Consider the following 72,089-nt stretch of genomic DNA (forward strand, 5'->3'; position numbering starts at 1 on the left):
GAAGAGTGTATGTGGTGTATAAGAGGGGATGGACAAGAGTTGTGAATGTCACTGTTGAGAGGTAATAAGTGTGTGATGAAGCAGAGTATAAGGATTATATGGTTATGTGTAACTGGTAAAAAGAGGAGGGGAGGGTTGGTGGATGGTGTGATGGAAGACTGAGTATAGGTTTTGTCATGATAAAAAGTGAGCCTATTACAAGCAAGTAGAGGATAGAGCTGGTGCTTTGTATGAACAGGGAGTTTGTGTCTGGATGCATTAGTAATGTATAATGTGGCTTTGTGTTGTGTTGGTGATGTGTGGATGTGTTAGTGGTATGGGACAGAGTTGTGGTTTGTGTGAGAATGTAGCCATAGTTTTGTTATTGTGGGAGAATTGTGTATAGGTGTGGTTTGTTGTGTTTTGTACTGGTTGTTGAGACATCGAAATCTGTATGAAGATTGTGGTGCATTTGCCTTTGATGATATTGTGTTTGCATGTTATTGGATATGAAGAGTTTGAGATGATAATTGGCAAAGGAGAAATTGGGCACCATCTCTGGCCCTAGGTCCAACCCGAACAGGCACAAACAGGCAACTGCCCTAGTCCTCTCCTCCCTTAGCCTCGATGCTCGGTCTGAGACGCCCTGAACCCTAGATTTAAATAGCCCTATTGGCTACTGGAACCCTAGCCCTAATCCTAACCAATCAGAATCCAAACCCTAAACCTAACCCCTGGGAGACCTGGCTCTATTATTCAATTGCAGCCCTAGTCCTAACAGGCAATAAAAACCAAAGCTCTAAGCCCTAAGTCCAACAGGAACCCTAGCCCAACTAACAAATCAGAACCCTAACCCTATTGGCCAATCAGACTGTAACCCTAAACACTTAGGGGGTTATTACAACTTTGGAGGAGGTGTTAATCCGTCCCAAAAGTGACGGTAAAGTGACGGATAGACCACCAGCCGTATTACGAGTTCCATAGGATATAATGGACTCGTAATACGGCTGGTGGTATATCCGTCACTTTACCGTCACTTTTGGGACAGATTAACACCTCCTCCAAAGTTGTAATAACCCCCCTTAGTCCATTGGAAACTCTAGCTCTAGCCCTAGTAGCCAGTCATAAACCTAGCCCTGACAGCCAATCAGAAATGTAACCCTAAAACCCTTAGTTCAGTTGAAACACTAGTCCAATTAGCCCATCAGAACCCTGGCCCAAACAGCCAATCACAACTCTAATGCTAAGAAATACTAACTAGCAACCAATCACAGCAACAGATGCAACAACCAATAGAAACCTTTAAAAGGAACAAATGACCTTAAGCCCAGACTGCTGTGGCAGGGAGCAGGGAGGTGCTATTCAGAATCTCCTTGGATACAGACAGGCACAATCCACACTTCCAAACTAGCAGGTTCTACTTTTCATGGAAGTGACAATTTTGAAACCACCAAAATACTACTTTTCACTCACTTAACTAATAACTTTTCAAGCCACAAATGAGTGCTGCATTCACTGTCCCAGCGCATTTAAGCCACAGATCAGATTAAGCAGTCCCCTAAACACATTCTGATAATGCACTTTTTTTTTTACCTTTTGGGATGGGGTGAAATTCAATACAATATTTGTGAAAAACTAGGAGGGAAATTCACATAGTCAGGGGCAGAACAGAAACAAAAGTTTAAAGGTACCAAGTTTGCAGAAAAACAGGGAGCCAAATGTAAGCAGTCACGGGTAGGGAAAAGCACTTTTTTAAACATAGAACAATACACAGAAAATCTGTAATCTTACCACCTTCTTTGACTCTTGTTCACTGGGCTATTAAGAGTGCAGAGAAGCTGAGCTCATAAAATGGAGATGGCTGTTTTGGGGTTACCTCCATAAACTGAAAGGGCCAGTGAAGGTGTGAGAGGAGGCCTCAGGTTGCCAGGGAGCTAGAGAGCCAATCACCAAGCCCAGGCTGCTGTGGCATGGGGTAGGGAGGGCTAGGGAGGTGCTCCTCTATTCAGAATCTCCTTGGATACAGGCAGGCACAATCCACATTTCCTAGCTAGCAGATTCTACTTTTCATGCAAGGGACAATTTTTAAACCACTAAAATACTGCTTTTGGCACACTTAAACTAATCACTTTTCAAGCCCCAAACGGATGCTACATTCACTTTCCAAGCACAATTTAAACCACAGAGCAGATTGAGCACCTAAACACACTCTGATTAGCCACTGAGGTGTATTTAACCCTTTTTTAACCTTGGGGGTGAGGGGAAATGAAGCTTAATGCAATCTTTGTGAAAGACTAGGAGGTAAATTCACACAGTCACTGGTAGAACAAAAACAACAGTTTAAAGGTACCAAGTTTGCAGAAAAACAGGGAGCTAAATGTAATCAGTCACTGGTAGGGAAAAAGCACTTTTAAAAAAACTTACAAGAATACACAGATAGTCTGTGATCTTACCACCTTCTTTGACTCTTGCTCACTGCGCTGTTCAGGGCACAGAGAAGCTGGGTTCACATTCAGGAGGATTCAAGTGGATCTGCAGATCCATACCCCAATTAAAAAAACAAATACACATGCTCACAGATCCACATACCTACTTTCACGCTCACACACCCACTTATACACCCACAGAGCCACTCACACACCTATACAGCCACTCACAGACCCACTCACAAATCCTCAAAACCACTCACACACCCACTCACAGACCCATGTACACACTCATACAACCACTTACATACCCACACAACCACTCACACACTCATTCACACAACCATACATCCACTTACACACTCACTTACAGACAGACAAAACCACTCACACACCCACTGACAGACCAACACACCTATCCACACACTCACAAACCCACTTACACACTCACACAACCACTCACACAGTCACTCACTCACATACACACAATCACACACCCATCACAGACCACAAAACCACTCACACACCTATGCAGCAACTCATACACCTATTCACACACCCACACAGCCACTCCCATGCCCACTCACACACACACTCACACCCACTTACACAACAACTTACACATTCACACATCCACACAACCACTTACACACTCATTCACACACTGCCTCACACACCCAGGTTACAGGGACCTTAGAGTTAGCAAATAGCAATAAAGCAATAGAAATTCACTGAAACAAACAAAGGTTACAGGCAAGTCATAGTTAGTAATTAGAATTTAAAAAACACATAGAAATTCACTAAAAAAACAAAGATTACAGGGATGTTACAGCTAGGTTCAGAATTTACATGCACAAAACCATAGAAATTCAGCTGTTATAGTTAGGGTTATTTCAACTAACTATAACGCGTGCCCAAAGGTAACTATAACTCACACCATCACCATGCACAGCTCATTACCACACGTATTAAATAACTCATCTTGTATGACATCATTAATAATATTACTGCAACGTTTGCAGTGAAATTATAAATGAGAAAACTGTGCATGGTGGGTGCATGAGTAGTTACCCTAGGGCATATATTTATTTATATATGCATATATACATATATATATGTGTGTGTGTGTGTGTATACATTTATATATATATTATGTTTAGGATTGTGTTTTCATTTTTCGGTTTGCTTATATTTTTGGACAAAACCTTACAAAAACGTTTTGGCTAGTTTAAGCATGCAAAGCTTTGGGGAGTATCCATCATCAATCAGGAGCCAAGAATAAGGGCAAATCCACAGCAAATTTGCTGGTATCAGGTATCCTGACCCCGTAGGACAGACTAAGGGGTCTTGGCGGGACCCCTCTTGGGAAAAAATTGCCAAAAATTGTTTTTCTTCCAGGCCATTCCGCAGATCTGCGGTGCTCAGCACGACCCCCAGTGTAAATCTGCAAGGGGTCTGCAGATCCAAAATCCAATTTAAAAAAATGCACGCACTCACACTCGCTGCACATGGCCAAAGGGTTGGATGCATGCAGGAGAGTTGACTGCCATGCGCGGAAGTGGTTGTAATAATCTATGGTAATAATATATTACTTTGCATAAAAAAACATACAAATTAATGGAAAAAATAAAGGTTGCAGGGACATTACAGTTAAGTTGACATTTTTACCCATGCCAAACCATAGAAATTCAGCAGTTATAGTTATACTTATTGTTATTCTTATCTGACAAAATTATAATTTGTGCCATCAAGTAACGTTAGGTCACAAGTTATAGTTTCTTTACCTAAGTATAACTATAAGTGTTATTATAACTGCTGAATTTCAATGGTTTTGTATGGGTAAAACGCCAATCTAACTAAAAATGTCCATGTAACCTTTGTTTTTTTCCAATGAATATATATATATAAAGAAAATACCGTTAGAATGCTGAATAAATTATGTAGAACAGAAAGCAAGGAACTATGGGTAGTTCCCAAGTTTAGGTGGGGAGGTTGAGGGGCCAGAGGCACAAGGACACCACAACAGCTACAGTGACCAAATCTATCATGGCTCATGTTTATTTATGCATCAAACTAAAAATATGTGATCCTGGGGCCCCTATGTTTTGCAAAATTAACAGGGACATCCCCTACATTTATGTACCACTCTTTCTGATGTCATGTACATATCTACCCCTCTCTTCCATTCAAGTATCGTTGGGGCATCTAGGGCCCCCCAGCATCTAGCAGCGTCTCTTTTCGCTATTACCAGGGCCAAATTACAAAGCGTCAGTTGTCTGCAAGGGAGGTCGATGTCTCTGGGAATTCCCAAAAGGACGTACTTGGGGTCCTCCGGTATGTCTGTTTCAAATATATTACCCAGTTCAGTCAATAGGGTCCTCCAATAGGGATGCAGTACTGGGCAAGACCAGAGTATGTGAAAATGGTCTCCACTGGTGGCCCGCATCTCAAACAGTCAGGAGAGGATGCCGGAACCATGGTGTGGAGGAGTACCCTATAATAATATATTTGGTGCAGTATCTTAAGTTGGATGAGGCGCAATTGGATCTTAATTACAACCTCTCTTGGGAACATAAGTGCTACCTCCCACTCTACGTCTCCTAAATCACCTATTGCTTCTTTCCAAGTGGATCTGTTTCATAAGAGTGTCTGGCATAATATTATTAAGTGTCATATATTAGTGAGACCACTTTTTCGGGTATTTCCCCCATCAGGAGCCTGCCCTCCAGAGACAAATATTCCTGCAAATAGATTGGTATGGTGTAGTTAGAGGTATCAATAGCGCTGTGTGTCAGGGAGATGATATTCTTTTTTCAAGGCGGAGAAGGGCATTAAGTTTCCATCTACCAGTAGGTCACCTACCATTGATATGCTTATGTCATCCCAGCCAGTAAACCCGTTTAATTTAGTAATCGCTGTTCCCGTCCATAAGCCAATACGTTTCAAAGCTTTATGCCATATTGCTATCTTCGTCTGTGTGGCGGGTAGGAGGTGTCTGGTTCCAAAACCCCCCCCCCCTTATAAACGTGCAGGTGGGTTCTGGTGTGGAATTTCGCTCTTTCCAGCGCCTAGGTAGGGTGCGTCTCATCTACGTGGCTCCAATAATTTTTTACCTGCAAATGCGATGCCCAATAGTAGGCTCTGCAGTCCGGTAACACAATCCCCCCCCATTATAGCAATCTCTCTATAATATCTGTAGGGTAACTCAGGGATCTTTGTCTTAACAGAGGAGATGTCTTAGCTTGTTGTCTATTTTCAGAAAGGGTTCATCTGGTAGCCTATAGTAGCAATTCTGTAAGGCGCATAGAAACATAGAAGAAGTCACCATCTTAAACATGGCTGCCCTACCAATGATCATAAGTGGAAGTGTCTTTCAACGCTTAGCGTCTGCTCAGAAGTCTGACAAAATGTTGCCAACATTACGTCTAATACCGCACTCAGCACTGCATGTCGCATAAATACCCATATATTGGAATCCCTCTTGAGTTATCTTCAGTCAACCGTCCTGATCCCTACGTTTGGAGCGCTCTGACTCTGGTAGAAGACCATGGTAGAGGATTGATTTACCCCAGTTTATGGTTAGCCAGAGTGTCGGCCATGGTTGTCAAAGGTCCGAAACATGGCTAGAAGAGAAGTGTGTAGATTGGTCATATGAAGAGGAATATCATCCGCATATAACAATATATTCTGTTCCTCTGGGCAGAATTCAAGGCCTGAAAACCTCATATCTGTGGGTTATCAAGGATGTAGCAGGCCAGGGGCTCTAGTGTGAGTGTAAATAAGTGGAGAGAGAGAGGGCAACCCTGACGGTGCCTCTTTATATGGGGAATTCATTCAATGGTACTCCATTAACTTGTACTGCCTCATAGGGCCTGTTGTATAGCAACTCCACCCATGCCAGAAATTTGTCACTGAAATCCCAGTCACTAGAGAGTAGCCATCTTGGGACTGCATCAAAGGCCCTTTCGGCATCTAATGATACGAATATATGGGGCTCTGGGTGGTGCTCCACTGTCTTCATCCAATTATGGAGTCGCTGGAGGTTACCCCTGGTAGATCTCCTTGTCATGAACCTGGATTGGTCTTGATGAACAAGGGTGGAGACATTTTTCGAAAGTCTAGTGACCAATATGGTGGCTGTGACTTTGGTTTCCACATTTAGGAGTGAGTGTGTTTTTTTTCTCATTTTATGAATAACTACTGTTATCGCTTCACGCAGGTCGGGAGGTAGAATCACTTCCTTCAGTGCTGCCACATATAAGCTATGTAAGTGAGGGGCCAGCAAGTCAATCTGCTTTGTAAAAAATTCAGCGGGAAGGCCATTACGGCCCGGGGTCTTCCTTGTAACCAGTTTTGCCACAGCTGCTTTCACTTTCATGAGGGATATCTCTTCGTCCAGGGTCTTCTTATCCTCCGCTGACAGCACCGGTAGGGCAATTATGTCTAAATATTCCTCCACTTGATGCCTCTCCATCCCAGGGCGCTCTTTATATAAAGTTGCGTAAAATTGGGCAAATTCATCTACTATCCCCTTGTCTGTCACAAATTGGGTACCATTCGTTCTCTCTGTCTGGGTCACCCACCTAGTCTCTCATTCCCAGCATCCCAGCGATGCAAACAGGTTCCCGGCATGGTCTCTATTGTCATACAGGCGGTGCTGTACTTCCAATTGGTGTGTTTTCATTTCTCTAGTGGCCAGTTTGTTATACTCAGCCTTTAAATTCTCTAGCTGTCTGAGGGTCAAGGGGAAGGGCAGGTTCACATTCTCTGATTCCAGGCGCATCAGTCTATATTCTCTATCGCTGAGGTCCTCACTCTCTTTTTTGTTTTTATGGGCAATAGCATCCTGTGCTCTTTCAGGTATCACCACCTTATAATTTCCCACAGCGTTGCTGCTGATTCTGCTGTATCTTTATTTTCTATGAATTAGAGTTTCGCTTCAGTCCTAATTTCTTTAAGAATGGTTTCATTTAGTAACTCCAAGGCATTCAGCCGCCATCTGATCCCTCTATCCCTTCCTTGTTGACCTATCGTGGTCCTGAACAGAGACTGGTCTGACGGTCCTTGGGCCAAGTAATCAGCGTCCTGCACTATCGCTTCTTCCTGGCAAGGGCAAACAGGTAGTCCAGCCTACAGTACATCTTGTGAATGCCTGAAAAAAAGGAGCAGCCTTGTTCAGTTGGGTATAGATAGATTGTTCATTTTATTAGTTAATTAAACCCATGAAGGTAATCCTTTGACAAAAAAAAAAAGTTAACAAAACCGTGCTCATACATTAAAACATTTAAATTACATAAAATGTTTAAATAACTGAGAGAAAGCATATTTCACAAGAAAAAAGAATCCCTACTTGACTCCGGGTTCTAATACAGTACATTATAGTGGTCTGGCCGTATGGCGAATATTACCAAAATTTCTTTATCGTTTTTACTCAAAGTAGGTGGGTTATGTCTCTGTTTGCGCCCTCCCTATCACAGGCTTCTTTCAGAAGACGTTATTTTACCGGAGCACATTTTCAAAAATGGAACCAATCTAATATTCAATATTGTGTTTTGTGGGTTGAATGCTTCGATTAGTGCTTGTCTGCAGGATCTAATCCCTAGGCCGTTTATTTCTTTTTTCAATAAATGTTTTCTGTCTTCAGCCAGTGCTGGGCAAATGCATACCACATGCATCAGGTTTTCTACCGCCAGATGACAAAGGCGGCACTCCTGTGCACCCACTTGTGGCCCTTTCTTCCAGATTGGGACGAGGTCTGGCATTGGGACATCGCCCAGCCTAAGCCTTAAAAAGCATTGCTTAATTTTCCATGAGTAGGGGGCAGCCAAGAGTGTAGATTCTTTTAGAGTTTTATACGAAATACGAATTAAGGGTCAGCCAGCCATGCGACCCACCTAGATTCAAGAGGTTTACACTCCTTTCCAGATACCTTTTGTAGTTTCCGTTGCCTCTTTCCAGGGTGATTTCCTGCCAGACTAGGTTGGCTAGAGACCCTTCTTGGGCACGGCTCAGTTTGTAACAGCATTTGATGAAGGCTGCCGGGCGAGCCAGCGACTGTTTAACCAACATGAATCCTAGTCTGACCTGGGCAGCGGGAGCATGCCTTGGTAGCCGAAAGACACGCTTGTACGTCTTTATCAAAAGCTTCTCCAAAAGAGTTTCCTCCATACCCCTCATTATTTCTGTCCCATACGAGAGAGTTGGCAATAGTTTGGCTCTCATTATGGCTGTTAAGGGATTCAAGGTGTGACCAAAAATTGAATTAGCGAGTTTGCAGAATGTGTAAGCAAGGGTCTGCGCCCTGTTTTTTATCGCTTCTTTTTGAGCTGCAAAGTTGCATCTGGCGTCGACCACAACTCCTAGATATCTGTAGGAGATTACTTCCTCCAGGGTCTTTTCGTGTAGGAGTCATCTATGCTGGCCGGTAGGCCTGCGATTGAGGGTAATCATTTTGGATTCTTTGTGATTGATTTCTAACTCGTTTACCCTTGCAAACTCTCCTAATTTATTTAGCAGTTTCTGCATGCCTACTCTGTTGTTACTAATTAGTAGTAGGTCATCTGCATATAACATATTAGATAATTGCTGCCCGCCCAATGAGGGGGAATGTGATGGGTCCTCATTTAGCTTTGTAGACAGATCCGCCATATACAGGTTAAAGAGTGTTGGGGCCAATACGCAGCCTTGTTTAATACCAGCTGTTGTTTTAACTGCCCTAGATAAATAAGAGCCGCCCCCTAATTTTACCTTTACCCATGTGTCAGAATAAATTAATTCAATGACTTTTAAAATCGTATCTGGAAGTCCCCAAAGCTATAGTTTTAGCCATAGTTTACCACGGGGAACACAATCAAAGGCAGCTTTAAAGTCAACAAAACACAGCTAGGTGGGGGTCCTGGTTGCTTTTGCTCTATTTGTAATGAGCCCCAATGCCATCAGGTTCGTAACTGTTCCTTGATGTTTGGTAAAACTGCTTTGATTGAATGGCAGAATGTTATTGTCCTGTAACTCAAGACTGTAGATGTTTTAATACACAGGATGAAAAATACTTAAGGTTGACATCTAGGAGAGCTATAAGTCTGTAGTTGCTTGGGGAAGCTGCATTCCCTCCTTTGTAGATGGGATGAATTATTGAGTCTCTCCCGGTTGCCGGGACAATTCCCGTTGTGAGCACGGAGCTAAACATCTCAGCAAGGAATTTGGCCCATCTTTCTGTTTCCTGTTTAAACAGGGCCTGTGGTAAACCATTAGGCCCTGGGGTGCAATCCGTTCGCGACTTCTCAATGATATTTATTAGTTCTGATACTGAGATCTTTAAGCTTTCTGCAACCTCAGGTTCTTGGCTCTCCGAGAACCCTTGGCATTGCGGAGCGATTTCGGTGTCCAATTCCTTTAGATGTGACTTTAGATGGTGTACCCAAGCTTCCTTTGAAATGTTTGCGTTATTAGCTGCCACTGGTCCCTTGTCCAATGTGTTGATGATTTTCCAGAATCTTTTAGGGTCAGATGATTTCGATGCGTAATGTAGTTTGGCCCAGAGCGTCTCTTAATTCGCTGTTTAAGAGTTTCCTCTGCTCTTGCAGGGCGGCCAAACATGGTTTGTTGTCTGGGAGTGTTCGCATTTGCCTTAGTAATTTAGCTACAATTGCTTTCCTTCTCCGTATGGGCTGTGGAAGATATAAACGCTTTTGGTGGCTCAAGTGCGCTCCCTTTCTTGTGCTTCCTACGTCGACTGCGTTAATAAGGTTGGTGGCAAAATTCTCCCAAATCGTTGTCAAATTCGCCCCACCCTTGTCCATTAATTCTAGCCTTAGTAGAGCATCTTCAGCTTGGGTTACAATGGTATTGGATGACCATTTAAGTCGTTTTAGGTTTTCGATGCCAAAAGCCCCTTCCAGGGCTACTGCTTTTTCCGGTTTGGGTGGTGATGAGCGGATCCCTATTACCTGAGGCTTGTGATCACTTTCCACTCGGTCCACAATGCTGAAGTTACTCATTAATGTGTACAGGGAGGGGGTTACCAGTGTATAGTCTAGGTAGGAGACTGATTTCCCAGAGGAATTTGTCCATGCTGGAGGAATGTTGAGCAGCTTTCGACCATTTAGTGTGAAGATGCCTATACCCTCACAGGTGCGGGTGAAACTCTCACCTAATTTGTCTTTCTTGATTTTAGTTGGGAGAGATTGGGCGGGCACTGTTGCCACTGTTTGTATGTGATTTTCCCCAGGCATGTGGAATAGATTGAGGTTGAAATCGCCCGATATTAGCCATATGCTGATTGTACCATGCTTTTCATCCTTATCAATTCGGATAGCAACTTATTTGCTTCAATTATTTTAGTTTTTGGATTGATGTATATATTGACTAGGATCATTGGATCCTGTATATTTTTTCCCCAGCCATCGAGCCTGATGAGTTGGAAGGGAAGGTCTTCCTCCTTGTGCTCTGTGATCTTTGCTCGGATGCTCGTGCTAATGTATGTCACTAGACCTCCATTTGGCCGGCCGGGCCTGTTCATTTTTATGGCTGGACTGAAATGTTCAATGAATCCTACTAACGGTATTGAGTCCATCGCCCAGGATTCCTGTAAAAGTATAATATCAAAGGTGCTAAAAAACTTTGTTACCTCTGGGTCCTCTATTTTTGCCCGCAGGTACCTATATTCCACGAGCAGATATTCAATACTCTTTGTGGGGATGATTCCACAGCTGTTCAGCTGTTACCTGATGCTCCCAAGAGAAGAGCTGGTGGTTCCCATTCCCTTCCAAGGCAGGATCTCTGAACTTGGACCAGTCTTTTCCTGCTTCCAAAATTGGACTTGCAACGGGGATTTGGGAAGCCTTTTCTCTATAATAGTTTCTGCAGGGCCTCTGCTGCACACGCACCATGCAAGACGGACTGCATGCCTTTTGGTGTTTCCAGAAGGTGAGAAGCTAATAATGGGGGTGGATATCATTCCCCTTTGTAAATGCCTACCTTAATACCCCAGGTTTTCAGTAGGTCCTTTCTTTCCATGATCAGCATGGGTAGGGCCGGGTCTGCAAAAATACTGAGCGTGGGGACCGTGTGTTGGCAGCCTCTGGCTTGGATAAATTTAATTGCAGCGATGTCACCTGAGGCCACTAGCTGTAGATCCGGGAGAGCTTTTATCAGTCTTAGAATAGAGGAGCGATTGAGAATATCAGTGGTAAATCTTGGGATGAACTCCGGAACACACAGCAACTGGGGGGGTTGGTTCATTGTTTTCGGTGCCTTCGTGAAGGGGCTGGCGTTGCTCTACAAGGTTGATATGTTCCATGTAGCCCGCTTCGCCCGGCCTTGTGCCATGGACATACCTCTTACCAGTCGGATCTGCCTGTGGTGTCTGTCCAGGCTTAGTGGTTTTTAGTTTTATGCTCTGGTAGTCCTCTTGGGGTCTATTACGATTATCCAAGGGTTTGCTAAGCACAGCGTGAGGCCCCATCTGGGCCTTTGTTAGCTGGACAGCTCATATTGTGATAGAATGGGTCTTGGCTCCTGTTTCTGTGTTACTGCTAGTGCTTGCTGGGATGTAGATATCACCATTCTGCCTACCACTTGGAACCAAATGCTCCTGACTTTGCTCATGTGAGCTGTTTTCGGTGGTCTTTGAGCTGGATAGTTGAAGTGCTCGAGCAGATCGTCTTCCTTTTCTTGCCCGTTTGCGTTCTCTTTTTGATAGAATCCGTGAAGGGGGTTTCTCGCAATTCCCGGGTTTGACAGTGTCTTGCGATGGGAAATAATTCTCCATATCTTCCATTCTAAGGCTAACTGCAGCAATACTTCCTGCCTGAGAACTTTTCTCTCTTATGCTCGACGGTACAACTGTTTGAGGGGAGTGAGGATTTTCCTCTTGACGGTAGCGTGGGAGGTTATATGAATGTGTTCAACCTTCCGGGCAGAGGCAAATTCTTTAAGTGTACCTTCTAGACAGTTTATCTACCACCTCCTTACAGGAGCAGATGGTAAAGTCGTTGGCTTGATTGGCTTGTGCCCTTGTGATTAAGGCATTTAGGTCTTCCAGCTTGCTGTCGATACCGGAGACAAATACGGCCACTGCATTTAACAGGTCTACCTGACTGTCTATTTTATTTGTGTGAAACTGCAGGGCCATAACTGTAGCTTGCACTGAGTTTAGGATTGCAGCCCACATATCATCTGCCCTTTCCATGTCCGGGGGAGGTAGTTGTAATTGAGGTTGCAGGTTGAATTTGTAATCCATACTAGAGGTACTTCCGATTTTAGTTACTTTAATTTATTTGCGGGCATGGATCTGAGCGACTATCTCAGTATCTTTCTCGGGTGTCCTAGGTGGGTAACCCTGTTCCATATTCCAGTGTTCTAATTCCTCATTTTCACATCCAAATGCTGGGAAGGAATGGAGTTTGGCGTTTTGGCACGGGGGGACGTCTTGCAAGGTATTGTGTTCTAGGATTTCCGCAGTTGCTACCATCTCTGAGTCCAGAATTGATTGATTTGCTGGACTGGCTGTTTGGTGGAGCATTTCGCGATCTATACTGGCGGTCCTTAAGGATCTCACTAGCCCTAGAGTGGAGGGCGCTCCTGGTGTCAGAGTGCGGGGATCCTTTGCTGTATCCGTGCCGTCTGCGTTCAGGGGCTGCTTCCTCACAATTGTTATTACTGGCGAAAGTGGGATGGGGTGGGAGCAGGTGAGTTCACTCTGTGACTCTCTCCGTGGGGTTCCTGATATTTGTAAGTCGGAGGTGAGTGATAGGTCAAGCCCTAAGGATTGGTAGCTTGGAACCGCCGATCCGGTCCTTTTTTTGGCAGCTGAATTTGTAATCGCAGCAAAGTAATCGGTTATCTTGCGGAAATTAGGCGATGGGTTCCCCACTTCAATAGCGTCTGATTCCCCCCAGATTATTTCTTCCGTGCAGAGGAATGTTCAGCCTGCACCCCGCCAGGACCGTGGTCTGGCAGGTGTCTCCTGCATGAGATGTGGTGGTCCGGGTCCTGGCCACTGTCTGCTCTCCTTTTTACTGCCGTGCAGTCCGTGGTTGGTACTCTTTTCCTTTTTCTCTTTGTTAGATTTGCGGGTTGACTTCGAAACTTGCCTGATCTCATGCTCCTACCCCAGATGAATCCCTGATTGATCAATCTGTTGCTGATTTGCTGGTTTGCTGGTGGTCTACTCAGGTCTTCGGGAGTTTCCAGTTGAGAGTGGTTGCTTTCTTTTTTCTTGTTGCGTCGTCAAGTGCAAGCATCAGTGCGCTCTGTTGCTTGCTGCCTGCTGCTTGCTGCCCTCTAGCTGTCGCTGTCCGCTGCGCCGGGCTCTGGACGCTGGACACTTGACACATGCTTTCATACATGCTCTGTGGGAGTGCTGCAGTTCCCGCCCTGGGCGTCAGCGTCGCCTGGCAGGTGTGGTGGTCTGGTCCGGGGTCTGACCAGGTAGGGCTGTGCAAATTAGAGCTGAGGCAGAGCTGTAGGAGCTGCTGAGGGCCTGAGAAGTCGCCTGCCAAAGACGACTCCGATCCTAGGATTCTAAGGCCCCCTCCACCTCCCTACCAACTTCCAATGATACTTTCCGCACTTGCTGCACACGGACAGGCAGGCAGAGTGGGGGTGGGGTGGAGCAGAGCTAGCATTTGGGATTGGTCGCAAACCCCTTGGTTTTCTCGGCCCTTGCACCCCTTGCCCGCGCAAGCCGCACCCACGTTCGGGCCGCTTCTGCAGGGGTCCGCAGTGGGGTCACACGGGACCGCTTGCCTAATGATGCTGGTTGCTTGTTTCTGTTTGCTTTTGAGCCCCACGACTCCGGTCCACCAGTCGAGTCTGGACGGGGGTGGCGAGACCGGCGCGCTCTCCTGGCTCCTTGATACCAGAAACCCGATGCCGGCACTCTGCGACAGAAGCTTCAGAGCTTCAGGGGTATGGGGCTTCAGGCTTCTCCCGCTTTCCCCCGCACCGGTCCAGGCGATCCTGACGGGCTCGCGAGCTGGTGGGCTGAGCGGTCCAAAACCTCCGGTGGCCCAGAAACCTTCGGGACGGAGTCAGCGGGGAGAGCCACTCGGGCTGTACGTCGGCAGCGTCAGCGTCGGCATCCTTCTGTCTCCGCTGAAAACATAGGACGCCGGGAGAAGGTTGGAGGCAAAGCCGCTCTTGGCGTCGGTGGAAATGAGGGCAGACGCATACAGGCAGGTAGGAGAGAGAAGAAAGACTGGTGTCCACGCAATAATCCAGATTTTGCCTTCGGAAGACTCAGGCTATTTGCGGCCATTCTTAGCGAACAGCAAGATGGGTATAGTTGTCTCCACAGATCAGTCAGGCCCAGCATATCTGCAAACTGTCCAAGGGGGGTGGTCCTGAGCTTCTCTGCTATGTGTGTTGTACCCGTCCTGTCTAAAATAGTTGTAAATACATTGTTAAAGTTTCCCCAGTTATATATAAGGTAGAGTCAGTGGCTAATAGGATAGCAGACATGTCAATAGCAGACATTGCAAGGTGCACTGTTGTAAGTGGGGGAAAAGGGGGTGCATAGACCGTGATTATCATGACATTTTCCCTATCCCATAGGCCCTGCATGGCTGCATACATCCCATTGGGATCTAAAAAAAATTCAGTGAATCTGAAGAGGGGTGTCTTACGAATTAGAATTGCCACCCCTCTTGCTCCTGAGGTGAACCATGCCTATGCCAACAGTGTGTATGCCCCTCTCGTTAAGAAATGACAGTGGGTGACTTTGAGATGCGTTTCTTGCAAAAGCACAATATCTGGCCTTCTGGTGCTTGATGAAGGCGGCCACTAGTCCTCTCTTAATCTTAAGTCCTAAGCCATTCACATTCCATGTAAGGACAGAGTGCGTTTGGCCAGTAGAATTTAGTGTAGCCATAAGTGTCCCGTTCTTGCCATAGCCTGCCTCCAGCTTGCATTCTGAGATCCAAATGTGATACAATGTTTATATCTGATCGTCTTACTCACATTTCTGAACAAAAAACAACTAACCAAAGCAATAAATAACAATCCCACCCATTCCCCCTCCCCACCTCCTGCCTCTTTTGCTCATGCATGGCCACATGGATTTTATAGCCATCTTTTCACTAGATCAGGTCTGAGGGTCTGTAGCCCACCCTATCCTACTTAACCCCATATTTAACAGAAAATGACAGAGTGCAACGCTGCGTCAAAATTGTCAGTACCTCACTCCATCATTTTCACAACACAGGGCTGCATGTGAATGGGTTGCATTTACAAGGTGGCGTTAAGCCACAAAAAGTGGCTTAATGCCACCTTGTAAATACGGCGCAGGGCATTGCGCCACCAGAGTGTCACAAAAAGTGACGCTCTGGTGGCGCTATGGGCTCTTAAATATGACCCTTATAGTATACTAAGAACTCTTAACTGCCCCCAAGGTGGTGTGTACATACCACCTATCACTTCTCACAACAATCAATCAACAATCTACTCGTAGCATTTATCCCTCTACCACAAGCTTACAGTGTTTGGGAGAATGTGGTATCTGTCTATCCCTGCATACACACACCACCTACTATGACTAAGTGAAGGGGAGAGGAAGGGACAAGGATCCGGGGATGGGGGTGCAAGGAAGCGTGGAAGAAGAGAGAAGAAGGGAAAAACAGGGGGAAGGAGGGCATTTCTACAGGCTATCCTCACCCAGCGCTGTCCAGTAGCCCTAAGGATGAAAATTAGCCGGAATCTGCAAGTGTAGTATGTCAAAGTTCAGAATGTCTAACCGCCCTTTGCTGGGGTCTGTTCTGAAATGCTCCTCTTGGCTCATCAGACTTGCCTCTCATCTCAAACTATTTCAGCCCTCTCTGTCCGTGGCAGCCGCTCCTCAGTGGAGTGTATTTTATGCTGTGGGGACATTACCCTCTTTCTCTCTGAATCCAATTCCGAAGAATGTTCTCATTTGCACCGCTCTGCAGGGCCCACCGCAAGTACTTCTCATGCGTTTCCTTCATTTACCCCTGGGGGTCCTGGCTTCCGGTTTGTTCTCCTTAGGGTCCCACTCCTGTGGTGTCATGGTATTCCAATTACTCTGCAACTTAGGGGAGCGTTCCTCAACCCATTCTCTGGCTTCTTCCAGCATATCAAAGTGTGTTTTGTAATTCAGGGTCACTTATAATTTTGCAGGGAAGAGGAGCATGTAGCAGAGTTTTGTTTCACAGAGTTTGACCTTCTCTTTGTCAAAGGATCAGCATTGTGGCCCTCATTCTGACCCTGGCGGTCCTAAACCGCCAGGGCCGCGGGCAACGGAAGCACCGCCAACAGGCTGGCGGTGCTTCATTGCCCATTCTGACCACGGCGGTAAAGCCGCGGTCAGAAAAGGGGATCCGGCGGTTTCCCGCCAGAATACCCCTGGCAGGGCTGAACCTCCATGGCGGACCCCCTTCCCGCCAGCCTGTTTCTGGCAGTTTTGACCGCCAGGAACAGGATGGCGGGAACGGGTGTCGTGGGGCCCCTGGGGGCCCCTGCACTGCCCATGCCACTGGCATGGGCAGTGCAGGGGCCCCCTAGCAGGGCCCCAGCATGATTTTCACTGTCTGCATAGCAGACAGTGAAAATCGCGACGGGTGCAACTGCACCCGTCGCACCCCTGCAACACCGCCGGCTCCATTCGGAGCCGGCCTCTGTGTTGCAGGGCCTTTCCCGCTGGGCCGGCGGGCGCTCCTTTGGCGGGCGCCCGCCGGCCCAGCGGGAAAGCCAGAATGGCCTCCGCGGTCTTTTGACCGCGGAGCGGCCAAATGTCGGTGACCGCATGGCGGGCGGCTACTGCCGCCCGCCGCGGTCAGAATGACCTCCTGTGTCTGGACTTCGCGGGAGTAGTCTGGGAAAATCTGTATTGTGGATGAGTCAAATGTTAGGCTTCCCTGCTGGTGTGCTTCTCTAAGAATGATATCTCTGTTGTGGTAGTTCAAAAAGTGGGCTATGAGGGCTCTTGGGGGTGCCCCCACCCATGGTTTTGGCACCTATGTTCTGTGGGCCCTCTCAATCACAAAACATGCAGAGAAATTGGTGGATGGGAAGGATGTTTGGAAGCAATCCTCCAGGAAATTAGGCACCTGTGAGCCCTCCACTCCATAAGGGAAGCCCACAAATCTAAGATTATTGTGTCTCGCTTTGTTTTCAACATCGTCCACCCACCAAAGGAGGTCTTTTGTGAGTGTATTTAGTGCCTTTAAGTCCTTTGCCTGAGTATGTGCCATATGTCTGACATCCTCTCTTCAGTTGCTGTCACTCTATCAGAGATTTTGCAGAGGTCTTGGCACAGTAAGGAGACCTCAACAGCCACCTTGTTGACCTTTGTTTCCAAGGTCGACCTAGTTTGTTGAATGGCCAACAGCAGGGTCGCATTATCTGGCATCTGAGTGGCTGTGTCACCAAACACCTGTGTTTGTATAGTCTTGGTAAATTTAATGATTTTCTCCTTTCTGGGGAGTTTCAGCTCCTTATCTTTCACCATTGCGGGGTTACGAGGGCTGAGAGGATATCAGTTGTCTCCCCAATAGCCATACAGATCCAATATTGGGAGTGTTGTGGATGCCAAGGTTCCCGCTTTTGATAAAAGCAGGGTACAGTGCACCTAGGAAGGGCTGTGTTTCGTTTGGCAGATTCTTTGAAAAGCTCCTTAGTGGGGGTGGGTCTCACTCACAACCCACCACTCGTTTACTCCGCAACTCGGGCAGTATTTCACTCACTGTGAGAGAGGAGTCCCTCCTCTGGTGTTTGTTGTCTGTTAAAGGCAACGTGGGTGAATTGCTCTGCTTGGCAATGTGGCTCTCGGGTGGGCCAGGCGCTGCGAATATATCCCTTTGGGGATTAATCAGGACAGCTCTCTATGTTTGGTAAATTCTTTCTAAAGCTCCACAGGTGGGGGGCAAGTCTCATTCTCTACCCACCATGTGTCCACTTTGAAACATAGGCAGCACAACACTCCTTGGGACAGAGAGGCATCCCCACTGAAGGTTCACTGCGCATTAATGGCAAAGTGGATGACTTGCAGCTCTTCTTGGTAAAGCATCCCCCAGGTCGGCTAAGCGCTACATTTACATCTCTCTGAGTTAATCAGGACAGCCCTCCATGTTCTGGATGCCCTTGCAGCTGGTGCAGAAACTGTCACAAGCACTAGTCCCCTGCACCTCCACCCAGGGGTAAGCCCTCCTACAATAGTCCACAGTGCACTTTCGCCACCCAACGCCGCCCCTTTGGGCTACCTGATGGTACCTTAGGACTGCTGCTGCAGGCCTTCTCTGGCACAGGGGATCACCAATCTTCTCCCACCCTTTGTCTCGCCAGGTTTCCCTTTATCTGCTTCCCCTGCTTCACTTCTGCTCAATCTTGTTCTGAAGTCACTCAGAGAGAACACCGCCACCAGGCAAAAGTGTAGAATTTTGGTGTCTCGGCTGACGGGAATTGCGCCACTGATGCCCTCTGATGTCTGTATACACAGGCCCCTATCTCATTGACTTCCTCTCTGGTGTAGGGCATGACTCGGCCGTCAGGCCTCCTGGAGGGAAGAGGAGCCTCTGTCTCTCTAGTAACCGGGCCTGGGACCCACCAGCAGCTGTCTGTGGCTCTCGAGTCAGGGTCCAGCAGTCTCAGGGGTGCATAATGCATCTCAGGCCTGCGTTACAGCTGGGGCCGGTGCCATGTTTTCAGGCCTTCTCTAAACAGTCTTCACTTGGTCTCAGTCCCTCAGCCTGCTTCAGTGCTTTAGTGGTGCCACTTTCACTCAGCACTCCCCTATAGCCAGCAGATACACATTTGCGGGTGGATAGAGAGGCATTTGGCATGATTTCTGCAGGATGTTGGTGGGTGACTTTGGAACATGCACTAGGCACGTGTAGCCTGCCATGTTGTCGGCCATGCCCTCCTTTTTAGCAGAGATTTAAGCACAGGATTAGCACAGTGCCAAATCTGACTAGGGTATGTACTGTAGTTTAGGAGTTTTTTCTTTTGGTCCTGATGAAGCGCTGTGCGATCCGTAGGGAACCTTAGAGCGCGAAACATGTTGACCGCACATAATAGCTAAAGGGAGATTGTCTTATTAGCATGGTTTCGTATGGAGAGTGGTGAAACTTTATTCCTTCTCCACTCCCTTGTGTTTTTAATATTTACCAAGAGCCTCTACGCCAATTAAAACTTATTGTTCTGAGGCCCTTGAGCCAATTTTAACCCTCTTTTTTCTCCTGCTCCTTTTTGAGGATAGGTTTAAATTGATCCCTACCTCCATCACGGCACACACTTCCGATCAAGATCTCCGGCAAAGAGGCCCCTTGCAGGGCCGATCAAACATTGCAGCGCCAGTCTGACGAGGAGCTGGCCCTATGATGAAGCATGACATCCATTGGATGTGTAAGGGCTCTTGCTTCTAACCTTAGAAGTGTCTTTCTGAACCTGTGCCTGTCTTTTTGTCCTTTTGTTTTTCCTTTTAGGAACAGTGTACTCTTTTGACTTATTTAGCATAGTGCCATCCAGACACAGCTGGAAAGGGAGAAAGCCTTTTGCCAATTTACCAGCAAAATCTTTAGGTGTAGGATTAGCAGAGTGTCATCCATGCCGAGCTGAAAAATGACAAAAGCTTTTTACCACTCCAGGCCCAGTATCACAGCTTTGAATAGGTAAAATACCATTCAAGTTAACCCAGCATGAATACAAATAACCCCTCCCATATGTGTTTCATTCTAGCTGGAGCTCATCAGAGATGTACAGCTTTTTCAAAACACAAGGGAGCACCCAGTATAAATCAAGACAGTACCCTTTAAGGCTTAGAGTGCTGAATAAATAATGCAAAACGAAAAGCAGGTAACTCTGCGTGATTCCCAAGTTTAGGCGGAGAGCAGCTCCTCTGTACGGAGCACCCTCCAACACTGGCAACACTCAGAATCTGCTCACCTCAAATGCCTGTTATCTAGCAGAGTTTTAAGTATAGGATTAACATAGTGCCATTCATGCCTAACTAGAAAGGGACAATATAAATGTATATGTGTGGTGTGTGTTTATCATTTATTGAATATGGGGGTGCATGCTTCCCATTCGTTGCTCCTCTAAAGAGTTCTTCTAGGGGTACAGGTTGACATTGCATGCCAGGCTGTGGTGGTTCGAAGGCAGGAGACAAAACATCTATTTATAAGCCACATGCAGATTCCAATAGTTTCCATAAATCCTTGGGTTTGATCGTATGGAGGACATTGTCAAAGTGGGCAATCAAACAGGCCATCCTTCTAGTGAGAGAATGTAAGCAATGATGACCTCTAAATCGATGCTAGAATCCCTGTGGGTTTCAGCACTACAAAGGTGCCTTGCACAGCAGATCACATAAGGATGTGATGTATTAAGCCTCTATTGACTGGATCATCACAGTGTAAACAATACAATAACAAATTGCTGCCCTAAACATGAATGTGGAACATTTCAAGCTTAACAACAGTATATGAATTTTATATTTTGAGGTTCATTTGTATTTTTAAATAAGGCAAAATATTTCCAAAGGCATTTTTTAAAAAGATGAGAGACAAGGTCATTTTACTGAACAATGTCAGTAAAATTACAAAAATAATTAAACCAAACAGACCAGAGGAAACCTTTACAATCAATGCAAAGCAACCACAGTTTTTTGCATGGCATGAATAAAGGAAAAATCATATGCGGAATCCAAGGGGGGGTCCAAGGGTGTTTCGACCTTCCCTCGCAACCCATATGTAGATTTGAAATTCAAAATATTCATTTCTAGTTCACAGTAACATCTGAAACTTCTTTATTCCACATTCCCATCTTTTTTCTTGCCTTTGTGGACCCATGTGTTGCTGATTTTCGGATGCCACCTCACGCCGTTGAATTTCATTTAGCGCCAGAATATGTTCTCTTCATCTCTGGGCCGCTGCAATATCAGACAAGGTCGGCATTCCTCTTAATCGAAGAAACAAGTAAAGCACAGATTTTTCTTTCTATCCAACACATGCCTTCTTCTAAATATGCATTTTATGCTCTGATCTTCAGAGAGTACAGAAGGTCTTAAGTTGTTGCTTCTAGGAAGATTCCTGGGGGTTTGACATGAAAGAAGGAAATTGTTCCTTAAACATTCAGTGCTTTGTAGCTGAAACAGCTGTGCAGTGGAGTAACAGGCCTAATTACCGGCTGGCGAACTGTACTGCTTTTATGAAATGCATGGAACTTTGACTTAGCTATCTGATCTTCATACATTCAGCTCGTTCATATGTAAAAGCACAGTGAGCCACTGGCTGATTAGCAACAAACTGGAATACAGATCATATTTCATCAAATCATTATGTGGTCAAAATGGAGGCATTATAACCAAGTATTTGACTTAAATAGGCATATTCCAAAATATGGGCAGAGAAATAAGAAAACATAGTGGAAAATTGCTTTGGAGGAGAGACAATGGCCCCGGGGATACTATCCCTAGGGCTAAATTCAATTAAAAGGGGCAGTGGCCATGGGGACCCCATCCCAAATGTCAATGCTTGACATATGCACATTTCAAAGTTTATAACCATCTAAAAGTACAAACATGTTTTGGAAGATAGCAAACTATTCACCTTGGCCTTTTACAGGACCACAACATATGAAATCCCTATAGGTTTTAAAATCAACACTCTACTACAAAAAAAAAAAACATTTAGCATAGTGTTATCAAACCTACCTGGAAGGCATCATGAAAAGCATAAATATCTGTTTACCAGCAGGATTTGACTTTTTTCAAAATGCTCATTTTCTGTTTTTGATCCGCTTAACCATCAACAACACGGTGTCCAATTGCATAGTTTTTAAATGACGAACTAATCAATCTATTACTAGTGTCCCCTATTGACACCACAGCCTGGGGTTTAAAATGCAAAACCAATGTATAGTAGGCTCAGCAAGTTAAACACCCACATTGGGCAGCCCATTTTAGAACAGTGAAACACAACATTTCATTTGGGAAACTGACTTAATCTGAAACTATACTAATGTTTTTTTCTTAGATAGAATCATCTACATTACTGAAATTATGTGAGTGTTTAATTATGGAAATTTCGATGTTTATCATAGAGTTATGGACTTTCGTATTTGCCTGCTATACCACCATCTGTCACACCACGTGTAGATTTCAACAAAAATGACTGTAGCTCATATAGATCAAAAGGTATCGAAATTAGCGAACACGATGCAGCTTGCAAAACTTTGTAAAATATAACAGGTCACATCTTAGCTGCTGAACGCTGCAATAACCAAAATAAAGAACAGATACCCTTGCCTGCATGGCGTTAATATCCCAAGGTAATACACTACACCATGTCAATAGTTGCAGCAGGAACAAAAACTTTTATATTTAAATGTAATCCGTACAGGCTAGAAATAATAAATCCTGCTTTGTCATGAAAATGTTTTGTTTCAGCACTCCTGCCAATTCACTGTTCTGCAAAAAAGTTATTGCAGTTATTATGCATGTGTCTATTCTGACAATAAACATTTAAATCATATTACGTTTCTGCAGGGCTCTTTTTTAATGCAAATAGATGCTCACTAATGTGTACACAAAGCAAACCTAAAACTCAGGACCGTTTTTAAAATGTAACCACGTTGCACTAAACAAAATAAGTACATAGTTTGCTTTAACTTTGAAGTATCATTTAGTCAACTCTGTCACATAATTTGGTTTGTCATTAACCCATAATTCCGGTGGACCTGCTACTAATAGAAGGAGGAGTGGAGATGTGTGCGTGAGTATGAAATGCCTAGTTGGCAATGAGATCTTTACAAAGGGGGAACAGGCAGAGAGACACAAGCGGCCTTTGATAACAGAAATACAGTACTGCTCATCGGTTACCAGTGCCAGAAGATAAATGTATTCTAACATTGTTTATAGGTATTTGACAATCAGCTTGAAACCTCTGGCAGTCAGATGTGAAAAGAGAACTCGTGTAGCGAGGAGCTCTTTGCGAGCCAAGGAATGAGAAACGAAAGTGGCACTGGAATCTCAGTCTCTCAATCCTATGTTGTTGATTGCTATTAGAAGTTATTTTGTCATCGCTAAAAGATTGCACACTTCGCTCTACCACAATTCATAAGTAGATGCCACCTATAGATACCAGATAAGATAGCACAAAGTGGAATTCAGGAAGAATAAATGACATGTACCACATCTCCCTACAGACAAACCGATTGGTATACAAGGACAATGGGACCTGTCTAGAATCCCATATTTGATCTCGGTATACATGATTCAGTAGCAACTCTGATAATAATGGTCACACTCATTGTCATACAAATGAAAAACCTGCTAACAATTATATCCCATTAAATGAATTATTCTTGCTAGACCCCGCACTGACCATTCGCAGAATCTCCGAGGTACTAGTCCACAAGAAAAATCAGGAGCACTACATTTCAGATCTATTTTGCCGAAAGTGAATAGCAAAATAACAAAATAGACAGCACTTCCAATTGGATCACTATATCCTCTCAAATCACCGGACCTCTGAACTGGGCATTCTCTCATGAAGGCCAGTCTGCAGGACCTCCACCATCTGCTCGAGACTTCTGCATTGTCCAGTGTCAGTGACATCGGACTGTGGCCCCTCACTGTTCTTTCTGCTCTGGCTGTCCTCCAGATGAGGGTACATCTTCGTCCAAAGATGGAAGCAAAGAGAGGCGCATATTGTAGGTACTGCCGGTCACTAGGAAATAACTTTGTATGTGCTGTGTCTGCTCTATGGTACAACTGTGCAGAGAAACAGACGTTTTGATTAAGTGAGCAGTACGTACTAAACAAAAGAGCAAGCTGTATCTCAGGCTTGATGCATGCCTAAGTGTGGCGAACTGCTTAGGAGATCAAAATGCAGCACCGGGAGCAGGAAAGAAAAAAAAAGTGATAACTGCAGTGAGAGGATAGCTTGAGAGTTGGAGAAGCCCATGATAGCAGCAGAAACAGCTACATCTGGGAAAAGTGACTGCACTCCAAATACTCAGGAGTGCCTGTCTAGGTTCTAAGAATGCATGTGCACTTGTAAGTGGAGGGACAAATGGTATATAAGTTTTAAGAATCCTTGTTCGGGCTGTGGCTGATCTGTCTATGGAATCTACTTTAATGATCTGCTTGGTCATAGAAGGTACAGCAGTTTTTGGAATGATGTCTGTGGCTAAGCAAATTATGAGTGGATGAAGGTAGCTTTAATTAGAAGGTATAGCTGAAGATTAGGTTAAGAATGGATGAAAGTAGCTTTAATTAGAAGGTTTAGCTGAAATCAGATCAATACCTGCAAAGGTTTAAGGACAGCCAGAGATCAGATAGTGCTCCATAGAAGATCTGAATTCATGGTGTGGTGTGTGAATGGGATGAAGAACAAGGATTTCCATTCCTTTAACAAGTTAATGATGAGAGAAATGGTAATGGTGGAGTGCTGTTCCCCAGTTAGGCAATACTTATCAGATCTGATGAAAAAGGATCCAAAGACATATGGAATTTTGGCTCAGACGTGGTTAGCTAACTGGGTTAACAAAGGACTGCAGCAGACTTTCTTTAAGCCAAAGGGTGAAAGGCACTCAACAGACTGGTTCCAAACTGCTGGGTAAGGGCCAGGGCAATTAAAGGTTCCTCAAAAGACACAAGCAGAAAGGCAATGGGGTTACAAGTCAAGAACAACACGAGCGGAAAGGAGGATATGTGATTACTTGTTTTAAGTGACAAAAGAATATCCATTACAAGAGAGAATGTCAGGTGAATGACTCCGTGAAAGTTGCAACAAGCATACAGAGTGCCTCATTTGCATGGCCCTTGCGCCACTGGAACATTACTTTTAGCGATGATCTGGTGGTGCTGTGCTGTTTTCCATATTTACAAGGCGGCCTAAGCCACTTTGTGTGGCTTAATGCCGCCTTGTAAATATGGCCCCGACGGCAGAGGGGTGTGCAATGGGTGTTGCTGTGGGCATTTCCACACAAAACCCATTTGTTTTGACACTACTCTAGATTTATGAGAAATCGCAAACCTGAGGCAGCGCCAAAAACTAATGTCACCCACGGGGTGGTGTATAAGTGGCGGAACTAGGAGGAATACTTTTATTTCTCCTTGTTTTTGCATTCTGCAGCACAATTAGAAAGAGCAAAATGCCACTAATTATTGCTTAAGTGCAGGAAGGTATCCAATTGTTAAAAAATGACCATTTGCTACTTCTATGTGTGCTGCATTCTGCAACACACATAGAAGTAATAAATCTCAATTTTTTACTGTTTATGTGCATATCTTTTTGGTCACAAATACAAGGAGATGGTGTAACTTGCATAATGTTGTGTAACATAATCACACAGAAATATCTAAAAATTCCACAAAATTGAAATGAATTACGAGAGCGGAGTAATTCTGAATTAAGGGATATTTTCTTAGTGTAAAAATGCCTCCTTGCATTAAAAATGGACATGAGGATGCATTTTGAGCTAAGAAATAGCACTAAATGCAATAGAACAGAAACACAAATAGCAAGCGGGAGCAGCCTCTTCCTCCTGCTAAATGTGCACTTTGGGTAGGATTTTCCCCCAACTTACACCCAGTATTTAGAGCTAGTTTCTTAGCACATAATGCACCCTCACATCCGAAATAGGCACAAATATGCATTTTCTGCTAAGAAAATAGTGTTAAATGCAACAGGATAAAAGTAGCAGGATTCGCTAAATGTGCTCTTGCGGTAGGATTTTTTTTCGCAAGTTACTCTTAATTATGCAAGAAAGTGTAATTGCATTATTATCAGTAATTCCATGTCAAAAGGTAACGCAAAAATACCAAAATGAATTGCTCTGGCAGAATTGAAATTCCCCTAGGCGTACTAGAAACTCTAAAGCAGGGAAACTGAAATACACATGAGGTATTATTTTACTCTAGAGGGAATGGGAGTTATGAGGTTAGGGAACATCTTTATGATGTTTTGCGGGAGGGCGATGTAAGAAGGTACCTAGGTCCAGATGTAGGAAAGGATTTGCGAGTCGCAAACGGCAAAAACTGCCGTTTGCGAGTCGCAAATCGCATTTTCCTATGCAGAAATGCATTCTGCGAGTCGGGCCCGACTCGCAAAATGCATTTCAGAATCGCAAATAGGAAGGGGTGTTCCCTTCCTATTTGCGATTCCAAGTGGTATGCAATACCATTTGCGACTGCATATGCGGTCGCAAATGGTGTCGCAGTTACCATCCACTTCAAGTGGATGGTAACCCACTCGCAAATTGGAAGGGGTCCCCATGGGACCCCTTCCTCTTTGTGAATGGACCCCAAATTATTTTTTCAGGGCAGGTAGTGGTCCAAGGGACCACTACCAACCCTGAAAAAATACCGAAACTAAAGGTTTCGGATTTTTTTTTAAGTGCAGCTCGTTTTCCTTTAAAGAAAACGGGCTACACTTAAAAGAAAAAAAAAACTGCTTTATTTAAAAGCAGTCACGAACATGGAGGTCTGCTGACTACAGCAGGCCTCCATGTCAGTGAGTGCCCATAATCGGTATGGGGCTGCAATTTGCGACCCACCTCATTAATATTAATGAGGTTGGTCATTGCGACCCCATACCGACTCGCAGATGGTGTCTGAGACACCGTTCTGCATAACATTTTGCGAGTTGCAAATAGCGAGTTGCTATGACTCGCTATTTGCAAGTCGCAAAATGTTTCTTTGCTACATCTGGCCCCTAGTTCTTTTTGTTATTTTATGGTCTCATAGAAGGGAATCATTGAATGCTACTGCATCTCCTCCCTATTTGTAATGACATCTCTCAGCTTTTAAAGTAGGACTACTCTGGGCTGATTATGAGTTGTCCAGTGTATTCTGACTCGCTCGTAAACCTCTGTTTATGGATGGGAAGAAATTACGATTTGGAAGGTATTAACCATATCTCATATCAGATGTGTTAAATACCTCAACCTTCAATAAATTTACAGGCGGAAACGCATACGGTATTTACCATATCATGTGTATTTTGGTGAGTTAAACTCGTAACGAATGCTATTGATCGCACGTGGTAAATACCATACCCCGTGGTATCATTCTTTTTCAGGTGCGGTAAATAGCACCTATACTTGTAATCAGCGCCATGGTATTTCTGTTATTGGAAAGTGATCAAGGAACTGTAATGGACAGGAAGCCGATTAAATACCCGTCGGATCTTACGTTCATATTAGAGAAAGTTGAAGCTAGAGCCATTTGAGATAAGAACTAATGTATTTTCATGTTAAGTTCTAAATCATGAGATACCCAAGCACTTTGGTATCTGCTGTTTTTCTTACTGAAGTCAACAGAACTAATTTCTGACCTGCTGATGGGTGAATGGTTGAGTTGGCTTCCTTGGATTCGAATCTGTGAAACGTAATGTAGTTAAAGATCTCTCCAATAGGTGCTTTAAGCCATTGAGCTGTGCCACTGGGATTCAAACTTGTGACCTGCAGGTTACACACAAATCTCAGCAGAAGGGTCTTGACAACTGTCAGTTATACTGGCATTAGTAATCTTCACCTGCGGGCTACAACCAGACTGCCAAACTGCCTTGATGATGCAGGCAGCCATGACAAGCAACTTGCACAAAGACCTTAGAAAACCACAAGCTTCAATATGGCAGGTGCTTAACAAAAATCTTAAAGTATGAAGAGAAAAAAATAACACTTATGTACCACATTAAAGCTGAATTACCTCTTAATTTGTCACAGGTGCTATTATTACTCATATCAATGGTATTCATCTCATATCACAACCTGTGAATGTGCAGGTTACACACGTCTGCAATTCCTCACTGACCCCATGAGCAAACAGACCAGAAAAATGGACTTGCTTTATCACCGTACTTTTTATTGTAATGTTATGTAGCTATATTTGTGTAGTACTTCTTATAGCAAAAACACAACTGGGAGTACGGGGTTCTTGTAAGGGGGGCGAATCACTAGTATGTCAATTATAACACTAGGCCCCTCGTAATCCTCAACTAGAGGCGAGACATGGATGGACTGTGGTGTGAGGTCTGGGAGGGGAATTTCCTTTACGGACTAGGTGGTCTCACACACTCTATGGTGTCATGCTTCATCATATGACCACCTAGCCCCACCCAGGTAGGACAGTGCCACCTGGGCGGACTCAACCTCACTGTTAAAAGAACAGGAGGGAGTGCGTAAATAATTTCTGGTTCTGGAAAAGGGATCCAGCTAGACTAAGAAATAAAAACACCTAAGCAGATACCCATGTGAGTTATTTAATGGAAGGTTCTGTTTAGTGTGATTAAAAAGAAGACTGGGACACCAATGTGAGAGCAATGACTCACTGGGTCGCCTATCTAAAAGAACGACGCCAACATGTTTCTGCCCTCAAAAAGTGAGCCTAGGAAGGTCTCGGGCATTCATCAGGGCGAAGGATCCCTGCTATTCATGCTCAATGAGAACCTTGGGTACTTCTTATAGCAACACAAAAGGATGATGGACGGAGTGCTGAACAATGCAAACACTCACCCCCAGTCACAGATCTGGGTTTAATCCATTGTTCTTTTGCTCACCATGCCACCCCATTTTAGACCCAGCCATATGCAAATCAGTCTTGACCCTGTTCCTCGTTTTCCTCTGTTTTTCTGGCTACTTTCTCCTGCTATTCACATTCTTTCTTTCTCCATTCATTCCTGGTTTCCCCATTCCTGCTCCCGCCCATTTTCCCACCGAGCCCCCGCCCACCGCCCCTCCCAGAACCTACTTAATGAGGCCACTGCACAGCAGCGCAGCAGACATGTGCAGCGGATGCACCACTAGTGCACCACTGGGGCCCTAAATGCAAACCCTTCTGCAGCTGTCCATGCTTGGACCACGCCTAGTGCTAGAACCCCTGGCTCTTCCACCTCTCAAAGATACACCACTGCTGATCTCTGAGCCCTGGACCCTAGACGCACCAACAACCACTGCTGCCGCTCATCCCCGTGTACCACCAGAGGACTGTCCTCCTGCCAACACTGCTGCCTCACAATCAGCACTGAAGCAACCAAACCACCAGACACATCGACCGAGACCACCACAGCACAACTCCAGTGCATCCTACTCAACACACATTCACTAGTTAAACACGTCATCTAGGTCTGGGACACAATCTCCTCCCCCACTCCTGACGTCATCTTCCTCACAGAAACCCGGCTCAACCCTGCCTCCGCAGTAGATATCGCCCTGCCATTCGCTAAGGTTACAAGTTAACACACCGGGACCGAACCAGCAAGCACAGAGAGGCAGAATCACCATCATCTACAGGGACACCATATGCTGCATGACATTCCCTGATGACCCATCACCAGTTATGGAACACCTCAACTTCCAACTCAGCACAGACAGAAAAAGCACCATCAGAGGCATGCTTGCCTATAGACCACCAGGACCATACCACAGCTTCTGCAATACCATCCCAGAACCCATTACCCTCCAAGCAACTGAGTCTGAGCACTCCATATTCAAAGGGGACTGTAACTTCCATCTTGACAACCAAAGCAACATCAACACCACCAACCTCTTGGAAAGCTTGAGCAACATCGGCCTCAAGCAGCTTGTTACTGACCCCACTCGTATCATAGGACACACACTCAACCTCATCTTCACCTCCAGTGACAGAGTCAGGTACATTACATCATACCACTCACCTGGTCCGACCACCACAGCATACACTTCACCATCTCTGCACTCACATAACCCAGCACTGTGCCCCCCCCAATCCAAGCAAAGAAATGAGAAAAAGGTATCAGAAGACTAGTGGAACAACGCTCTTTACCCCCACCTCTCAGGCTCTACACATGACCCTAAACAAGCAGCAAATAAATCCTTTCAGTGGATTACAGAATGTGCTAAAGCCATTGCCCCGCCAAGACAGCCAAGGTCAAAGAACAAAGCAAAAGAGCAAGCTGGTTGACTGAGGAACAGCACTTCTCCAAATGCAACTGCCGACAACTTGAAAGGAAGTGGTGATTATGTATAAAAAAAGAAGACTGCACCTCCTTTAGGACCGCTCTCAACCAGTCCCACCAACTCCTGAAAGAAACCAAGAAGAACGCACTATAAGACTGCATCAAAGCCAGCACAAACCATAGCAAAGAACACTTTGCCATTGTGAAGGAGTTCACCAATCCTGAAGCCACCAAGAACAACTTCACTCCCTCCCAGAAACTATGCGACAACCTCGCAGACTTCTTCCGTGACAAGATCTCAGCTATCTATGAAAACTTCGAACACCAACCCTCCACCACAGGCAGCATCAACCAGCTCACATGCACAAACCTGAACCCTGAACACCTTCTCACCTACTGGACACTCCTCACCACGCAAGACACTATCTCCATCATGAACTCTGCACACTCGGGAGCACCCACGGACACTTGTCCCCACCACATCTTCAACCTCAAAAGCAAGACAATTGACGACGAGCTCAGGAAGGTCCTGAATACCTCCATCACCACGGCCTCCTTCCCAGAGATCTGTAAGCACGCTTAAGTGAGGTCCCTCCTGAAAAATACATGCACCAACCCAGTCAAATTGAAGAACTATCGGTCCATATCTTTGCTCCCCTATCCAGCAAAAGTTCTTGAGAAAGTGATTAACCCGCAACTCACCCAACACCTAGAAAACCACAATCTTCTGGACCCCTCCCAATCTGTATTTTGAGCTAACAACAGCACTGAAACATCCCTGATTGCAGCCACACATGACATCAAAGCCCTCCTGGACCGTGGGGAAACAGCACTCCTCATCCTCCTGGAACTGTCCATCCACCGCATCTGACACCGTCTCCCACCACATCCTGATCAACAGATTCCACGACATCCGGTTTCAAGGAAACACCCTCAAATGGATCGCCTTGTACCTCAGCGGAAGAACCCAAAGGATCAGTCTCCCATCGGTTACCTCACATTCCAAGAAGAACACGTGTGGAGTCCTCCAAAGATCGTCCCTCAGCCAGATCCTCTTTATCACCTACATGACTCCCATGGCCATCACTGTAAGATCACAGAGACTCATCATCATCTCCTAGGCTGACAAAGCTTATCCAAAGATCCCTCCACCACAAAACCTAACTTCCACAGATGCATAATGAACGTAGCTGACTGGATTGAGGACAACTGTCTCAAACCGAAAAAATGGAAGTCCTCATCCTTGGGAACAACACCTTGCCATTGACTGACACATGGTCGCCCACAGAGCTCGGCACACACCCGGTGCCAACAGACTAGGCCTGCAACCTCGGCATCATCCTTAATAGCAAGCTATCCATGAATATACAAGTTGACAAAGTCTCATCTGCCTGCTTCCACACCCTTCGCATGCTCCACAAGATCTTCAGGTGGCTCCCAGTAGACACCAGAAGGACCTTCATGCAGGTCCTCATCACCAGCAGACGGGACTATGGAAACATGCTCTACGTAGGAATCAAAGCACACGTCCTGAAGAGACTCCAGACAATACAGAACAGAGTGGCAACACATGTACTCAACCTCCCCAGAAGGACCCACATCACACCTCATCTCAAAAAACTCAAAAAACTACACTGACTCCTGATTCAGAAGAGATACCAGTTCAAGATGTTGACCCACACCTACAAGGCCCAGCACAACAAAGGACCAGCATACATCAACAAATGCCTGACCTTCCACCAACTGACCAGAAGCCTCTGAACAACTTCCCTCTCCCTCGCAAACACCCCACGGATCTGTCAAGCCAACAGTGGAGGATGCACCTTCTCGCACCTGGCAGCCAAGGCATGGAACAACCTCCCCCTGCACCTCAGGACTGCACCTTCACTCCAGCGATTCAGAAGAGAACTAAAGATCTGGATGTTCAAATAATCATTCCTCTACAGAACAGCATACAGCTACAGTGCTTTGAGACCCTCACTGGTGATTTGCCACGCTTTATAAATGTTTGATTGATTGATTGAGAGGTGATGGAGTGATCCATCATTAATACAGTTTCCTTTCAATTTCTGCAGGCTCTTGGAGTGGGGATGGCCCTCATAGGCTGTGTACCTACATACGACCAACCACCTTCACTGTTATCAGGAAGACAACAGGGCACATGTCGGCCTCCACAAACTTAAAATAGGCATAGATGTTAAGTTAGCTACATTTGCTTATGACAGGGTAGACCTCTTTAAAGTTAATCACAACCTTGAGCCCAGCCCACATGCCATCCTGTCATGGCACAATACCACCCCACACCCAAGGCCTTTTGCCTTCATCCTGGGAGCAAATTCACACCCCATTCATGCCTACTGAAATGCTAATTACTGGCTGGCAGAAGTGGGAGAACAAAATGCAGATTTAGCTTTCAGGGACTTCAGGCAGGGATATGGTAACTTTTTAAAAGTCATTGTTCCAAAATATTTATTACAAATCCAACTTCCCCAGTGAATTGGGCTGGTAATAAATATTGCAAAAAGTCAAAAAATGTAATTTGTACCTGTTTTCTAGCACAAGATAACATTTATTAAACTTCATATTGTATCCCAATGCACTACTATGATATAGAAAAGCTTGCTACAGCGAAAATATATTTTCGGGCCTTTTCACTGTAAGGACATGTTTAACATTAAACTTTTACATGTCCAATTTTTCAAATACCATGCATTCTGCCTTATGGGCAATAAGGCGTAAATAGGGGTGAGTTATAAATATTTAAAGAAAGATTTAGGCTTGTCAGAAGGGGTTGTTTTGACAGGTCAAATTTGCAGTGAAAACCTGCACAGCCAGGCTACTGGTGGCAGGCCTCCACTCATGTTTACAGTGTCACTGTGCTAGATGATACAGTGAGTGCTGCAGTCCATTGTTGACATTTAAATAATTGGCCCTGGGTACACCTTTGTACCAAATACTAGAAAGACTTATAGGTAAGTCAAATATTCCAATCAGGAGCATTCTGAATTTACCATGTTGAAAGGAGGTGCATAAGCATGTTAGCTCTGGTTAGCAAGGGTAAAGTGTACAGAGTTATATAGCTAGAAAAGTATAGAGTTCAGAAAAAAGGCAAAACAAATTCAGGGTGACCACGCAGAAAGGGTTAATCTCCAACATAACCCCTTCAGATGAAGTCAGCCTTTTGTGACACTGTTCACTGTGCTTGTTGATAGACATTTGCAGAAAGGTCAAACCTCTTGTTGTCTTTGGTATGGGTGCTCCAAACTTAAGAATACTGTGCTTTGAGGAGTGTCACTCTTCACAAAGTTTGTCTCTAAATTGCAGCTTGGAAGAAAGACGGACCCTTCTAGCAGGTTCTGAAAGTAAAGACAGTGATGTCTTCTGTTTGCTTTGACCGTATAAAAAGGGAGCCACTGGCTCAATTGTTATTCTAATTCCAAGTTCTCTCTGACCAAGGAATGGAGTTCCCCACAGGATACTCAAAGGACTACTGTGCAACAAACAATGGTGTCTGTCTGATAGCTATCTACCCAAAGGTGAGGTAACATCATCTGAATTCTTGTATGGCTGGAAAAAGCTGACAGCTGAGAGAGGCAGGGAGTTGCCAACCAATCAGGAGGTCTGACTGTGCAGAGAATGCTAGAAGCATCTTAACAAAATGTGGTATGTGGGTCCATCAGAAAAGGATGACTGTGGCAAGAATTATGTGTGCCCTCAGGAGTGTTGAAGCAGTCTCTCCGTGCTAGCGGGTCTGAGCAGGAATCACGGGCACTGTTTGTCACAACCATAGATAACAACTGTTTGTGAGGTGGACTGTGCTGCCATGTTCAGAAACAGCACTCAAGGGGAACTCTTCTGTTGCAACCGAAGACCATGCCTTTGCTGCCCTCTGGTCACTGTGACCATTGACTGTTGGCAGCCCATGTACTGCAGCGCACCTAAGGCCTCTAAGCAGGTCCAATGAAGACCTGCATTGCCCACTGTCATTGAAAATCTGTGAGGATCTCGGACAGCGGCCCCTTCTTTTGTTTTGCTGTGGCTGTTCTCCATATCACAGACCATACTTACCGCTGGCGCATCATCTCCCAGAGAATGGACCGAAGAGATATGCATGCTGTAGGTCCCCACTAGGAAATGACTCTGATGTTTGTGTTATGGTGAAACTCTGTTGAAAGGGGGCTTTTTGATTAACTAAGTACAGAACTAACCAGTAATCTGCACCTGAGCTCGAATTCATGTTCCAGAAGAACCCCAGGAGGAAAACTGCCTAGAATTAATTTATACCTGGTCCTGTTACCTGTTCTGTGGAGTGTTGCATTTTAAGTTTGTAGATTAAAGTAGTTTTACTAAATTAAAGCATTAGGGTGGACAATTAATAATTGTACAGCTGAGTTATTGTTGCGTTCTGAGCTTGCGCACCCCTCCACACCACTTCCCTGAGAACCCTACATTTGCTCACATCTCTACCACTGAGAGTAAAGTGCTGAAGAAGTTGTACTTGGCCCATTTTTGCAGAGTCATAACAGGATGAACCCTGGGATATCAGAAGCAACAATACCAGCCCCAATGGCTGAGGCCCAGTAGCCCCTGCTTGGCCCTCTGAACAGGGTACAACAATATCCCAATCAGAAATAGTAGCCTTTTGAAAAAGCAGAACATATACTGATGTACATCATTACTCTCTACACACTCTGGGATCCAAGAATTCATAAATGATTCCTACGGAGTCTAGTCTTAAGGTCACTCAATTTAGCAATAAGGTCAGAAGACTTTGCCTTCTTCTGCTTCATCTGTTTAGTAAGTTTGACAGAGTCTACTTCAATGGCTGCTATTCTTTCCTTGAAAAAAATATCTGAGTTGCAATATTACCAATGTTTTAGTCATGTTATGCAATGCACCTTGTGCTTTCAAATTAGCTGCCTTGGGTTAGACTCTTGAACCCTCTTTCTCTGCTTAGTACTTGTCTATTTAGGCATTGGAGGGGAACACATCCCATTAGAGAATAGATGCATGGATTTGCCAGAGTTACTAGAGTAGTACTTTACTTGTCTTACTAGATATTGTACTATCTTCTAACATTTCCTGACAGATTATTTGGTTTCCAGCCGTGCTCTAAACTGCAGATATATTGCTGCCATTTTAAAAAGACCCAGAAGATTTCCTTGATACCATCTATGACAAAGCCTATGGGAGTGAGCAAAGTTTATATGCCAAATCCTGGGAAAGTTGTATTATTCAAATCTTTTTAGTAATTCATCTTTATTGGAACCATCATATACAATTATTAATCTTAGTCATTAGAAATGCAGTAAGAAATGATAATCAAATATGTAATAAATAAATCACAATAAAATGCATTAGGTACATTCCATAAAAGAAAGAATTATTATCCTAAAATTGGAAAGGAAAAGGCATCAGTCTCAGAAACCCATAAAGAGTTCAGAGTTCCAGAGAAATCATAAAGCATAATGCTTCAGCATCAAAGGTCAGCTCAGTAGTTCAATAATCAATCAAAGTAGAACTTCTCATGAAGAGAGGTTCATGAAACTCTGTAGAGTCTCCAACAGCACACAAGGCAATAAGGAGAATAGGAAAGTGTGGTGGTAGGGAATAGTAGTAAAGTGGTGTAGATATCCTGCTCTAGGAACACACACTATTCAATCAATGTTGCAAGTTCTTGTTGCTTCTTCTTTCTTCAGTCAACCAATCAGCTTTTGAAGTGCTCAGTGGAACGCTTTCACAGGAACACAATAAACCTGAGACAGCAACTTCTAAGGCCACAACTGTGTCTTATAGTGCAACTATTTTGTCTAGTTTATCATGATTCATTCTCCCATTGAAGACTGCATTTCTGTGTGTGAACTTTCATATCTATCTGCCTGAAAAACAAGTCTATTCATTAGCCAACAGGAGTCTTTTTAGAAGTAGAAACATCTGTAGAAACAAGAAGAAAAGTATTTTGTGCAACAACAATTCATTATGAGAAACAAGCCTTTCAAAAGCTCAAGATCAAGCCTTGTGCTGGTTCTACAATTCTTTCAGTTTAGTTAACTGTAACATGGCAGTGCCTAAGTGTTTCAGGCCTAACATGTTTAAGTATGGTTGCCTACTACAATTTTTGTATTTAACCCACGTTTCAAACTACATTCGTTTTTCAAGTTATTTCAGCATTATTTCTTAACATTTTTAAAATGCGTCTCCACTTTCATTCTTCCTCATTCTTCCAGCTCTTCACTTTTGTTTTTTTATCTCCGCAACTTGACCTTGTTGCAGTACCCCGACCCCCCTCACCTGTTGCCTGGTTCTAGATACTAACTACGTTGCCAGTGCCAGTGTTCAATCCCTAAAACATTGTAAAGGTAAATTGAAGCACCTTTAGTTCTCACTATAAGTCCCTAGTAAAAGGTACTTAGGTACCCAGGGAATGGGGTACTAAGGGTAAGGCCCCTGAGGGCAGCAACACTGAGGGGCTGTGCACTCAGGTGCACTCAGCACTGCCATTGCAGGCTGGGTGTCCCGGTGTACACCTAAAACACAGATTTTGACATGGCACACTACCTGTGTGCCGTCCACCATACACTGCATACACTATGGATAAGACACCCCTCCGGCAGGCCTTCCAGCCCTAAGGCAGGGTGCACCATATTATATGTGAGGGCATACCTGCATGAGCAATATGCCCTCACTGTGTTCCTGCCAAACCTGGGACATAGTAAGAGACCAGAGCAGCCATTTTAATATACGTGCTGGACACTGGTCAACACAAGTTTCCCAGTGACATGATGGCTACTCTGAACCCTGGGTTGTTTGGTATCAAACACCGCAGAACGATAAATCCAAACTGGTACGAGTACTGGATTCATTATAAAATGTACCTGGGGTCCTCTGCAAAAGCATGGGTGCTGACTGGTTCTATCCAGTCTGCCACCTCTAGACATCCAGACATCCACTCTGCAAACCTTGGGGGAGAGTCCTTTATCTCTGGTTTGTAAAACAATGCCCTTCCTTCCCTCCCCCAGGAATGTGCACTGCCCTGCTGGTGAGCTTCACCGCTCTTGAAACTCTACCCCCAGGCCTGCTGCTAGCAGCAGGTAGCATCCCCCTTTGCAAACCCCCATTTTTGGAAGCAAAGGCAGAAAACCACACAAATGGTAAGGGAAGTGGCCCCACCTGACATGCACCACTCGCAAGGTGTTGCCTGCGAGGTGGACACTCCATTTCATTTACCTCCCTCTTAAATGGAAGGAAAATAGACAGTCGGGTCTAGGGAAGTGACCCTCCCCACAGGAAGTGATCACTCTAGTGGGTGTAGCCACCCAAAGGTAAGTGTCACAGTGGACACTGCCAGGTACCCCTAAAACGCCCACTAAATTCAGTATTTAGTGGGCATCCCTAGACCTAGAAATCAGATTTCAAGGACACAAAGAAGACCAGGACAAAGAATAACCAAGGCACGAGAACTGTGGACCTGCTGCTCCCAGGACCCGATAATCATCGATGAGGAGCTGCTGGACAATTGGACTAACCATAAGAACCCCAAAGGACCTCTAGAACTCCCTCCAGAGTGGAGCTACCACTCTGCAACAACAAAAGAACCAGCAACCCGGTGAGGGTCACTTCACTGACTAGCCACTAACTCCTGAACCAGAAGTTGCAGCTGGATCCGACAACACACCAACAGCCACAAGGACAAACCCTGCAAATGTGCCAGGCTTGGTGGCACTGCACCCTCCAGTGGCCAGAGCATAACAATACTCTGGGTACTGGTCAGCTGATGTCGTACACCAGGAAAACCAGCTCATCCGGAGCTGAAAAAGGACCAGTAGGAAGCCCCAGTCAAGGGACTTCAAGAACACCCCAGACCTCCCACTGTTGAAGTAAGCATCAGCAAGGCCTACTAGTGCAAGGGGTTCACCTTTCTCTGCACAAAGTCCTCAGACCATGTAGGAAGAAGTTGGCACAGAAACTGGAATAAAAGACAAAAGTTTATTAACCTCATGAGGTGGTACTACAGTTCAAACAGCACCCTTGGGCAATGTCTGAAGTAGCACCCTGAACTGAGAGAGCATGGTCCTTTTATACCCACACATGGTACAATTATGGAAACAAGACTTGTATACAGGTAAGGTCATGTGGAAAATGCACAGTCGACAGGTAGGAGGAGCTAACAGTTTCCAAGGACTAACAGCTGCAGACCTTACTGAGCATGTGCGAAAGTAAGAGATGCTAAATATAACTTGTCACTAGGCAGATTTCAAGAGCAGTTAACAGAAAGGTAGGACAGAGCACAGGGTGAGCACATGGCAGCATGTAGCAGAGAAAATGGCTGCCATGAATACAAAATGGATTCCGCAAAATATTCACAATAGTTACTAAATACAAGATGTCTTCTGCTAATGCTTAATCTAATCACCGCTAAATTACAACAGACGACCCTTTCAGCATTAGCTGAAGACATTCGTCTTTCTGGGATAATCTAAATATTCATCTTGTATATTTATGCTCATCATTTCAGCTATTTCCTTATCTAACATATGTTGTGCTTTCATTTCTGTAATATTTCTTTTGGTAGGCATACAAGCAGTAATACACGTGGAGCAGAACATTGGACCACACTGAATACAGATACAGCATGTAAAAAATATTGCAATTATTACACACAGGATAGTTAGTAGTTTCCAGCCCCAGGCGGAAACAAGAGCCCAAAACCATCCAGAAAAAGTCCAAGTACCAGTCTCTGTATGGATTTCTGCAGCAATTTTATGCAATTTAGATATTGCATCATATACTGAAGGTGAGTGATCTGGGATAAAAACATAACAACTACTACCGATGATTCAACATGCACCACCTCGATCAGCTAATTTCACATCTAGTACCATACGATTTTGGAGCGCTACAATCCTCGCAATTTGGAGCTCCTCAGTAATATTCCCAAGTGCCAGAGCTGCCTGATTGGTAACAGCTTCCACAACCCTAGTCAATTGTCTCACTTTCCTACTGTTTAACGCAACACCTACAAAGGGGAACAATCCTAAATTAAAATCAACATATTGTTGCAGGCTAGTATCCGTTTGGTCTACCTCATTTGTACTTATTTCCCTTTTATATCTATTGTTAATGATGTCATTGAACAGTTTTAAATCTCGGTGATATGATGCAGGAGCCAAAAACACAGGGGGTAATAGAAAAGATACATAACACACACCTGACCACCCAACAGGTAGTTGGTAATATCCATAGTTACCACAAACAAAATATGTATTATGTGAAGCTGTAAAACTACTATTATTTACACTCTCAATAGTTAAAATCAAGGTACAATCGCTTATCCCTACTGGAATTTGTCCAATGCTTCGTATACATAAATCTGCTTTAGTTTTTGTAACAGAAATCACAAATTGTTCTTTCTTGTCAGAGTCTCGTATATTTGTGAAGACATATGGTATTGAAACATTGTCCGGTTGATACTCTTCCGATTCCCATTTAGTTCCTTTAGCTTGGGGATACCCATCTTTGTCTTGGTAGTACACTTTATTAAGGCGAAAAAGAAGTCCGCCCTCTGTACGTTTTCCAGATGCAAACAAAAGCATGTACCAAGCTTGACACGAACCATTGTGTGAAAAAGGAAGAGGAATGAAAGGTGTTCCTCCTTTCTTTTGATGCGCAGGTATCATTCCACATACCCAACAGTTAGTAGTATTTGTAGCATTATGAGTATGATGCAACATCTGAATGAAAGTATTATTGAAGTACGATTGACGGTGCTTCTGCTCCTGATAGGGAAGCGTAAAGTAATAGTGATCCTCTGGTACTGGAGTAGTGGCAACAAAAAACTCACGAGCAGGAGACTTCTTTTCAACAAACCAGGTGATTGTTACTGTAACCACCAAAACAACAACAAACCCCATAATACTAATGATCAATTTGTTATTCATTTTAGCAACAGCGATAATCGACCCTTTCAGAAATGAATTAAAAACAATCGTTGGAGCTCTTATCCCTGGGCAGCCGCTGATTTCTTCACCACGGGCCAAGACGGGTGTCACTACTCTAATGCACGGCTGATCCACCCCCCTTGCCACATTGGCTCTCCGTTTCACTAACCCAGGGCGGTAGCTTAACCAGTCTTTTCAAAACAATTTTCAGATTCTTTCCTTGGTCTCAAATTATATTGCGACACTCCAGAAGTCGTATGGTCCGGGAAGACCTCTGCAGATTCGTCAGGTGATATAGCATGGCCTTTCTCCGTAGTCAAAATCTCTCGATGATCGGTCAGCACAGCAGGTTCCACCAAGGTAGGTAGCACTCTCTTGCAGTGAGTACTATGGACCCAATTCTTTCGGTTCGTCACTCGAACTGCTGTCCTTGTCGCAAGGAGCACCTGTTCTGGGCCTCGCCACCTTGGTTCTAAGCTGCTTGATCTTTCAAAAGACTTAATCATCACCTGGTCACCTGGTCGGAGTTCATGGCCTTCACCTGTAGATCTGTCAGGAAGTGCTTCTCGAACCTGTTGATGAATAGAAACCAAATTGTCGGTTAACTGTGCCAAATAATCATTCATCAGGACACAAGGTACATCATTTACAGATTTTGGTTTAGGAACTCCCCAAATATTCATTGGTCTCCCAAATACTACTTCATAGGGGCTAAGGCCAAGTCGGGAGTGTGGCACTGACCTAATAGACAATAATGCCAATGGTAATGCATCCGGCCAAGTTAAGGATGTGGAAGCCTGTATCTTCGCTAACTTCAGCTTCAATGTAGCATTATACCTTTCCACCAACCCTGCTGATTGTGGGTGGAAAACCGCAGGGAACTTCTGTTTGATCCCTAATCCTTTCAGGACATACTTAATAACTTCCCCAACAAAATGAGGTCCATTATCACTCCATAAAAGTCTGCAAACACCAAATCTAGGGAAAAATTATTTCAAAAGTACCTTCGCTGTGGTAATGGCAGTATTATCCTTTGTGGGGTACGCCTCTATCCATTTACTGAAGGCACAAACCGCCACCAAGACATACTTAAAATTGTTGCAGCGTTCAAGCTGAATATAATCCATTTGTAGAACTTCAAAAGGTGCAGTTGGTGTAGCAAACCCTCCTGCAGGAGTACGTGTCCCTTTTCCAGGATTGTATTGTAAGCAGATCAAACAAGACTGTACTACTCTCTTAGCTGTACTGGAAATTTCTGGATGCTCCCAAACTTGCGTAAGCAACTTCGTTATTATTGAAGCTCCAACATGTGCCAGCCCATGTGCCATCTGAACCATAGGTTGTACAAAAGCTATAGGCAATTTCCATTTATCCATCTGCTTATTCTGCCAACAGCCCTCATCATCCAATTCTCCATCATTAGACCATTGCTCACGTTCTTTCACAGAAGCAGATTTCTGTATATCTAATACCTCTTGTCTAGCATTATGCCAACGTTCAGCATGTGACTTCACTACATACATAGAAGTAGTACTTCGCTGCATCGCAGTCTCACGTGCTACACGGTCTGCAAGAGCATTACCTTGCCCTATCTTATCGGTCACTTTCTTATGTGCACTACATTTCACAATAGCTAGTTTATTTGGATATGTCAATGCAGTCAAGAGGTTATGCACTAATTCTCCGTGCATTATCTGCATCCCGTGGGATGTGAGAAAACCTCTTTCCTTCCAAAGCAAACCAAAATCATGAGCCACTCCAAAAGCATAGCTGCTGTCTGTGTAAATGTTCACACTTAAATCAGTACTAAGCTCACATGCTCGTGTCAAAGCTATTAGTTCAGCTGCTTGAGCTGACTTCTGTGGTATACGAGCTGTCTCCACTACCGTGTGTATTGTGGTGATTGCATATGCAGCTGAGGTTGTACCATCTGGCAACTTCAAACAAGACCCATCAACCCACAGTTCCCCGTCTACATCTAAAAGGGGCGTATCTTGTAAATCAACACGACCCTTTGTCTGTTCTTCGGTAAGGAATATACAATCATGTGTTTCTTGTGACTGAGGCTGAGTCACCAGATATGGCAACAAAGTAGCTGGATTTAGTGTTGCACATCTCTTCAGTGTAATGTGAGGAGCCAACAATGTCAACTCATAACCTGTCATACGGGCGCTAGTTAAATGTTGTGTCTTTGTTTGATTTAAAAGAGCATCAACCGCATGGGGTACTAGCACCAACAGCTTATGTGACAAACTATCCCTTCACTCTGACTTATTGAGACAGCTGTTGCGGCAAATGAACGAAAACACCCGGGCAACGCTCGAGCGACAGGATCAAGTACTGCTGAAAAATATGCTCAGGGACGCTGCTCATCGCCATGTGTCTGTACTAAAACTGACAATGCACATCCATCTTTCTCGTGTACGTAAAGTGCAAAAGGTTTCATGTAATCTGGAGTACCTAACACTGGTGCAGAACAAAGGGCTTGTCGCAGCTGCCGGAAAGCAGTCTCACATTCATCTGTCCATGGGAGGGGCAATTGGAGTATTTTTTGTCAAAAGTGCTAGCAAAGGTTTGGCAATGTGTGAAAACCCTAATATCCATTGCCTACAAAAAGAACTAAGACCAAGGAATGCACGAACCTCTTTCTGAGTAGAGGGTACTGGTGTGTCTAAAATTGCTTGAATACGATCTGATGTAAGTGCACGGCCCTCCTTAGACAAAAGGTGACCTAAATAGGTTACCTTTGGTCTACAATATTGCAATTTCTTTCGTGACACTTTATGATGGTGTGAAGCAAGAAAAGAAAGTAAGGACAAAGTGCACTTTTGACATTGCTCCGGGGTATTAGCTGCCAACAAAATATCATCAACATATTGTATGAGAGCCACACCTTCAGGCAAAACAAAAGAATCAAGTTGTCGTTTTAACGCCTGACTATAAATACTTGGACTCTCCGTATTGCCTTGAGGAACTCTGCAAAATCTATATGATTGTTTATTCAAAGTAAAACCAAACAAATATCGGCTGTCAGGATGAATAGGGATCGAAAAGAAAGCATTCTTCAAGTCTATCACAGAGAACGTAGTTGTTGTCGGGGGAACCAAAGTAAGGAGTGTCGTGATGTCAGATACCACAGGATATTGTGGTATCACAATCTTATTGACTTCTCGTAAATCAATAATGAATCGGTAAATCCTAGTATCAGTATCCTTTTTCAGAATAGGAAGAATCGGACTGTTACAAACATTATACAGAACTTCCTCGACAACTCCAACTGCAATAAGATCATGCACAATTCGTGTCAGTGCTTCTTCGCCCTCCTGTGAAATTTTGTATTGAGGCAAACGTGGCTATACAGCTCCCTCCTTGACACTAATATGTACCGGTGGAATAATCATTTGTCCCACATCAGTATCTGAAGTAGCCCACAAAGTACTAGGGAGTGAAGCTAATGCAACATCCTCTTTAACAAGAAAAACTCTTTCCATCATAGGATGATTATCATTTAAAATAACACGCACCCCTTCAGGAGAGCATCGTATTGTAGCCCTGAAATACTTGAGCATATCAAGACCCACAATATTGTCTGGTGTATTTGGAGAAAGCAAAAATGGACATGGAGCAGTAAATTTATCAACATGGAATGCAAGTGGTTGTGACAATGGGCTAGGGGAAGGTGTTCCATCGAAACCTATTGATGTAATGGTTAAGCCAGACAGGGGAGCCCTTGGAATCAATTGTCTAGACAAGGCGCTACGAGTAGCTCCTGTATCAACCAGAAACTGATCAGTAAGACCCAAAACATGTGCTGTAACATAGGGACCCCTCTGATCTACTGGAACTTCAACTGATTCCTTACCCCATCCTAGGCAATCCTATGCATAAGCAGAATCTTGGAAATCAGGCTGCACATGATCAGACATCTGGTATTGGTTCCGTCTATCAAAAGTGTTAAACCCATCCTGCCCTTGTGTATTAGCATCAACCCTAGCATGATCATTTGTGCTTCTTCTAGGTCCTGAATATCCTGAGCGATTTCTCATTTGTCCCCGACCACATGAACACTGCTGAACACGTAGTGCTGGACAATCGGCAGCCCAGTGCCCAAATTTCTTACAATACGCACACTGATCATCAGACAAATTCGAACGAGTGTAAGAAGAACCATAAGATCCACGTCCACCTCTATCACTACCTCTAAAAGGCGGACAATAAGCTTGAGCCAACATAACCTTCGTCTTTAATTCTTTAATCTTTTTCTCCTCGCTACTTTTTGCTTCTAATTCCTGTCGTTCATAATACTGAGCCATAGTCAAAAGAGAAACCGGAGTAGAGGTAGTCCATGAACTTTCACTAGCTTTTAGACGACTAGCTATTCCTGGTAACAGATGTGTGACATATTTATCGACAAACAAATGTCTGCCCGTATCATCTGACAATGACTGGCCGCTAAAATCATGAAATGCTTCTTCAAAGCGTGTAAAGAAATCAGAGACCGATTCATCTGCCTTTTGTTTACAAGACGCTAAACCAGTCCAATCTATCTTTTTAGGGGGAATAATCGTTTTCAACTTAACTAATATGGCTGCAGGAAGATCTAGAATCAACTGATAGGGCTTTTTCGCAGGTTCCCTATCCCCGTCCATCTGTTCTATTTCTTTCCATGAGTCCCCAAAAACTGTACGATCATCAATTTTACGAACAGTTCTCCAGATATCTGGCGGTAATATCACTCCGAAAAATAAATCAATGTCAGCCAAAGTCATAGTACAAGAACTAATTGCTTCCTCAACTTCCTCATAAAAGGCGGCTGGATTTTTCCGCGGGTCAGGTAATGCTGTTTTAAGTGCCATTACATCTGCCCTATTCCAAGGAGTATACACCCAATTATAAATAAAATAACCCTTAGCATCAACAGAAGTTTTATCATCATTTGTACCCAATCCTTTAGGAGGAACATACAAAGACGCGGCCTCCCGCATTGGTTTCGCGTGAACTATCATAGTCTTATCTGTTTCAAAGATGGAAGCTTGCGCCCCTTCGGTCTGAGATGCTCGTGCAACTGCGTCCGCAGCCCTTTTCTCTTCTTGCAAATGGACTGCCACAATACGTAATTTCATTAAACGCCTGATTGCATCAGTCACCTGGGAGAAAACAAAAAGACCATCACGCATTTGCTTATGATCAGCTGCTACATCATCGGGCTCTAACTCATCAGAATATTTCCGATATAGCTCAATAACTTCTGAGCCAAATGCCTCAGTAAAATATAGCTGCTCCTTTTCCGTCCACCCTTTCATGTTGTCTAAAAGTTCAGAAGCAGAAACAACGCTACGAATTGTTTTATGAGCAATAGATCTAAGCTCAGACGCACGGTCAGCAGGCAGCATAGAGCGACTGTCCCGCATCTTCTGTTGCTCCGAACTGGAGACTTTAGGTAACTCATGAGGGGCAGAAGGGACGACATACGGAGGTGGAGGGCGATCTAGTAAGAATAAATCATCATGTGATTTATTAAGGATAGGATAGAGAGGTTGCCTAACAGTGTATTGGCCAGTTACCTGTAGCTTACGTTCTTTCTCTTCTAGCTCCTTTAAGTCATTTATTTCTTTCTTTCTCATTTCCAATGCTTTCACATATACATTCTTCCGCTGCTCTTTCTCAAGCAAGGCTTGCTCACGCTTCACTCGTCCACGCGCTTCTTTCTCCCACATTCGTACACAGTCAAACATATCTTGCCTAGACTTTCGCTTACACATACATTGTTCCACATACTCAATCTTTCGCAAATCAAATGACCCATGCATAGGCCAACGTAACTCAGGATCCGCACGGGTGTATTTATTCCATAATGTGCTGTACATTATAGAAGAAAGTTTAACATACATATCTCTATTTGGCGTCCCCTCTGGGGGTGCCGGTTGCGGTTCTTCCAGTCTCAAATTGGTACCATTACAAAAGCAACACATCCTACGAAGTGCGCTAAAAACAGGCATGCCAAAAATAGTGCAGAATATGCAATATTATAATCAAAGTAGCACTTAAGGTGCCGTTCAAATCAAAATTAAATTGGAGAAAATTCTCCTCATTACCTGCCTATATAAATTGCAATTTATATATCAAATCCAAAGAATACAAATTGACTAGTCACCCAAATCACGAGAGCCACAGTAAGTAGTGCTAACTACATTACCAAACACAGGCATCAAAACCCACAGCAAGTGCCGTAAAACGGCTCTTACCAATCACAGGGTGTCCAGGTTCCAACTGCCAAGTTCTAAAATCGACCAAATGGTCACTGCATGACGAATGAACAAAAAGGATCTCAGTCGAGGACTGGCGCCACCTGGATGGTCAAATCAGAAAGAAGGGAAAAACGCCGTGGTTGCCAAGACTCGGGTCTCCTCAGGCATTGATCGTCCGCAGCGAGATTCCAATCCTTCGTCGCGACCAATCCGTTGGGCATCCGAGTCACTGATGAGTCCCTGTTCGGGCGCCAATTTGTTGAAGTAAGCCTCAGCAAGGCCTACTAGTGCAAGAGGTTCACCTTTCTCTGCACAAAGTCCTCAGACCATGTAGGAAGAAATTGGCACAGAAACTGGAATAAAAGACAAAAGTTTATTAACCTCATGAGGTGGTACTACAGTTCAAACAGCACCCTTGGGCAATGTCTGAAGTAGCACCCTGAACTGAGAGAGCATGGTCCTTTTATACCCACACAGGGGCTAAAAGGAGATGGTACAATTATGGAAACAAGACTTGTATACATGTAAGGTCATGTGGAAAATGCACAGTCGACAGGTAGGAGGAGCTAACAGTTTCCAAGGACTAACAGCTGCAGACCTTACTGAGCATGTGCGAAAGTAAGAGATGCTAAATATAACTTGTCACTAGGCAGATTTCAAGAGCAGTTAACAGAAAGGTAGGACAGAGCACAGGGTGAGCACATGGCAGCATATAGCAGAGAAAATGGCTGCCATGAATACAAAATGGATTCCGCAAAATATTCACAATAGTTACTAAATACAAGATGTCTTCTGCTAATGCTTAATCTAATCACTGCTAAATTACAACACCACCAGAGTGTCCCCATTGTAATGCAGGCGACCCTGAAAGAGACTTACGTCCACATCTAAAGACCATCTTTGTGTACAGCTCCTAAATTACCAATTCACTCTGCACCCGGCCGCTCTGTGCCCTGCAACAAAGAACCTCCTGTGCCCCAAGGGTTCCTCACCCCTTGCAACCTTAACACTCCAAGGGGACCCCCATAGAACCACCTCTAAACTTACCTGTGCAATGCTGTTCCGAGTGGTCATCCGCAGTGGCCCTGCACCAGTTCCAGAGACTTTTCTGAGCTGCTGCCACCGGAGCCCGAACTTCTCCAGCTGGCACAGTGTGCCCACCGACGACCTCGACCAACTTGCAAAAGGAGAACTTGGTATCTCACCTGTACAATTGAACATGTATTTTTAAAGGTGACTTTCCATTAATTCTTATAGTGCATAATTATGCATAGAAAGACCATTTTCTTTAAACTTCAAAAATTCATATCTCCAAAAGGCTTAACCAATTTTGATAATCTTGGTCTTAAAATGTATATAAATATCTGAAGTATTTTTATAAATTGGTCTCGAGTTATTCGATTGAATGTGTCAGTGCTTGATTGATACTGTGAATACAACAAATGCTTTGCACTTCTCCAAGATTGGCATTACTGCTAGACCAAGCAAACATAAAAATTAGAGCATTAGGTGATCTAGTTTTTATCTCTGTAAACCAACGTGTGGTGGTCTGGACCCCCTGCACAGTGTGCCTAGCTTTGCACACTACATAGAGGGCCAGCCTCCTACACTTGATCCCCCCCCCTTCCTCACACTTCCTCATCCCTGTCTTCACTGAAGTCTCACCATTTTTCATTATACTTATTTTCTCTTTCACTCTATTGCTTGCTCTTTCTCTCTCCCATTTTCTGTCTCTCTTTGTAGGAAGCGGGCTCTTTATATAGTGGACCAAATGAGGTACACTGTGCAAAGAGTCCAAGCAATCCCCAGAGGTATCGTAGAGGCACAAATGGCATCCCAAATGCAGTTTTTTTGGTAGTGTGGTTGAGCAGTTAGGCATATCAGAGGGTAGTGCTAAGCATATAAGTCACACACTCATACAGTAAATGAAGCACACACTCAATAAAGAAATCCGACACCAATTTATAAAAACAACATGTATTTTTATATAAACTTTGACAGTCTGACCAAGCCAACAAGTGGGCTCAGGTCTCACAAGGCTGGGAGACTTGCGGAAACCCATGGTTCTATTCTCCTGGACCCGGGGTGTGCAGGTGCAGAGGTGTCCTGAGGTGTCGGGTTTATGTTTCCTGGTCACTCACGGTTGCAGAGGGGGTATGCAGAAACAGGCTACAGATTCCATCTTGAAGTCCAGAGTGGGCAAACTCAGGGTGGGCTTCATCTCTGGAGGGCCTGGGGATCACGCTGACACCACGGCCCACTTTAGGTCAGGCTAGGTGGATCGGGTGCAGTGGTGATGTCCAGAATCAGGTTTTTGGTGGTCCTTGTTCTCGCAGTTCTTTCTTGGCTGCCTGAGTATGTGGGGAAGCAGCTCCTCTACTCCAAGGGAGTTATTATTGGTGATTTGTGAAGCACTGGAAGCTCTCCCAGTTTCTTGGGGGCTGCAGCGGCAGGAGAGGTCAGTTGCTCCTCGAGGGTCAGTGCAGCAGGCAGGCTGGCAGGGTTGGCGCCAAGTCAGTCATGCTCCTCGATTCTCAATTTCAGCAGTCTTCTTGTCCACTCCTTCCTTTGTGTCTTGCAAGAATCTGAGGATCTGATATCATGGGATTCCCCAAATACACACATTTAGGGGTCATTAAGGGGAGTGAAGGGGAGTAGCCAATGGGCTACTTACTCTTGAGGTCACTACACTTCCTAGATGACCACTTCCTGTGGTGAATGGGTATCAACCTGCCCAGAGTTCCTAAATTCCATTACACATAAGATGGCCAAATTTTCTAGCTTGTTTCCACTGCAGGCTGCTCACCATAGGGGTGTATCTAGCTTGGAAGAGCGGCACGCCTCCTCCATAGCTAATTTAACCAGGTGCCAGATCGGCACTGGGGCAGAGGGAGTAGGCAACCTCCTTTGAGGAAAGCCAGCTCTGTATACTAAAGTCGGTGGGCTTCTTTGAAGCTCCCTAGCTTCGAATGTAGATCACCCTCTGGGGAGGGGTGTTCCACACCCCAGACCAAACAGGCTTTTGTTTCTGACCTTCAGAGAGCAAAGGATCTCACCCTGGGGGGCCGGATCTCATCTGTTGGTTTTAGACTGGCCAGAACTGGTCTGTGAGCTCACCAGCAGTTGGTAGGTTTCTAAAGGGGCACCTCTAAGATGCTCTCTGAGTGCATGTATCAATAAATCCATCACTGGATTCAGTGAGGGTTTATTATTATGAGATGTTTCATAACAATCTTCCTTATCTTCAGAGAAGACATCATGTAGTTGGGGAACTCGTACTGACCAGTGTACAGCACGCTTTTAAACTTGCTTCCCTGTTCAATTACTATGTCTAAGAATTGACAAAGACATAGTAGGGGCATAAATGCTCTTGTAGTTATGCTCACACATATAATGCACTCTGCCTTAAGGCTGTAAGGCCTGATGTAGGGGTGACTTACACATATTACATGCAGTGTTTATTGGACATAGCACACAGATGTGCCATGTCATTTTTCACTTTTATGGAGCACTTTCTCACTCAACCTACAATGGCAATCTGACATGAGGCTGGTGCTCTGTCCCTTAGAGTAGCACAAGTTGTGCTACAGTTTTTAGTGACCCACTGCAGCACTTAGGTAATAGGAGTACCATTTACTAGGGACGTACAGAGATGCTACAAGACCTGGTCATTTGGGGATCAAAATGCCTGGTGTCTTGTTTAGGGGAGGGAACACCGACACTGGGGACCTGGTTAGCAGGAACCCAGTGCACTTCAGTCAAAGTTGCAACAAAAACTAGGTAAAATCTCTCTCCCCCTTGCACAGCCTCCTCTTCTGCAGCATACATCAGAGTGATGAGTCCAAGACAGTGCATTCTAAGGGAGGAGCTATTCTGCTCATCTTGGAACCCAGCTGAAGCAGCAGTCATCTTCCCTACTCTCAGTCATATAAGGCATCAAATATGCTTCCTGACCCTTCGCCGAGGCCCTGGACCATATTAGAATGTAGAGGTGTGAGGATGGCTTGCAGTCACATTGCATCCGAACCTTTGGGTATGAAGGTCTGGTATTTGGACAGCGTGTGAGTATAAGGCTCTCACCCTGAAGTTTCTCTTTGCTCGAGCTATAAAAGGGATTAGGGGAGTGCAAGCAAATTTGAAAGTAATATTAACTCCACAATCTCCCCAAAATTAGCCGGGTCAGGAGTGCAGAAGTGATAATTTTATGTTTTTTTTAAAACTCTCCTCTGTCTACTTTTTAATAATGGGAGGGTGTAGAGTAATGGGGCTTTGGAACACCTGGATTTCTAGGTTGCCAGCCTTTGGACTAGCCGGGGCGCTGGAATATAAAACATTCATGGGTTCTAATTCTTTTGTGTTTTCTTGTAAGTCTTTACCCAAATCATACACGACTGCAAATTTCTACTGTATGAGGCAAAGTTGAACCTTGCTCCCACTGAAATCCAGAATCTCATTTAAACTGGCATGTACATTACTTAAAGAACTCAACCTCTAAAATCTAACTACTTTTTCTCTGCCATGAGAATATATCATATGATATATGACACAAAATACAGTATCACAACCTGAATACTTACACCCTGCCATGATTTCTGAATATGAAAATGTATAAGGAGCAAAAAACTCTTAAGACTGGAAAATAACTGAAAGCTGATTCAACCATTTCACAAACGTCTTCTGTAGTAGCCTGCTCACTGTGGAAGTCCCTGCCTGAACACTACCAAAAGCATCCAGTCTACATATTTAAAATGTACTTGGACTGAGACCTGTAATCGCATAAAGCCTAGACTGCTTTTCAGCTTCTTTACTCTTTCAGCTCCTCATGTCATTTACTCTCTTCCCATCTCATCACTCCCATTCTTCCCCTTAAATCTCTAAGCCTTTATCTACATGTTATAGACACAGCTTCTCTGTTCTATCAACTTGTTGCTTTTCTACCTGTTGTGTGTCTAATTTTCTCTTACACTGTATCACTTTCTCGCTCTTCCTATTTGTCGCAGATTTGTTTGCCTCTTTTTCAGTTAACCCCTTGGGTGCGGGTCACGACCAGTGGCCGACACCAGGGAGGGGGTTAATAAATCCTCGGGTGCGTTGCACCCGAGGATTTTTTATTTTTATTTTTAAACCCCGGGAGACACAGAAGCTTTTCCGTGTCTCTCCCTTCCCCCCACCCGCCTCTTTGTGACGCGGCGCGCTGACGTCACTTTGTGGAATTCCCCATCGGAGCAGGAAGCGGCCTAGCGCCCGCTTCCTACTTCAATGGGGAAAACGGCCCCAAACGGCCTTCCCCACGTTCAGGAAGGCCTCGTAAGAAAGGGGAGACTCTCCCCTTTCTTACGAGGCCTTCCTGAAAGTGTTTCCTGGCCCCCGATCGTAGCACAGCTGTGATCGGGGGCCAGGAAACACCACTAGACACCATGGATTTCACTTGGGGGGGTCGGCCCCCTCGGGAAACGCCCCGCCCCCCCGGGGGCATATTTAAAAAAAAAAAAAGTAGGTTTGTTGTTGTATGGTTTCCCTGGTGGCCATTTTGGCCCCCAAGAAAACCATACAACTACTTAAAAAAAAAAAAATATATATATATATATATATATATATATATAGATCTATCCATAGATCTATGTAGATATATCTATCTACATGGATATATCTATAGATAGATCTATCTATCTATATATATATATATATATATATATATATATATATATATATATATATAGATAGATCTATCTATAGATATATCCATGTAGATAGATATATAAAGATAGATCTATATATATATATATATATATATATATCACTTTTGTCAATACATGTGTGGTTTCCCTGGGGGCTGCGATCGGCCCCTAAGAAAACCAGACCCACATATAAAAGTGATATAAATATATATATATATATATATTTGCCACCAGTTGTCTTGCAGTTGCAGCTTGCGTCTTCAAAGCAATACACATCCTTCAACTGAGGCATTTCAACTGTAGCTTTTAGGCAGTAATAAAAAAGTCAAGTAAGTATTGTGATTATGTTTCTGCTACAAAAGAATCAGACTTTTGTCTAGTGGCAGTTTTAGTGCCATAAAGAAGCGCAGAAGGTTTATATGACTACTGCAAAGAGCAAATCTGTATTTTATGTAAATAGCTGAGTACATTAGTAAAGTCAGCCATTACCTGCGCTATAATACAAATGAAATGTATGTGCGGGGTGGAGGGCAGCTATGGAGAGATGAAGGGCACTTTTGCTGGGTGGTAATGAGGGAATCTGAGGAGGAGGGAATGGGAGCACCAAAAATAATGATTGTTGGACTGGGCGCAGGAGGTGGTAAAGACTGTGACGAATGGCATGTGACAAGGTGTTTTTTGAGTGTCTTGAAAGAACGTGCTGATAGAGGGAAGAAGCGCAGGTAAGGTGGCCTCTGCTGTTGCACGTATCTCACACACACCATCGATTTTGTGACTGTCTACGTAGGCTAGTGTTTTAGAGCAACAGTTTAGCCAACAGCAGAGATGGCATCTTGATGGATGACTGCTGCCGTCACTCGGGTTATAGAGGCCAGCTCTGACATAGGATCAGAGACTGAGACATCAGATACTGAGACAGCATCTGAGGGACAGGACAATGGCGCAGACTCTGGGAGTGATTTTTCAGTCGGAGGAGTCACATTCGATAACTCCTCTTCCAGTAAATTATGAGGGAGGTGATGAGGACAGTCCTGCTGTCCCTTCGCAAGCACAGTCTGTGCAACGGGGTAATAGTGGGTTAGCCCAACCCAGAGAGCAGGTGAATGTGGCAGCAAGCAGAGAGAGAGAGAGCTCTCTTGGGAGCTCCCCAATTTAGTTCAGACCCAAATTCCACTGCCCAAATCATATTGTGGAGACATCAAAATTATCTATCACAAAACAAACTGGTTTTGTAAGGCAGGCACCTGTGTTTTTGGTCCTGGGTTCGGCGGCCCTATAGAGAAACATACTAAACCCAAACACTTCTGGAAACTAGACATCCGGGGGAGTCCACAGAGGTGTGACTTGTGTGGATTCCCCAAAGTTTTCTCACCCAGAATACCCTGCAAAGCTGAAATGTTGAATAAAAACTCTATTTTTCTCGCATTTCTGTCACACAAACTACAGGAATATGCTGGGATCCACAAAATTCCTACCACCCAGTGATTCCTCACCTGTCCTGATAAAAAACACTACCCCACTTGAGTGCCTACACCTAGGGCCTGCATCAGGATTGGATCACCTCAGGGTCAACAGCTGCCTCATGTAAGGACCAACATTGACCGTTGTGTGATCTATTCCTGTCGCGGGCACCAGGCCTACCCACACAAGTGAGTTACCATTTTTATCAGGAGACTTGGGGGAACGCTGGGTTGAAGGAAATTTGTGGCTCCTCTCAGATTCCAGAACTTTCTTTCACCAAAATGTGAGGGAAAAGTGTTTTGTTAGCCACATTTTGAGGTTTGCAAAGGATTCTGGGTAACAGAACCTGGTCAGAGCCCCACAAGTCACCCCATCTTGGATTCCCCTAGGTCTCTAGTTTTCAAAAATGCACAGGTTTGGTAGGTTTCCCTAGGTGACGGCTTAGCTAGAGGCCAAAATCTACAGGTAGGCACTTTGCAAAAAACACCTCTGTTTTCTGTCAAAAAATGGGATGTGTTCACGTTGTGTTTTGGGGCATTTCCTGTCGCGGGCGCTAGGCCTACCCACACAAGTGAGGTATCAATTTTATCGGGAGACTTGGGGGAATGCTGGGTGGAAGGAAATTTGTGGCTCCTCTCAGATTCCAGAACTTTCTGTCACCGAAATGTGAGGAAAATGTGTGTTTTTAGCCAAATTTTGAGGTTTGCAAAGGATTCTGGGTAACAGAACCTGGTAAGAGCCCGACAAGACACCCCATCTTGGATTCCCCTAGGTGTCTAGTTTTAAAAAATGCCAAGGTTTGCTAGGTTTCCATAGGTGCCGGCTGAGCTAGAGGCCAAAATCTACAGCTAGGCACTTTGCAAAAAACATGTCAGATTTCAATGTAAAAATGTGATGTGTCCATGTTGCGTTTCCTGTCGCGAGCATCAGGCCTACCCACGCAAGTGAGGTACCATTTTTATCGGGAGACATGGGGGAACACAGAATAGCAAAACAAGTATTATTGCCCCTTGTCTTTCTCTACATTTTTTCCTTCCAAATGTAAGACAGTGTGTAAAAAAGACGTCTATTTGAGAAATGGCCTGTAATTCACATGCTAGTATGGGCACCCCGGAATTCAGAGATGTGCAAATAACCACTGCTTCTCAACACTTTATCTTATGCCCATTTTGGAAATACAAAGGTTTTCTTTATACCTATTTTTCACTCTTTATATTTCAGCAAATGAACTGCTGTATACCCGGTATAGAATGAAAACCCATTGCAAGGTGCACCTCATTTATTGGCTCTAGGTACCTAGGGATCTTGATGAACCTGCAAGCCCTATATATCCTCGCCACCAGAAGAGTCCAGCACACGTAACGGTATATTGCTTTAAAAAATCTGACATTGCAGGAAAAAGTTACAGAGTAAAACATGGAGAAAAATGGCTGTTTTTTTCAGCTCACTTTCAATATTTTTTTATTTCAGCTGTTATTTTCTGTGGGATCTACACAAATGACCCCTTGCTGAATTCAGAATTTTGTCTACTTTTCAGAAATGTTTAGCTTTTTGGGATCCAGCATTGGTTTCAGACCCATTCCTGTCACTAACTGGAAGGAGGCTGAAATCACCAAAAATAGTAAAAATGGGGTATGTCCCAGTAAAATGCCAAAATTGTGTTGAAAATGTGGTTTTCTGATTCAAGTCTGCCCGTTCCTGAAAGGTGGGAAGATGGTGATTTTAGCACCAGAAACCCTTTGTTGATGCCATTTTCAGGGAAAAAAGCACAAGCCTTCTTCAGTAGTCCTTTTTTCCCATTTTTTTTAACAAAACGAAATTTTCACTGTATTTTGGCTAATTTCTTGGTCTCCTCCAGGGGAAACCACAAACTCTGGGTGCCATTGGAATCCCTAGGATGTTGGAAAAAAAGGACGCAAATTTGGCGTGGATAGCTTCTGTGGACAAAAAGTTATGAAGGCCTGAGCGTGAACTACCCCAAATAGCCAAAAAAGGGCTCAGCACTGGTGGGGGAAGGCCCAGCAGCTAAGACGTTAAACATTTAGCAGTCAAAACGAGCCCCTATAAGCTCTTGATTGGTGGTGTTTCATAAGCTAACAGTATGTCTCAAATCGAAATGCAATTACAGTTAGTTTTTTGTGTGTCATGCTTTCATCAATAAAGCAAATGTAAGCTTCAGTATTGTTTCAACTTTTTGATCAAGCCGTACATTCTTAACAATTTTGGTGTACACTGTCTTTTGAGACCCCTTGAATCTGTGGCTTTTTTTTAACAATTTGCATGAAATTCAGAAACAAAACTTCAGAAATAGGCACACATCAGCTTTGAACAATTTTATGCTAATTCAACAAATAAGCGAAATGTAAGTTGTAGATGACAAAAATACTTTTCCTGTAGTAATGTAACACAACCATAACTAAAGGCTTGGTACAGCACACTGTAGGTGTTTGGCAAACATATTTAGAACATTGGCCTGAGAGCAGTGCTAACTTTTTTAACTCAGGCTTGGTCATGAGTAGAAACACGGATTGAGCCACAGCCAGCATTAATAGCAGTCACATGCTTGAGGCCTGGCAAGACCAGAATGGGTTACCAAATACAGCCCTGGCAAAAATGGCCTAGCCTTTCCTCGCGCATTCTGTCTCTTTCCATCCATCTATTCTCTCTCTTCCTTTTCTCCTCTTTTCTCTTCCTTCCACCACCTTCCCTCTCAATCGCTATCTCTTGAATCTACCCTTATTTTGCAAAAAACCTCAGGACGTTGAGGAAAGTGGCAGCGGCAGCACGAGCAGCACAGGTTTCAAAACCAGCCTCCAAGAGCTTCAGACCACCTGGGAAACGCCCGATGGAACAAAAGGCCTATTCGGACTTCTATCAGATTAGCTAATTTATATCCATGTTTAATTCGGATTTACACACACAAATTGACGTATTTCTGATAACAAAACTACTTTCCTAATTCAGAGAAGTTACTTCACCACTTGAAAATTAAAGTGTAGGTACATGCACAAATGGAGGGACTGGGAGACGTAACATACATTTCCATGTGGGAAGAGGAAGCAAGAAACCACTATAATTGATGGGTGTGAGTTGGGAGGGTTTCTCCACAGGGAAACTATTTTCTCCGTAGAGATGAAAAATCTCAAATATTAAGTGTATTTGCTATAGCGTTGCAAAATTTCTCATTCAGAAAGGCACATATGTATATTTTTGTGTGGGACTACGAAATGTGTGCAAGACTTCCAAGAGAATACCTTCAAACTTGCTTCAGTTGCTGGCTTCCCGGCATTTTTTTCCTGGAAAATTGTTGTGAATTAAAAAAATTCAGCAATCTTCATCCAGGCAAAGTCAGAAACCTGTGGGGGTAGATTTGGGATTTTTTAATGGGTTCCTAAATCAGTTGGAATAGCAGCTGATTGCCACCTTCCTAGGGAAAAAATGAATTTTGTATGTTGAGGAAAAGATTAATCATTGCGCAGCCTCTGATTGGAAGTGAATGGTCCTGGTCATAACAAATCATCCACTCCAGGGAAAAACGCACGTGTCCAGAAAGAAGCAACTGGAGTGGAAACAGTGATTCACAACCACCATAGAACGCTCCTTAAATTCCTTACCATCATCAAAGCGAACGCAGGAAGCGCTTCCGGGTTGACTTCACCGTGGCCTTCGCAAGTCTTTGCTGGGAACTTGCTCTGTTGTATAAAGGAAGAACTGTAAGTTCCGTGTCGGTTTCAGGGTCACAGGTAGAAGCAAAGACGCGGTCAAGATCCTCCTCTGAAACTTCAAAGCTAGGCAGCGGGAGAGCTGTAATTAACGTCGGAGAAAATAACAGGTTGCTTCTCCTCGATGAAGTGCTTTGAGGTCTAACAGAGGACAGGACATGACGCCCTGGTTAAGTGTCTAATTATAGTATTTGCAGGTTTCCTCAAGATTTCACAATGGCTGGAGGCGCTGGCATGGGGTAAACAATGAAGCATTCAATCTTTGTGCACATTCATTTATTTAGGGTGAGTATTTGTTACACTTCAGACACGATTCCTGTGGACAGGTGGACTCGAAGCGCAGGCGGTGATGCATTAAAAATATTCACCTCTAATTCCCTACGGCTACAAACACATTCTCTGCCTCCTGTCGGCGTGTGGCCTAGTTTGAATACACAATCAGCATTGCTTGGCAGCCCAGACACCGATGTGAAGCGCTCTGACCTCAAATGGCCAAAATTAAAAGCTAAATGGTTAATCGGGAAAGTGGGGGCCTGGCTAGACATCTAACTAGTGTAGAACAGGTACCACTGTTGCAGAGTCAGTGACAAAGCATCAATTTTGTTTATGCCATCTAATAAAAAGTTAAAATCACAACTGGTAAAACTAAATAAAACTAAAAATTACAACTGATTGAACAAAATACAATTTTAACTTCACTGGTGTCCTTTCTTAATTAGAACTAATATGTTCTTTAAATACGTCCGTAGTTGGTGTAAAGTAGCTGCAGCCAGTAATACTTGACAATTTAAGTCATAAATTGAAACTTCATATTGTGCAGTGAACGATGTGGGGGACATAAATAGAAACGTAACTCCTTTCTCTTTTTTAAGTGCAGAAGCTGGACTGCAGTTGGCCGCAAAACAACTCTCCCTACTATTTATCGTTATGAACTAGTTTTCTACCCATCCAAAGTTTGTAATATAAACGTTTTCCAGTCTTCAAAGGGCCACGAAGTAATTCATTTTTATAATTACTCTCATGAGTTTATTTACCTTTCCGTGAGTTAATTTTATTCAAGGTTAACATTGATTTTATGGCAAGAGGAGAGGCTAACATTATTTATTCCTTCTTTATTAACTCTCAGCAGAAACTAAAAAAGACTGTGAAATATGAACATATATATATATATATATATATATATATATATATATATATATATATATATATGTATATTTTTATATATATATATATATATATATATATATATATATATCCATCTTCCTTCTTTTGCTCTTGCTCACAGATAGCTTCAACTGAGATGTGTGGAGCTATTTTCTGGTTAAAGCACGGTTTTGTATTAATCAACTGTAGAATTAGTTATTGATAACAACTGGGTTTAGGTATGTTGTTATGGGGATTGTTTCTCTCTTTTAGGCAGCCAGCAGACCCTGTAATTGGTGGAGGTACACGGTTAAAACAGATTTTCCAGCCATTTATAAAGTGATCCAAAATGGCTGCTCAACCTCAGTAGTAGCCTTGACTTATGTGGCACAGTAAAGTGTTCAACGGCGTTATTGTCGTTTGGACACCTAATTATCCTGCACAATAGAGCTGAGAAACATGAGAACGCTATGCAGCGGTTTGGGAGACACGATTTTGCATTCAGACTCAGTAAAATTCATTGATTCTTGTGTCCATAAATGGACTAACCCTCAATCATCATGTTCAAAAACTTACCAGACATGAAATATTGAACATTCCACCAACGTCTGGCACAATTGTTAATTTGCAGTTATAGAACTTATCAATTAATTTGTCCAACCAAACCATCATTTTCCTAATTAAGCCATCACCATAATGCAGGTCATTTTGCTCAAGTGTAGGTGCGTCAGCGAACACCGAACACCAAATACAATATGAAGAGTTACCCCTTGCTTGAATTCACGTTACATACACTGCAGTATAAGATCACAGGCCATAGAAATTAAAAATGCCAAGATGCAGATTGTATTGTATCACTGGTGTGGTCTTGGTTACCTGCAAGGCTGTGGCAAATCTGCATCATATGCATTGTTGGGCGAGTGTGTGCTTCTGGTATGATCTACTGGAGAAGTGTTGAGTGTTGTGCCTGAGGGTCAGAGTCATAATCCTGTTATGTCACTGCAGACTTTGTGCTGTAGTTAGGCATGACGTTGGCGCAGAATAGTGTGAGGAAGATAGTTCACTCAAGACAATGCCCTTCCTGATGTGGTTGGTCAGTTGAGTTTAAGTTGTGGTGTGACCTATTTGGGGCTCTTTGGGTGAAATACCTGAGATCTGGAGGGAGCTCTTATCGTGTCATTGTGGGCTTGGCACTGTATTGCACTAAGGCATATCCAGTTAAGAGAAGAAGTGTGAAGTAGGTAAAGACAAACATGTCAAAACGAAGCAAGACGGGCTGGGTTTTCTTAAACCTGGGCGTGAGCCTGTTACTAAATGCTATGTTCTCTGGTGATCCAGGATGAGTTTGAGGGGCGGTCAATATGAACAACCAGCCTTTACTGCTCTTTAAAACCCTAGGTGGATTGGAACATTTTTGGTTCTTGCCCAGAGACACCTCCAGATTGTGGTCATCAGTCGCAGAAAGGGAGTCCTACAAACGTAGTACTTCCTGAACTTGCTAACAGCTAGGAACAGTGCTAGTAAGGATCTGGGGTTCCTTTTTGGTTGGTATGTGTGGAGTTTGTGTTCAGGAAAGAATGGCTCAGTACCTATTGGCTGAGTACCATCAAATTCTCAATGACCTTTAAGGAAATACATCTAGCCACTGGGAGCCAGTGCAGAAGCTGCCTAACAGCCACATTCGGGTTATACTGTAGTCTGCAAAGGGCAAGCACAGGGCGCAAAGGTAGCACCAATTGGCATTATCTAAGCATGAGACTACTAAAGCAATAGTGGTTTAGACCGTATGTAGAAACTGGAAGATATAATGTAAGGTCCTGATGGTGAAGACGGAGGTTTCAGAACCTTGTTCACTTGGAGTAGCAGAAATAGGTAATTTTCCATAATCCCCCTAAGGCTTCTCACTTTGCTGGGGCAGAGGTCCTAGTTAACTCGGTCATTGTGTACTGGTGTGGTGCTGAGCTTTAGGTAGCTGAATCTCACCTGTTAGTTGTCTGAAACAGGAGCATAGGGCTCACTATTCCATTCCTGAAGGTTATTCTAGTTCAGTGATACTCAAAGTACGGCCCGGTGGCCACATGTGGCCCTCCTGACCTTTACCTGCAGCCCCTGGTGATCAGCAACACCAGGCTGCTATTTACTCAACTCAGCACTAGCATAAAAATATGGTAAATAAAAAGTCAATCATTTAAAAGGTTAATGACCCTAAAGAATGGAACACCTTCCGTTTAAAGATATCTTGCAGCAAAAGTCACTTCAACATTCAAAATGTTTATTTCATTAGCAAGCAGAACCATTTCACCTTAGAACATCAGATTATATATGTGCATTGAGAAGTACTTTTTTAAAGTGATAGTTTCAAAAATGAATTTAGGAGCATTCATCCCCTATCCCCCCCACCCACCGCAATGTGACTAGTGAACTAAGACGAAAGCCAGTTGTTATGTGCACTCTTTGGGTAGGCTGGGTTTCTATTATACATGAACACCATTATAGTTTATTAAGCCAAACACAGGACAAGGTTTTGTATAGCTAGCAAAAGAGGTTTACCCAAAGAAAACCCTACCTGACCTGAGTAAGGAAACATGTATACAAAAACAGTTGGTCAAAAAGTCTGGGACAGATTATTAAATTTTCTAACAAGAAGAGTGCCACGTACTCTCTTGGGGACATAATTTCTTTGTCAAAATGTATTCATCTATAATTTATATATATAGAACGAAGAGAATCATAAACACAACAAATTCTCATAATTAAATTAAACAATGACACCAAAACTAAAATTTACATCACAATAACGATTATTTACAAATACATAAATATCAACATATCACAAGAATATAACCATCAATGAAACATCTGGAAATTGTCCCCACTTAATCACCCCCATTGGAGGCAGTGGTACGTAAAGTACTTAAAGACGTGATCCACTTGAATGCGGTGGTTGTGGTTAGTTATAACAACAAATGCTGAACCCAAATCAAATACTTTCTAGGGTTTATTGCATTGTCCAATCTCCTTCTCGAAAGTCAATTGTACTTTAAACCCAACCCTGCCGCAAATGACCAGGTGTTGACGTGTTTCGCCCCCTTCTATTTTGGGCCTCATCAAGACTAATATGGGACAGCTTTTGCCTTTAATTTGTTGTTGTCACGACAAACTTCTGCCCGTTAAAGTTGTGCAGGACGTTACTGTTGCTAACACGAATAAAAGAATCGCACGTGATCCTGCCCGTAATTCCTAACGTGAATTACATACTTCGGGCACCGGCAAAGGGATCGGTAATCAACCGTCCATTTGCTGTCTTGTCAGGGTTCCGAGCTTCGGCATCTGCAGACTCAGATTAATACATTTTGACAAAGAAATTATGTCCCCAAGAGAGTACATGGCACTCTTCTTGTTAGAAAATGTAATAATCTATCCCAGCCTTTTTGACCAACTGTTTTTGTATACAAGGTTTTGTATAACAGCACACATCGTGTATTTTAAGGCCCTGTTATATGTGATAATGTAGAAAAGGGAGGGAAATAGAAATACAACAATTGACTAGAATCACACAATTTGGTAAAGTGGCGAAGCTGTGATTAAGTTTCACATTGTGCAGTTCAATCACTAAATGTTTCTGCTTTTCTCCCCCTACACCCACCTTACCAACAACACCCATCCCTCCCCACCAAATGCCACCCTCCTAACCCCCACTCCTCCTCCCATACAAAGCCCCTGACTGCTGGCATTAATGCGGCCCTCGACCACATCACAGACCAAACATTTTGGCCCCTGGGAAAATGTTTGTGAGTACCCATGTTCTAGTTTGAGGAATATCTGGATATATTTGGTGCCTTTGCTCCACGAGAGGTTGGAAGATCTGAAGATGTAATTGAGAGGGCTGAGATAGATGTTGACAAGGTGGGATGCAATAGGAAAATCTTAAGACATGCCTGCAATGGAGATGAACGTTAATGACAGTGGAAAGAAAGAAATATGAAATTTTGAGGAGATATTAAAAATTATCTAGTCCAATTCAATCCATTGGATCTTTAGGTTTCTCAATCTTTGTAGTAAGATGGCCTACTACATAGAAGAGTTAAAGAGAGATCTAGTAGTAAACCCTTGTGATACAAAGAATATTGCAGGTTGCCATAGAGCCTAAACATTTAGGCTGCTACATGTTAGTTGATGTATAAGCCAGTAATTAGCAAGACTGCAAGTTCTAATGTGCCTTTCTTTCCAACAAGAATGATAATTAAGGACTTCCCATGAGCGTAGTGACATCCTGATCAACAAATGTACCACGATCCTGTATATTAACACAAGTTCTTTATGAAGTTTAGCTAGTAATGTCATCTGGGAATCCTGGGGATGCTCAGCTTGATTTAACTTTGTAAGCAAAGTTTTCATCAGCGAGTAAACCACACTCCGAGAGACATTAAGACAGAAAATACTATATTTGCTACAGCTTGTTCGGAAATCAAATTGGCTGTCACCCAAACCTTCAGCATGTGAGTAAGTAAAGCATCAATTTCAGTAAAATAATCTGCAAACTGATTTCAACCCTCACTTCATACCACTCTGTAATCAGAGGAAGTCGATTCTGTAACCTAATATAGAAAGATAGAGAAAACTGTTACTGATTGATTAGGAACAGAACAAAATATGATTGGTTTGATAGGTATATTTAGCTTTTTTTAAAGTTGCCTTATAGTTAGGATTAAAAATTTGCCTTTTTCTCGTTGATTCTTGAGTGCAATTTGTGCGCCATTGTTGTGCAACGGTCTCAGATCTCTCATTGTACATTTAATTCAGGGGTGAACTACTAATTGTTGTTTTCCCCCTTATTACTAATCCATTAAGTCAGTGGGCCAATCTTTTCAAATGTATTGCATAAGGCACCTACATAGTTTTCAAGAGAGTCTTGGGTTCCTTCTTATAGAGTTCTTATCGGAAAATAGTAGCTTGAAGTAGTGTCAGGTGAAACATTTTTCCATTTAAGAATATAAACTTCCCGTTCTCAGTTTTTACTCCTTCTGTTCTGAAAATACTTATTATAACAAATTATGTGGTTCTCTGACCAGAGTCGCACAATAGGAGCTCCTATTTGACACATGTCAGTATTATCTTAAAATATGTCAAGTAAAGTACCTTTCTGGTGATTAGGAAATGTCCTATCTCATTTCAAGTGACAAAACAGTTTATTATCCGTGGCAAAAGAATGTAAAGACAAAGTCACAACTTCATCCTTTGCTGACCAATTTTAAAATGGGATGTAGTGCTGAAATAGTTGTGGTAGCTACCTTGGATGAAAACCACTTGATGTGTAATGCTGGTGCCTGAAGCTCGGATATTATTGGATGCCTCAGTGGCATTTGACAACGTAGACCACTAGATTTTGTTAAACACCATTGAGGGGTCTATCTGTCCAGAACCCAATCTTGGACTGAGGTCATGATTGTCTGTCATCCCATTAATATACTATTGTACCTCATAGGTCTAATCTATCCTCACTACATTTTAGCATTTCTGTCCTTCTATTGATTTATCTAATCAAGTCATTCAGCTATGGGCCTGATTCAAGAAGGCAGCGAGCCATGGGAAGATTCCGTCTAAAGTGCAGAGACTCTGCCCCCAGTGTGGAGACTCCACCACGTAAGTACTTTGTGAATTGGGTCTCATATGTTTTATGCATGCCCAAGGCACTTGGATTTTAATGAATATATTCAACTATTTGGATGCTAGTGTGTGAAATGTATTCCACTTTCAAGAACAAGTTGAGAAATGTATGAGCTGCAACCACCCAAGGCTCAACAGGGTCAAAACACAACTACTAATTTCCTGTGTAAAAGAAACAGTCTGGAACTATCCATTCTGGATGTTAAAAGTAGGCGCCTGTTCCAAACCAACACCCATCCTTAAAGATTCTGGGGGTTAAATCAGACTTTAGTCTGAATCTTATCACCCAGATTAGTGCAGTAGTGAGCACCTGCTTCTTTCATCTTTGTGCATTGAGGAGGAATATTGAATTATTCTCTTTCTACACAAAATACCATTCACAAGAATGTCATAATATTGGTGCACAGTCACTACTGCAACACACTTCATTGTGGTGTACCAACTGTTTCTATCTCCAGACTTTAGTTATTTCAGAATACCACAGCTAGAATGACACTGGAATTTCCAAACATGACCATATAACTACTGTGTTAGAAATGGGGTTTTTGGTTGGCAGTTAGGTTGCCCTCTGTCCAAGCAAGAACCCTCACTCTAGTCAGGGTAAGTCACACACAATCCAAAATCAGCCTGTGCTCACCCTCCGGTAGCTTGGCACGAGCAGTCAGGCTTAACTTAGAAGGCAATGTGTAAAGCATTTGTGCAATAAATCATACAACACCATAGTATAACACCACAAAAATACACCACACAGTGTTTAGAAAAATATAGAATATTTATCTGGGTAATTGTAGGTCAAAACGATCAAAGTTGCAATACGAATTTGTAAAGATATCACTGAAAAGTGATATTAAGAGTCTTTAGGTCTTTAAAAAGCAATAAAGTGTCTTTCAAGCACAGAGTACCTGGTTTCTGGTGGGAAATCTCCTCAGAGGGCCACAGGAGAAGAGATGCGTGGAAAAAGGGGTGTGTGCGTCGATTTCTCCTCAGCACACACAGACTTGCGTCGTTCTTTTCCACGCGGGGAAGTCGGGCGTCGTTTTCCGGCGCGCAGACAGTCTCTTTTTGTGGATCGCGGGGATTACCAGATGTCCCGGGTCTGTGCGTGGATTCTCCTGCTTATTTTCCGGCTGCGCGTCGTTCTGCGGGGCTGCGCGTCGAAGTTTCGATCTCACGGTAGGCGTCGCGTCGATTTCTCCTTGGAAGTCGGGCGGCGTTGTCCTTGCGAGGCCGTGCGTCGAAATTTTGGTCTCACGGCAGGCGTCGCGTCGATTTCTCCTTGGAAGTCGGGCGGCGTTGTCCTTGCGAGGCCGTGCGTCAAAGTTTCGCACTCACGGTAGGCGTCGCGTCGATTTCTCCTTGGAAGTCGGGCGGCTTTGTCCTTGCGAGGTTGTGCGTCGAAGTCTCGATCGTCCCGAGGGCGTCGCGTTGATCAGCGTCGGTGTGCGGCGTTTTTCTCGCCGCGAAACAAGCTGTGCGTCGAAATTTTCGGCGCACGGAGCGTCCACGTGAAAGGAAGAAGTCTTTTTGGTCCTGAGACTTCAAGGAACAGGAGGCAAGCTCTATCCAAGCCCTTGGAGAGCACTTTCACAGCCAGACAAGAGTTCAGCAAGGCAGCAGGGCAACAGCAAGACAGCAGTCCTTTGGAGAAAGCAGACAGGTGAGTCCTTTGAGCAGCCAGGCAGTTCTTCTTGGCAGGATGTAGTTTCTGGTTAAGGTTTCTTCTCCAGCAAGTGTCTGATGAGGTAGGGCAGAGGCCCTGTTTTATACTAAGTTGTGCCTTTGAAGTGGGGGTGATTTCAAAGAGTCTCTAAGAAATGCACCAAGTTCCCTTTCAGCTCAATCCTGTCTGCCAGAGTCCCAGTAGGGGGTGTGGCAGTCCTTTGTGTGAGGGCAGGCCCTCCACCCTCCCAGCCCAGGAAGACCCATTCAAAATGCAGATGTATGCAAGTGAGGCTGAGTACCCTGTGTTTGGGGTGTGTCTGAGTGAATGCACAAGGAGCTGTCAACTAAACCTAGCCAGACGTGGATTGAAGGGCACAACAAGTTTTTAGTGCAAAGAAATGCTCACTTTCTAAAAGTGGCATTTCTAGAATAGTAATATTAAATCCGACTTCACCAGTCAGCAGGATTTTAGATTACCATTCTGGCCATACTAAATATGACCTTCCTGCTCCTTTCAGATCAGCAGCTGCCACTTCAACAGTGTATGAGGGCAGCCCCAATGTTAGCCTATGAAGGGAGCAGGCCTCACAGTAGTGTAAAAACGAATTTAGGAGTTTTACACTACCAGGACATATAACTACACAGGTACATGTCCTGCCTTTTACCTACACAGCACCCTGCTCTAGGGGTTACCTAGGGCACACATTAGGGATGACTTATATGTAGAAAAAGGGGAGTTCTAGGCTTGGCAAGTACTTTTAAATGCCAAGTCGAAGTGGCAGTGAAACTGCACACACAGGCCTTGCAATGGCAGGCCTGAGACAAGGTTAAGGGGCTACTGAGGTGGGTGGCACAACCAGTGCTGCAGGCCCACCAGTAGCATTTAATCTACATGCCCTAGGCACATGTAGTGCACTCTAATAGGGACTTACAGGTAAATTAAATAGTCAATCATGGATAAACCAATCAATAGTACAATTTACACAGAGAGCATATGCACTTTAGCACTGGTTAGCAGTGGTAAAGTGCTCAGAGGTCAAAAGCCAACAACAACAGGTCAGAAAAAATAGGAGGAAGGAGGCAAAAAGTTTGGGGATGTCCCCGTCAAAAAGCCAGGTCCAACATGACCCCCCACCAGCCTAAAGCCAGGGGAGAACAATCACTATCCTGATGTACTTCCCTGTTTGAGGCGACAGAACAAGGACCCAGGCCCACAACAGCAGGGGCATGCTCCAGTTCTTCGCCTTCCTGACTCCAATTGGATCCCTCTGTCCATACTCTCAGGGCCCACTAAGCCCATCCATGGGGAACCTTTCTCCTTTCCTGCGGATCCCATCTGTGCAGCACCTAACCTTACATTGCTCACAGATGTATCCCAGGAGCAGGATAGTACCACCAGGACCAACACAGTGGTGTTGCCCATTCTATCCCCGGGGTGGGACACTTGTCCCCTCCCCAGGGATAACTCTGTCCACCCGGACAGCAAGCCACAGTGACTACTGACAGCTGCCAGGGATGAGAGCCAGGCCCCAGGCCTCTCAAAGCTCTCCAACCACTGTGGCTGTGGAGAGTGGGGGGCGGTAGCCCCAGGTGCTGGGCACCCTTTAACCACTCTCCCTTCCACCAGGTCAGGGATGACAGCCTGGACCTGGTCCTCCCCTCTGGGGCTTTGTACCCTCCCTCCTGGAGCGGTACCCCCAGAGTCCAACATGGCCAGGGGGCTTACAGAAGTCGCCCTGTACCATTCCTCCACCAGTGCAGGGCTGTTAACCTGCCACTGGCCCTCCAACCTGGGGTCTGTACCTTCAGGTTGGACTAGGGCCCGGGGTGAGGCTTCCCTCCCCCTGCCCTCCCTTCTGGGGTCCAGCACCCTCCAACTAGGAGTGGCCTCCTCAGAAGACAACATGGTAGGGGCACTGTTATCAGTAGCCCCTCCCTCCAGGTCCGGGGGGACACCCTGAACCTGGTCTTCCAGCCCAGGGTCTGTACCCTCAGACTGGATCACCGCCTGGCAAACCAGGACTTCCTGGGGGGCACACCTACCCCCCACCAGGTCAGAGTTTAACCTCTGCACCTGCCCATTCAACTCAGAGTCACCACCCTGAAGTTGAACAATTGCCTGGCACGCCAGGACTTCCTGGAGGGCACACTGACCCTCCACCAGGTCAGAGTTTAACCTCTGCACCTGACCATTCAACTCAGAGTCACCACCCTGAAGTTGAACAATTGCCTGGCGCACCAGGACTTTCTGGGAGGCACACCTACCTCCCACCAGGTCAGAGTTTAACCTCTGAGCCTGGTTCCCCAACCCAGGGTCACCACCCTGAGGTTGGGCAATTGCCTGGCACGCCAGGACTTTCTGGGGGGCACACCTACCCCCCACCAGGTCAGAGTTTAACCTCTGAACCTGGTCATCCAACCCAGAGTCAACACTCTGAGGTTGAACAATTGCCTGGCACGCCAGGCCTTTCTGGAGGGCACACTGACCCTCCACCAGGTCAGAGTTTAACCTCTGAACTGGGCCATTCAACTCAGAGTTACCACCCTGAAGTTGAACAATTGCCTGGCGCACCAGGACTTTCTGGGAGGCACACCTACCTCCCACCAGGTCAGAGTTTAACCTCTGAGCCTGGTACCCCAACCCAGGGTCACCACCCTGAGGTTGGGCAATTGCCTGGCACAGCAGGGCTTCTTGGGAGGCACACCTACCTCCCACCAGGTCAGAGTTTAACCTCTGAACCTGGGTATCCAACCCAGAGTCAGCACTCTGAGGTTGAACAATTGCCTGGCACGCCAGGACTTTCTGGAGGGCACACTGACCCTCTACCAGGTCAGAGTTTAACCTCTGAACCTGGTTCTCCAACCTAGGGTCACCATCCTGAGGTTGGACAACTGCCTGGTACACCAGGGCTTTCTGGGGGGCACACCTACCCCCCACCAGGTCAGAGGTTAACCTCTGAACCTGGATATCCAACCCAGAGTCACCACCCTGAGGTTGAACCATTGCCTGGCAGGCCAGGACTTTCAGGGAGGCACACCTACCTCCCACCAGGTCAGAGTTTAACCTCTGAGCCTGGTTCTCCAACCCAGGGTCACCACCCTGAGGTTGAACCATTGCCTGGTATACCAGGACTTTCTGGGGGGCACACCTACCCCCCACCAGGTCAGAGTTTGACCTCTGAACCGGGTTAGCCAACCCAGAGTCACCACCCTGAGGTTGGGCAATTGCCTGGCACCCCAGGACTTTCTGGGAGGCACACCTACCTCCCACCAGGTCAGAGTTTAACCTCTGAACCTGGCCATCCAACCCAGAGTCGACACCCTGAGGTTGGACAACTGCCTGGCACGCCAGGACTTTCTGGGGGGCACACCTACCCCCCACCAGGTCAGAGTTTGACCTCTTCACCTGGTAAGCCAACCCAGAGTCACCACCCTGAGGTTGAGCCATTGCCTGGCATCCCAGGACTTTCTGGGGGGCACATCTACCCCCCACCAGGTCAAAGTTTAACCTCTGAACCCGGTTATCCAACCCAGAGTCACCACCCTGAGGTTGAATCTTTGCCTGGCATGCCAGGACTTCCTGGGGGGCACTCTCACCCCCCACAAGGGACACGCCGTCCCCAAGGGCCACACAAGAGTCTGGTTGGCGCAGGTCTCCCGACCTCTGCCCATCCGGCAGAGTCTGGGTTTCCCCCAAACCAGAAACGGTCTCACCTGGGTCATTCCTGGGGGGCTCTGCTCTCAGAGCTGACCCCTGACTTTCAAGATCCTCCACTGGGGTCTGCCACCCCCTCTCAACCCTATGTCTGGACTTCTGCACCCCCCCACTAGGAGTGGTACTGCCAGACACCAGAACTGTTGGGATGCTGTCTACAGTCATCCCCCCAAGTTCTTCTGACACTGCGGGGCTTCCCTCAAAAGGTGGCCCTACGGTACAGGTTAGGCTCTGAGACCTACCTGGGACACTACAATCCTCTCCCACCTCACTTGGTCGGGAATCACCTAGACCACTCCCTTCAGGAGCACCCCCAAATGCCTCTTCAGACTCTCTGGTACTCACCCAAAAGTCTGCCTCCACTGTAAGTTCCCTGGGGTCAGAGAACTCACACTCCACCTGGTGTTGGCGTAGCTCTGGAAAATAAGGACCAGACATATGCTCTCCAGCAATTACATCACTCTGCCCTTCACATGTATTAACCACAGTACCCTTCACCCAACCACCTAGTAACTCAGCCTTGGAAAAGCACTCTATATCACCCTCTTGAGACTGGTGAGACAGTTTCTGTCTGTCCCTGACACTCAACCCAAACTCTTCTGGGATGTCTCGACACTCTATATCCAGGACGTCCACCAGGGGGGAACCCTTTTCTCTGTCACTCTCTGCTAGAGTCAGTAAAGTGTCCCTCCCCCCAGTAGGAATATGACTCCCTGTGCCAGTTCCCCAATTCTTCTCAGGGACCCTGTGCATAACGGGAACTACCTCATACCCTTGAACTGCCTGGGGTGTGTCAACTCCCTTCTTCAAGTTGGGCACCACATCTCTGGGCTTGTGCCCTTCTTCAGCAGTACTAGATGCAAGATTTTTGCTGCCACCATCTGAACTGGACTCAGCCCTTCCGGCCTCCAGTTTCAGCTCTTTACAGCTCAGCTCTTGAGCTGCAATCTTTTCTTCTTCCAGAGCTAAGAGACTTGCTGCCTCAGCCCTTTCCAGCTGCTCATCTAGCTCTTCAAAACACCGCTCTAGAGCCATGAGCCATTCTTTTCTCACTGGGTCTCTTTCCTCATCTGAGTCGTCCTCCTCCTCCTCTGAGGGGTACTTAGTCATTTGGTTTCTTGCTGCCTCTCTCTCTGCCCATCTGTCTTCCTCCCAGACTATGTAGGCATGTAGCATCTCTGCTTTAGTAGATCTCTTTGCTACAGGAAGGCCACATTCTCTGCAAAGCTTCCTTAGGTCAGCCTTAGTGAGGTGGTCAGTAGGCAAAAAGAAGTAGGTAAGCGATCCCATTCTGATAGGATCTTACCAGCAAAAACCAAAATCCAAAGTCCAAAATATCAATAGTATATCCAGGAGGACATCAGAGACCAAAAGTCAGAAAAAGATAAAAAAATCAAGTTGACCTTCAACTGTGGGTAGGTAGTGAAATACTTAGCTACTGTATGTCACTGCACAAACACAAGTCCTATCCTCACCGCTGATCACCAATGTTAGAAATGGGGTTTTTGGTTGGCAGTTAGGTTGCCCTCTGTCCAAGCAAGAACCCTCACTCTAGTCAGGGTAAGTCACACACAATCCAAAATCAGCCTGTGCTCACCCTCCGGTAGCTTGGCACGAGCAGTCAGGCTTAACTTAGAAGGCAATGTGTAAAGCATTTGTGCAATAAATCATACAACACCATAGTATAACACCACAAAAATACACCACACAGTGTTTAGAAAAATATAGAATATTTATCTGGGTAATTGTAGGTCAAAACGATCAAAGTTGCAATACGAATTTGTAAAGATATCACTGAAAAGTGATATTAAGAGTCTTTAGGTCTTTAAAAAGCAATAAAGTGTCTTTCAAGCACAGAGTACCTGGTTTCTGGTGGGAAATCTCCTCAGAGGGCCACAGGAGAAGAGATGCGTGGAAAAAGGGGTGTGTGCGTCGATTTCTCCTCAGCACACACAGACTTGCGTCGTTCTTTTCCACGCGGGGAAGTCGGGCGTCGTTTTCCGGCGCGCAGACAGTCTCTTTTTGTGGATCGCGGGGATTACCAGATGTCCCGGGTCTGTGCGTGGATTCTCCTGCTTATTTTCCGGCTGCGCGTCGTTCTGCGGGGCTGCGCGTCGAAGTTTCGATCTCACGGTAGGCGGCGCGTCGATTTCTCCTTGGAAGTCGGGCGGCGTTGTCCTTGCGAGGCCGTGCGTCGAAATTTTGGTCTCACGGCAGGCGTCGCGTCGATTTCTCCTTGGAAGTCGGGCGGCGTTGTCCTTGCGAGGCCGTGCGTCAAAGTTTCGCACTCACGGTAGGCGTCGCGTCGATTTCTCCTTGGAAGTCGGGCGGCTTTGTCCTTGCGAGGTTGTGCGTCGAAGTCTCGATCGTCCCGAGGGCGTCGCGTTGATCAGCGTCGGTGTGCGGCGTTTTTCTCGCCGCGAAACAAGCTGTGCGTCGAAATTTTCGGCGCACGGAGCGTCCACGTGAAAGGAAGAAGTCTTTTTGGTCCTGAGACTTCAAGGAACAGGAGGCAAGCTCTATCCAAGCCCTTGGAGAGCACTTTCACAGCCAGACA

This window comes from Pleurodeles waltl, chromosome 7 (assembly GCF_031143425.1).
Source record: "Pleurodeles waltl isolate 20211129_DDA chromosome 7, aPleWal1.hap1.20221129, whole genome shotgun sequence".
NCBI lineage: Eukaryota > Metazoa > Chordata > Amphibia > Caudata > Salamandridae > Pleurodeles > Pleurodeles waltl.